The sequence below is a fragment of the Bufo gargarizans genome, chromosome 11 (assembly GCF_014858855.1).
Source record: "Bufo gargarizans isolate SCDJY-AF-19 chromosome 11, ASM1485885v1, whole genome shotgun sequence".
Classification (NCBI taxonomy): domain Eukaryota; kingdom Metazoa; phylum Chordata; class Amphibia; order Anura; family Bufonidae; genus Bufo; species Bufo gargarizans.
The window spans coordinates 7,703,448-7,759,135 of record NC_058090.1 but is presented as its reverse complement, the minus strand read 5'-3'; the positions used below and the strand labels follow the sequence as shown (position 1 = coordinate 7,759,135).

Below are 55,688 nucleotides of genomic sequence, written 5' to 3'. Positions count from 1 at the left end.
TACAATGCTAAGCTATTTCTAGCAGGTCCCATAAAGATGAATGGAGAAGCATTCATACCCCAGCACTGGTTTATTATTATCCTGTGGATAGGGGTTAACTTAACTAATGGGATACCCCATTTAATTAAAAACTGTCACAGTGGGTTAAAATAAACCATTATTGCTCACTGATCCCCCACTGCTGAACCCTGTTTTTAATATTAATTATTCCTTGGAATGGCCCTTTAAATTCCTGCTCATTCTGGTCTTTGGATCCCAGAAGGCTGTTTTATTACTGACTTTCTTCTATAAGTGTACAGGACCACTGGACTCCGAATGAGCAGAGATGAAAAAAATAAAGCCTTCTCACAGATTAGCCTAGACCTGCGATGTCACATTTCATGGTCACGTGGCCTAGGCACAGCTCAACCTTATTGAAGTGAATGGGGCTGAGCTGCAATACCAAACACACCTGCTATACAATGTATGGTGCTGTGCTTGGTAAACACGCAGAAGGCTGTGGTGGTCACAGCTGATCTGGGGGGGGTCCCGGGTGTTCGACCCCCACCGATCATATACTGATGACCTAGACAGAGGATAGCTCATTAATATAAAAGTCTCGGAAAACCCCTTTAAGCCACAGCATTGTCCTCTGAGATGGTTGGGGTAACCCCTGCCGTCTGGTTCCTTTTTTTTGCTTCAGTGGTGATAAACCAGTTTGACCTGGGCCGCGTTATTCCTTCATGGGCTCCTTTTTGGGTGCAGAAGCCCATGGGTTGAGGAGGCCTAGATATTGACTTCAACATAATTACTTGTTGTACGCTCCTCTATATTAGGTTACTCCCCAGGGATAACCGACCGACCTCCAGTTTCCCACAATGCACGCACCTACCCTCTATGCAGACCTGGGGTGAATGGGGATGAAACTCTGGAGGAGCTCTTTAACAAGAGTTGCAGTAAATCAATAAAAAAAAAAAATTACTGATAATTACTGATATACTCCAGATGATCATGAAACTGACTTAGCCATGAACAGAGTGTATTGTTTTCTTTCATCAGCCAGTTCTTCCAAAGACAGAATTTCTTAGCATAAGGGCAGGGCTGGCCAACCTGCGGCTCTCCAGCTGTTGTAAAACTACAATTCCCACCATGCCCTGCTGTAGGCTGTCTGAGCATGCTGGGAGTTGTAGTTTTGCAACAGCTGGAGGGCCACAGGTTGGCCATACTTGCATTAGGGCGACATGCAATGGTTGTCAAGTCTTTTGTAATTTGTATCTATAGGAAAACACTGCGGTCACATCATGTCATTGTGGAGACAGATTAGTGATAAACAAGCGGCTCAAGTGCCTGTCATGGATTTCCATAAGGGTTTGTTCACACGACCATATGTATTTTGGATGACGTCCGTGACGTATGGATGACGTCCGTGTGCGTTCCGTATTTTGCGGAACGGAACAGCTGGCCCCTGATAGAACAGTACTATCCTTGTCCGTAATGCGGACAATAATAGGACATGTTCTATTTTTTTGCGGAACGGAAATACGGACATACAGAAGCAGAATGCATACAGAGTACCTTCCTTTTTTTTGTGGACCCGTTGAAATGAATGGTTCCGTATATGGTCCGCCAAAAAAAACGGAACGGACACGGAAATAAAATATGTTCGTGTCCATAAGCCCCAAGTCTGTGGATGCAAGGCAACTTTGGCTGTCACTACGTCACGCTGCTAAAATCGCAACTACTGATAACAAATGCAGCAAGTTTAACTAGAAGCGTACACTGTACTTACAGGGCCCCATAGGAAGACTAAAGGGTGTATTAGACAGCCTGATTTAACAGGCGGTTGTTCGGAAGGTAGCGTTCTTTCCAGAAATAGTCTGCTCGCTAGTGGAGGAGATTACTGCTATTACATGCAACAAACTCCTCCTCAGTATAGGGAGGAGCCATTGTTATACCATCGCTCTTCCCTATACTTAATCAATGTTTGCCGGCAACAGATCGTGATTAGACACCACGATCTGCCGCCTGCAAACCTGTCAAAAGATTTGGATTGCCCCATGAACAAGCTTGTTCATCGGGCAATCGTGGCAGTATTACACTGCCAGATGACCGCTAACGAGCATTAATACGAACGCTCGTTAGTGATCATTTGCCGTAGAATCGGCAGTTTTAATACACCCTTAAGTATGGGCTTCCCTGCACCACCAATTTCTCAGTACAAACACGTCAAACATTCTTAGCCAATGCGGAAAGCAAAGTGCGACGTCCTGATTTCTGTCGAATTTACAATTATTTTTATTAAGCAGAAAAAAAAATGTAATTACCCCAAAAAAATTGTAATAAAAAAAAAGTCACCCTTGGCCTCACCCACTCTCTTAGATTGCTATGTCGGAGAAAGTGGAACTGGCACTTCAAAGAATATGGCGCTCATTCTGAATGCTTTATTTCTCACTTTATTTACACCAGAGGGATGGCATAAATGCACTGACATTTCCTGCTTCATGTCACATATTAGAAAGATGGCTGTATGCAGCCACCACTAGGGGGAGCTCAGTGCATAGGAGTTTCTAAGTTACCATTGTCTGTTACAGAAACTGTAATCATCTATTTGCACTGAGTTCCCCCTAGTGGCGGCTGCAGCGTTTTCACATCAGGAAAAGAAGGAGGAGTTCGGTGCCTGGCTCTTCCTCCCTTGATCCCTGTAGCAGTCGCATGGGTCCACTGGGTTTAAATTTCAGGCACACGCAGCCAGTATACGTGTTTTGAGGATGCACGGTTTGTCCACCGCAAAATGAATACGGTCACATGCATGAACCCTAAGAGAATATTTCTGACCACACAATGCTCACCCCTGAACCCCCCCTCCCTACTGTACAAAAAGCAATAAAACCATTTCATGAGCTTGCTGCATAATGTACAGACAGTCAGTATACTAGGATATCAAAGAGCACACGGCTTGGAAGCAACGGCCGCACCTTCTGTTAAAACACTCACGCCTCCTGTTTATAGCCTGGACTCAGGACCAATAAATGTCAAATGACATGAGTAACAATTCCCTAATATAGACCGATTATAGGAATAGCCTCTGTTAGAAGCAGGAGGGATCCGTAATATTTTTTTAGCAATTTTCTCACATTTGCCTGGATGTTAGCAGCCTGTATCATGTCTATGGATCAGCAGACCCAGGCTGATATAACATATCCTAATCTAGGGGTCAACAACCTTTGGCACTCCAACTCCCAGCATGCACACTTGCTCGGTTGTTCCCATAGAAGTGAATGGCGCCTGCTGGGAGTTGTAGCTTCACGACAGCTGGAGTGTCCGAGGTTGCTGACCGCTGTCCTACTCCCTAACAGAAAAGCAAGGGTTATAATGAATTCCCCACTTCTGTCCTGTTCCAATTATTGATTTATTCCCACTAAGAAAAGACCTGATAATAGTAAATTAGGTAATTGCCATCTATGCAATTGCCTAATATAGAGGAATAAGTTCTGCCAAAGCCAAATAATTGCTTTTAGAGAGCTGGTAAAGCTCGTCTCACACTAGGTTGGAGCGGTGTCCCTCTCAGTGATACATGCTCATACCATTGACTCCTGTTTCCCAGAATTGGGAGGAGGTACACTGAGATCTGACGGGAGGGAGGTCGCCTTACAACACCCTGATGTGCAAAGCCAAGAGGAGGAGAATGTGTCCAGTGTGAGGACGACACAACAGTCTCACATCAACACAACTCACACTTGTATTTCAGGGATGGACACATCTGGTCATCCCAGGCGCTGGTGACGGGCTCGTGTGAAGGCGATACTGGTACGTTACTCGATTTATCAATTGGGGGGGGGGGTGTAATTGCATGATTGATACAAAAAACAAATTTCATAATCTTCAGTTTTTACAATATTAGACAATTTTAGCGCACTCTGGGACAAACCGTCACCTGTTGTCATCCACGGATGCAGATTATCCCACGGCCCTACAGAAACACACGACGCCTTATCTCCACGGATGGAGTCATTAGTAATAATCATCAGCTTTTTCACGCATTCACAGCGATGACGTTTCCGTTTAATCTTGGGGGTAAATGGAGATTTTAATTGTAACGGAACCCGAGAATTTACATTTCTAGGAAAACTGCAGAACTTGAACATAGAAAAAGGGCCGCGTGTTATCTCTAAAGCCACTCTGTATAATTAAGGCTGAGGGACTTAACGGAGATTTGGGAACCAAGCTTAGAGGTAGAGACGTGACTTACATCATGGACTGTGCTAGAGAGAGGGACGATTCAATAATCGGTAATTGCTAAAGGGAATTTAACCTATTATGTTCTGCTCCTGAGTACATAGAGACAGTGGAAAGTTTTGTAGCTTTCTAATAAGGGTTGGGCTCACACGTAGGTTTTTTGCTGGTGTTTTTATGCACTTTTGCATTTTTTAGTTTGTCTTTTTACTGTAAAAACGCCAGCTCCAGATGTAACGTGTGGGTCTATGGGAAATATGAAACAGGAAACGCAAGTGTTTTTTTTTTTCTGCTGCTGGCATTTTTTTTTTTCCGTTCAAATAACGCATCACGCTAGAGCTTTTGGCATTTTTAAATCACCTTAAAGAGAATGCTAGTGGGCAAATAATGCCCAAAAAAAGCACACAAAAAGAGCTGGAGTGAGATTATGCAATTTATGCAACTTTTAGGCCTCTTTCACACGAGCAATACAGATTGGCTCCGGATGTGTTCAGTAAAACTCGCACCATTTTGCAAGCAAGTTCAGTCTGTTTTGTCTGCAATTGCGTTCAGTTGTTCATTTTTTTCCGTGCAGGAGCAATGCGTTTTGATGTGTTTTTTACGCGCATGATAAAAAAGGTAAGGTTTACAAACAACATCTTAGGCTACTTTCACACTGGCGTTTTGGCTTTCCGTTTGTGAGATCCGTTCAGGACTCTCACAAGCGGTCCAAAACGGATCAGTTTACATTCTAATGTATTCTGAATGGATAAGGATCCGCTCAGAATGCCTCAGTTTGTCTCCGTTCAGTCTACATTCCGCTTCGGAGACTGACACCAAAACGCTGCTTGCAGCGTTTTGGTGTCCGTCTGATGAAACTGAACAAAACGGATCCGTCCTGGCACACAATGTAAGTCAATGGGGACGGATCCGTTTTCTCTGACAGAATCTGGCACAATAGAAATCGGATCCGTCCTCCATTGACTTTCAATGGTGTTCAAGACGGATCCGTCTTGGCTATGTTAAAGATAATACAAAGGGATCCGAACGGATACAGACGTTTGTATTATCTGAACGGATCCACCCATGAGTGTGAAAGTAGCCTTAGTTAGCAACCATCAGTGAATGCAATGCATTTGCGTCAAAGGGCCTTACAAATTTGTATTTGATAAATCTGGGGTAACATAGAAACATAGAAACATAGAATGTGTCGGCAGATAAGAACCATTTGGCCCATCTAGTCTGCCCAATATATCTGAATCCTATGAATAGCCCCGGCCCTATCTTATATGAAGGATGGCCTTATGCCTATCCCATGCATGCTTAAACTCCTTCACTGTATTTGCAGTGAAATCTAGTCACCTAGCTAACTACACCCACTTTTGCAAAAGAGCCAAAAGATATTTTTTTTTGCAAAAATTAGTGAGTTTTTAGGCTTGATAAATTCCCCCTTTGTGTTTCATTTTCTCACAAGTTTTTAAGATCTCTGTGGCCTTGAATAGGATGTTTGTTATTTACGTCTAGACTCTACAGATTGTAGTAAATTACCAGGACCAGGATACAATTGTAACAAACCCTTACGCTGGGTTCACACCTGAGCGTTTTACAGCGCGTTCAAACGCGCTGTAAAACGCTTAAGACATGAAAACCAATGCTTCCCTATGGGAATGGTTCACACCTGGGCGTTTTACAGCGCGTACGAACGCGCTGTAAAACGCCCGACGCTCAAACAAGTACTTGAGCTTCTTTGGGGCGTTTTGACGCGCGTTTGTGGCCATAGGACACTGCAGTCAATGACACAAACGCGCGTCAAACGCGCGTTTACTATTACAAAAACGCGCGTCAAAAACGCGCGTTTGACGCGCGTTTGGGAAACGCTCAGGTGTGAAAGCAGGGTTAGGGAGTGCCCGCATACTGTGGGTCCGCAATACACGGGGCACCGGCCGTGTGCATTCCGCATCACGGATGCGGACCCATTTACTTGAATGGGTCCGCAAATCCAGAGATACGGTGCGGAACGGAAAGGAACCCTACGGAAGTACTATGGAGTGCTTTTGTGGGTTCCGTTCTGTGCCTCCGCACCACAAAAAGATAGAACTTGCTCTATCTTTTTGCGGAACGGACGGATCGCGGACCCTATTTTGCGGTCTACAGCATGGGTACGGAGGGGCAAAGGTCGTGTGAACAAGCCCTTAGGCTGTGTTAGGCCTCATGCACACAACAGTATTTTTTCACGGTCCGCCAAACGGGGTTCCGTTGTTCCGTAATCCGTGTCCGTTTTTTCTTCTGTGTGTCTTCCTTGATTTTTGGAGGATCACCAGACCAGAAAAGAGAAAAAAAATAATCTAAGTCAAGTTTGCCTTGAAAATGATAGGAAAAAACAGACACGGATCACGGACGCGGATGACATTCTTGTGTGCCTCCGTGTTTTTTCACGGACCCATTGACTTGAATGGGTCCACGAACCGTTGTCCGTCAAAAAAATAGGACAGGTCGTATTTTTTTGACGGACAGGAAACACGGATCACGGACGCGGATGACAAACGGTGCATTTTCCGAGTTTTCAACTGACCCATTGAAAGTCAATGGGTCCGCAGAAAATCACAGAAAATGGAACAACGGACACGGATGCACACAACGGTCGTGTGCATGAGGCCTTAGGCTGAGTTTACATCACCGTTTAGAAGAAGAGAGAGAAAAAAAAACTGGATCCTATATAAAAAAAATAAAAATAAAAAAAACACACATACTGTTAAATCAGTTGTCATCCGTTTGAGCCATTTCTGTCTGAGATCTGTTTTTGTTAGACGGGGGGGGAGTCATACAAAGACGGATCTCAGATAGAAATGGCTCAAACAGATGACAACTGATTTAACAGGATCTGGTTTTTTTTTTTACAGGATCCCATGCAATCCTGGGCAATAACTGATGCAACAGGATAGGTTTTTCTCTTCTTCTTCTGATGGAAGAACGGAAAGCTAAACGGTGATGTGAACACAGCCTAAGTAGGTTAATGTAATAGGAATGTTTCCATTCACTACTAGTAAGCAAACTTGTTTACGCTGTTCTAATGTATCAGTGCAGGCAAAATGGAAAAGGAGAGAAATATGTGATGCCGATATAATTTAAAGAAATTTTTTCGTCAAAAAGGGGTATTTTTCAATAGATATTTATAGAAAACTTTATTTATTTATTTTGAATTTTGGGCTGTTTTTCCTTTTAATTTCAGCAGTACTATGCCATTGAAAATTAAACACAAAGTCAGTACAGAGAGAATACAACTGCTGGATAGTTAGGTAACCCATTGCCAGTGTACTGCTGCTGTGAGGGAAGAGGTTATCTGTTCGTATAATCGTAGATTGTAGAATTAGGATGACAATACAATAGCTCTAGTGTTCTTTTGATAGACCTAGATAAAGATGCCCACATAGCATTGCACTTATCAGTGTGATGGCCCAAATGAGATTGGCTACCAACTATTAGCTCAGGATGGGATTTTAGCCTCTGGATGTAAATGTTTGCAGACAATGAAAGTAAGAAGTTCTATGGGACTGGTGCTGTGTATGGAGCAGTGGTACCAATCCATTCAGAGATGGGGATTCGGGGATCCTGTGTTCAGGGAATCACTTGGGATCTCCCCAGCAGTGATGGCCAGTTCGCATACGAACATATGCGGGCTGCCATCTTTTTTCACTAAAAACCCAATGATGTATGGATTGGGTTTTTAGTTGCAGAAATTAATGCAATTTTTGTGGTTAAGTGATAAATATCAGATCACTGGAGGTGCAGCTGGGGAGCAGTGATGGCCAGTTCGCATTGTTTGCCCGCGAACACATGCGGGCTGACATCTTTTTTCACAAGTCTGGCGAGGCACGGATAAGCCCTTACCTGTGCCACGAGCCGGTCTGAAAACAAATGCGGTCACCGGGAGCAGGCAGTTCCGAGAGCAGCCCGATGAAGGCCCCCGGTGGCTGTTCTCGGAACTGCCTGCTCCCGCTGACCGCACTTGTTTTCAGACCGGCTCGCGCACAGGCACAGGTAAGGGCTTACCTGTGCCTCGCCAGACTTGTGAAAAAAGATGTCAGCCCGCATGTGTTCGCGGGCGAACAATGCGAACTGGCCATCACTGCTCCCCAGCTGCACCTCCAGTGATCTGATATTTATCATCTAACCTGTGATCATGATATATTTTTCCTTCCTTGTGGATCCAAAAACTGTAAGTCCCTCCTTTACATCTCTCATTCCCTTGCAACCAACTTCTGGCTTTGGCTCAAAAATTGCATTAATTTCTGCAACTAAAAACCCAATCCATACATCAAAATAAGTCTGTTCTGCAGCAGGAGCATGCTTTTCTGCAAGCCCCATTCAATAGGACAGTCGGAGAAATGTCACCCTAAGAATGCCTGAATTTACCAGAAATCCTGCTAGGAACGCTAGGAGGGTCATTTAAAATATTTGCAAAAAACTAAAACAAAAAAATATTTGAGAGAATTTTGTGTTTCATCAATTCACAGATTTGCTATAAGTTTAGCATTTTCCGCCTTCATCTGTTCCCTTGGCCCTGGGTATTTTTAGCTCTTCTGCGTATCAAGGTGAATTTCTCGGTAAATGGGGGTTATCTCCTTATCACAGGTTTTGTTTTGGAATTTTGCTGATTTACCTGCACAGAGTTTCCATGGGGAGGGGGGGGGGGGGGGGGGGGTGAAGTTTACAGAGATAAAGGTGTATATTTTGGCAGAGATTGTATTTAAGTATTAAGTGACTGTGTGCAAGATCTGTAGAATTTCCCTGGCTGATATAGACTTATTGCATCAGAAGACTGGACTGCCTCCTTGAAGTATGTTTTATACAAACTAAGGCCTCATGCACACGACCGTTGTTCTGGTCAGCATTCACTTCAATGGGGCCGCAAAAGATGCGGACAGCACTCCGTGTGCTGTCCGCATCCGTTGCTCCGTTACGTAGCCCCGCAAAAAAATATGACATGTCCTATTCTTGTCCGTTTTGTGGACAAGAAAATAGGCATTTCTACAATGGGAGAAAAAAAAAGTAGAACTTAACGTGCTTAATAAAAACGATATTTAATATTTATATTTATAGAGCAAAAGCGGTTTGCTCAAGTGATATCCTAAGTATGATGGATATTTTAAACAAGATCTCCTACTATAGATAGGATGTGATTTCAAATGGAGTCAATAGTATTCTGATTAGGAAATATCGGGGTATTGGGTAGAAACGGGTGGGAAAGAGTCTTTCCCTAGACGACCCTCAAGATCTAAGAATCTGTGCACAGGGATGTCCCCTAATGGTGGAGACACCCTGCCCCCGTGCCTAAATCTCTCTATTGCCCGTAAAAAAGCCCTACTCATAGACCCAGATTGGTATAAATAAATCCAGGGAGAAAAACTGAAAAAACATACAGATGGAAAATATGTATAAACAAAAAAGTAACCCAACGCGTTTCGGCTGCATGTAGCAGCTCATCAGGAGGTGATGTTAATTACATAGACGTAGGGAATAGCAGAAAAAGCATATATATAAATAATTATGAAACTTAGCTCCTATATATATGACCTGCTGGGTTAAAATCCATGATAAAAAATTATGAAAAAATCCTCTGTCAAACAGATACTTGAACCGATCAGAGGGGGCCCTTTCGGCAGACGCAGCAGGTATATAGGAGGCTGGAGGGCTTTGCAGACTGCAAAAAACGGAACGGTCGTGTGCATGAGGCCTAAGGCTTTCACACCAGCGCTTTCCCTTTCCACTATTGAGATCAGTCATAGGATCTCAATAGCGGGGGAAAACACTTACGTTTTGGCCCCATTCATTGTCAATGGGGACAAAACTGAACTGAAGAGAACGGAGTGCACCAGAATGCGTTCTGTTTCATCGTGCAGCAAGCAGCATTTTTGAGTGCGTCCTGGGATGAGGAGCAAGACGGATCAATCATGACTCATAATGTAATTCAATGGAGACGGATCAGTTTTCTTTGACACAAAAAAAAACTGATCTGTCCCCCATTAACTTACAATGGTTTTAGAGACAGATTGCTATGTTAATAATAATAATACAACCGGATCCGTTCATAACGGATGCAGACGGTTGTATCATCATGACAGAAGTGTTTTTGCTGATCCATGGCGGAGCCAGTAAAAACGCAGATGTGAAAGTAGCCTAAAAGATGTGATGCACATGTATGTGATGCCCCCTCTACCGAACTGGATAATACTGCTAAGAAAATGTTATTAACATGCTGAGCTCACAAACCCACATCCCCCTCTTTCCTGACCCACTCCCTGCCCCCCTCAACTGATCCCCCCCTTCACTGACACTTAGACCCACTTTTCTATTCACCCAAACAAATTTCGTCCCTCCTCTTCAGATCCCTTCACCCATCTCACCCTTATGTCCTGCTCCACCTGCCTCCTTCCCATTTCCCTGACACCCACTTTTCTATTCAGCCTGACACATTTCCCTGATCCTTTATTTTTTCTCCTCTTCCTCCCTCCTCTTCTGATCCACTTCTCCCTTTACCCTTCTCATTATGTCCTGCCTCACCTGATTTACACCGCCCCCACCCCCCCACCCCCATTTTCCTCTGCTGATCCTCTTCTCCCTACTTTTCCCTTCAACCCTCTAAATAGGTCTCATATCTGTGATGTCCCCCTCCTACGGGACTGGATTAAAAAATGCTAAAAAATTTTTATTAACATGCAGAGCTCGCAGACCCAACTACCACTTTATGCCTTTTCTGATCTACCTGCTCCCTTCTTCAACACCCACTTTGCCATTCACCCTGAAACGTTTTCCCCGACAAATGACCCACTCCCCATCTTCCCCTGCCTCACCCCACTTCACCCTAACACTTTCCCCCTGACGTGCCCTTTTCCGCATCTCCACTCATTCTGACCCACCTGATCCCTCTTTTCCACTGCCCCCTGACTCCCCCGTCCAATTTTTCCCAACTTTCCCTTTTCTCATCTGCCCCCCCTTCAATTCTGATCCACCGGAACACTCGTTCCCACTGCCCTCCTCACCTAACTTCTGACTCCCCCCCCCCCCCCCCTTCACCCTGACACATTTGATCACATGCCCCCCCCCCCTCTTTTCCCAGTGCCCCGACCCCCGACACCCACTTTATCTATTCACCTGACACTTTTTGATCTGCCTCAGGCTTATTTTCTCATTGGAAAATCATAGGAGTCCACCCAAGTGTTGCTATTCATGGTATTCCCTATTATAAAAGTGTAGGATAAGTTTACGCCCTAAAGGTGTTGTCCCACTAGTAAATATATTCTATAGATCATAAACATTAACAATGTTTGCCATTTTGTAAAGATAGTGAAGATACCGCACCTTTCTAGCCCCCCCCCCCCCTTCACCCTGACATCCACTTTTCTATTCACCCCAAAACTTTTCCCCTCAACAACCCTACTATTTTTTCCTGCCTCCCTCCTCTTCAGATACCTTCACCCTTCTCACCCTTATGTCCTGCTCCACCTGACTTTCCCGACACTCACTTTTCTTTTCCCCGACAACAATTCCATCCTGCCTCCCCACTTTTCCCTTTACCATATTATGTCTTGTCCCACCTGATTACACCACCCTCAACAGACTTTCCCCCCACCTTTCTGACACCCATTTTCCTATTCACCTTAACACTTACACCCCGACCCCCCCCCCCCCCCCATTCCCCTCCTGCCTCCCTCCTCTGGTGATCCACTTCTCCCTTCATCCTTCTAAATAGGTCTCATATCTGTGGTCCCCCTCCTATGAAACTGGATCAAAAATACTAAGAAAATGTTATTAACGTGCAGAGCTCACAAACCCTTTATGCCTCCTCTGATCTGCCTGCTCCCTTCTCTGACACCCACTTCACTCATTAACCCTGACACCTTTCCACTGCCCCACTTCTCCCATTCCTGATCCACTCCCTCCAATTTTCACCCTGGTCCCTTCTTCACTCATTCACTCTTCTTCCCTGCCTCCTTCTCTCACCTACTTTTCTATTCTCTCTGACGCTTTCCCCCATTTCCTGACACCCACTTTTCTATTCCCCTTTCTTTAACCACTGAGCCACAACTGGGACTTATCCTGCCATGCATCCTAGGGTGCTGCACTTTCTCCACATGTAATTGTCTTGAAAAAATAAAGCATAATCCCTAACTGCTCCAAAGCAGTGGTAAGAATCTACCCCATCTGCCACCTTCACTTGTCACCTGCTGTTGCCTTCCTTAGTTACACTTTAAAATGTCCTTTTCGTAGGCAATAAAAAAAAGGTAGTAAATATATTGTATAGATCATAAAAATTAAAGGGGTAGTCTCACAGCAAATGGCATTTATCCTGTGGACAAAGTTAATACAAGGCACTTACTAATGTATTGTGATTGTCCATATTGCCTCCTTTGCTGGCTGGATTCATTTTTCAATCACATTATTCATTGCTTGTTTCCAGAGGTTACAACCACCATATAATCCAGCAGTAGCCTATACACAGTCCTGAGATCCAGGCCACCAGAGGCCGACGCCTTTTCCTATAGTGTGCAAGTACGACCACCGCTGCTGGAGTGCAGGATGGTCATAACTCCTGCAAACGAGCATGTGTATAATGTGATGGATAAAATGTATCAAGCTAGCAAAGGAGGCAATATGGATAATCACAATACATTAGTAAGTGGCTTGTATTAACTTTCTCTACATAATAAATAGCATTTGCTGAAGTGAGACAACCCCTTTAACAAGGTTTGCCATTTCTTAGTTCCGATCTAGTGAATATGCCTGAGATTTACTTACAAACTATGGTGCCCCCCCCCCATCCACTTCCTGCACTGATTGCTATGCGCTCCTGTGTACGAGAAAAAAATATAACAGAGCTAGAGAGGGATCAGCAATAACTGGAATGGGTAGAAAACAGGCCCCAGAAAGATTATCCAAATTAGGTTTATTTACTTTAGAAAAAAGACGACTGATGGGAGATCTAATAACCATGTATAAATATATCAGGGGTCAGTACAGAGATCACTCCCATCAGCTATTTATCCCCAGGACTGTGATGAGGGGACATCCTCTGCGTCTGGAGGAAAGAAGGTTTGTACACAAACATAGAAGAGGATTCTTTACGGTAAGAGCAGTGAGACTATGGAGCTCTCTGCCTGAGGAGGTGGTGATGGTGAGTACAATAAAAGAGTTCAAGAGGGGCCTGGATGTATTTCTGGAGTGTAACAATATTACATGTTGTAGTTATTAGATTTCTGGAGAGGTCATTGATTCAGGGAGTTATTCCGATTGCCTGATTGGAGTTTCTATGGGGGATGAAGTTTACAGAGATAAAGATGTATATTTTTGTATATTTAAGTATTAAGTTACCATCTGCAAAGTCTGTAGAATTTCCCTGCCAGATATAGACTTATTGCATCAGAAGTCAGGACTGCCTTCCTTGAAGTATGTTTTATACAAACTAAATGATTCCCCTCTACGGAACAGGTCATACTGCTAAGAAAGTGTTATTAAATGAAGAGCTCACAAAAACAACTGCCCCCCGCCTCCCCCCTCTGATCCACTGCCTGTCCCCTTCTGACACCCAATTTATCTTTCACCCTGACACTTCTCCATCTCTTCTGATCCACTTCTCACCTGACCCCTTCACCTGTCCCCCTCGTCTGACTTCTCCCCCTCCACTGACACCCACTTTTCCATTCACCCTGACACTTTTCCCCTATGCCCCCCTGACACATTCCCCCCTTTTCCTCTGCTCCACCCGACTCCTCTTTCCCACTGCCCCCTCTCGTAACTTCTCCTCTTCCCTGATGACCACTTTCTATTCACCCCGAAACTTTTGCCCCAGCCCCAACACCCCTTCCATATACACACTGATCCTTCATTTACACCCCTTCAACAGCCCTCCCCTCCACTTATCTGACCCCCACTTATCTATTCACCCCGACACTTCTCCCCTTGCTTCCTCCCAACATTCCCCTCTTGCCCCCCTCCTCTTTTGATCTACTTCTCAACCTGTCCCCCTTCATCCTGACCCCTTTACCTGCCAACCCCCTTTCACTGACACCCACTTTTCCATTCTCCCTGACACTTTCCCCACTTTTCCAGTGTAAAGCCTCATGCACACGACTGTGGTTTGGGTCTGCATCTGAGGCACATTTTTCGTGGGTCAGATGCGGACCAATTCACTTCACTGGCGCCACAAAAGATGCTGACAGCACTCTGTATGCTGTCCGCATCCGCACGTCTGTTCTGCTGCCTTACAAAATAAAATAAAATAAATAAAATAGAACATGTCTTCCATATCACAGACAAGGATAGGACTGCTCTACTGAGCGCTGGACCATCCGTTACACAAAATGCGGAACTAACACGGCCGGTATCGGTGTTTTTGCGGACCACAACACGGTCGTGTGCATGAGGCCTAATAGAGAGATCTCCATCACAGACAGTGGTGGTGCACATTGTTTAGATGTATTGGTCTGAAATAATAAAGCATAAATCTCTGCTCCAAGGCAGTGATGAGCATCTACCCCATGTGCCACCTTCACTTGTCACCTGCTGTTGCCTTCCTTAGCGACACTTTAAAATATCCTTTTCTCAGGCAATAAAAAAAAAAAAAAAAAGAAGGACAAGCATGCAAAGAAATTAGAACTTGCAAACCAGCTCGAGTCAGAGAGAAGAGAAAGTATAATTCCTGTATGGCCAAATGCACACAGCCGTGTTCCGCGGCCGAGAGCGGTCCGTTGTATGCCGGGCTGGATTCCTGTTCAGAGCAGGAGCGCATGGCGTTATTGGTTGCTATGACGCCGTGCGCTTCATGTCGCCGCTGCACTACAGTAATACACTATACGAGTGTATTACTGTAGTGCAGCGGCGGCCTGAAGCGCACGGCGTCATAGCAACCAATGACGCCGTGCACTCCTGCGCTGAACAGGAATCCAGCCCGGCATACCACGGATCGCTCTCGGTCGCGGAACACGGCCGTGTGCATTCGGCCTATGGGTTGAAAGCAGTGCATTTACCTTCTGCTCCGCCACCAGTCCTAGCGTGCAACTGTTTTTCTTACTAGGACTTTAAAATGTTATTTTTTTTAGTTCTTTTTCCGCCGAGCTGCTGTACCTAATCCCATCATGCGTGATAGTGTCTGCTGGCAAATGGCATTTATCATGTAGACAAAGTTAATACAAGGCACTTACTGATGTATTGTGATTGTCCATATTGCCTCCTTTGCTGGCTTTATTAAATTTTCCATCACACTATACACTGCTCGTTTCCAGGGGTTAAGAGAACCCTGCAATCCAGCAGCAGTGGTCGTGCTTGCACATTATAGGATAAACCTATGCACACTCCCGCAGTCCTGGCCACCCAGAGAGGCTTGTGATTTCTCCTATAGCGTAGTGTGGGTGGTCGTAATCATAGAAACTAGCAGTGTATAATGTGATAGAAAAATGAATCAAGCCAGCAAAGGAGGCAATATGGATAATCACAATACATTAGTAAGTGCCTTGTATTAACCCTCTCTACAGGATAAATGCCATTTACTGACATGAAACGACAACCCCTTTAACAATATTTGCCATTTCCTTGTTTCGATCTAGTGACTATACCTGAGATTCACTTACAAAGTATGTTGCCCCCCGGTGTTCCAAGTGTATAGGAATGTGCACCTCTATCTACTGAGTGCTAGTGCATGCTCAGTCACTCGTCCCACAAGCAGGTCTCAGCATAGCGATCCTCTGCTCACTGCAGAGCAGCGAATGTGAATTGCTTTCTGCATCTGCATTAGTGATGAGTGGCAGGGGCAATATTCGAATTTGCAATATTTCGCTAATATTTTGTAGAATATTCGTCATATATTCGCGAATTCGAGATTATATTCTTGATTGCGAAAATCAGCAATGTAATATTCGCGTAATGCGTACGAAATACAGGCGTGGGTCACTTATGCTAAATTTTTCCAGCTGGTATAAGTTTCCTGAGACTGGAGAAAATGGTTGGCACGGCAGAACATTAGAATAGCGATTGCGAATTGTCAGCAATAATAAGGGGCAGGCAACTTTTCTATTGGTTGCTAGGGATGTTGCTAAGCTGTGACAAAGCCTTCTCATTGGCCCACAAGATAGACGAAGGGAGTGATTATTACATGATGTGTACTGTGTAAAAAAAAAAATAATATATGAATATTCGGTTTTACGAATATATAGCACTATATTCTAAATATTAGCGAATTCTCGAAGTGCCGATATTCTCGATTAAAATTTGCTATTCGAATATTCACGCTCAACACGAATCTGCAGTAGCGTGGCTGTATAGCGGAGAAGACTGCATCTGAGGGGAAATTAAGAAGGGACTGTATTGTCAGCTGCCAGAGGGGGAAGTCAATAAATTGACTTATATTGAAATGTAACTACTTTAAAAGGGTTTTCCAAGACTTTAATACTGATGACCTATGCTCAGGATAGGTGATTAGTATCTTATCGGTAGGGGTCAGACATCCGGGACCCCCACCAATCAACAGTTTGAGAAGGCACCAGTGCACCTGTGAGTGCCGCAGTCTTCTCTGTGCTTACCAAGCACAGCACCATACATTGTATAGCAGCTGTGCTTAGTATTGCGCTCAGCCCCATTCGCTTCAAACAGCCGTTGCCTTCTCAAACAGCTGGTCAGCGGGGGTCCCGGGTGTTGTACCCCCACTGATCAGATACTGATGACCTATCCTGAAGATAGGTCATCAATATTAAAGTCTCAGAAAACCCCTTTAACCACTTCACATTCGCTATGCGCTTCCTGTCCCGTCATGTGACCGCTGGGGCCGGGAGAGTGCAGGAGCTGTCGGGTCTTCTACAGACCTCGATCAGCCCTGCACTGAGGCTGTACAGTGTATTTCCACTGTAACTGGGGCTACTATGTCAGCCCCAGTTACAGGAGAAATCAAGAGTGGAAGAAAAAGAAATATAGTTAAAGTTAAATGTCCCCCAGAGGTCTTGTATGACCTTATGGGGGAGGCAAAGTGTAAAATAAAAATAAAATTGTGTTTAAAAATAAAATTAAAAATTGTAAAAAAGTTTCACATAAAAAAGAAAATCCCCAATTACCGTAAGTAATAAAAAAAATTGAAAATAGAAAAGAATATAAAATAGACATATTTCGTATTGCAGCGTCGTAACGACCGTCTCTATAAATATATGTCACACGATCCACCTTGTCTGATAAACACCATAAAAAATAAAAAAAACTGTGTAAAAAAAAAAAGCTATTTTTGTCACCTTACATTACAAAAATTGCAACTTCAAGTGATCAAAAAGGCGTATGTCCGACAAAATGGTACCAATAAAATGGTCACCTCATCCCGCAAAATATGAGCCCCTACATAAGAAAATCGCTAAAAAAAATATTTTCAAAACTATTGCTCTCAGAACATAGAGACATTAAAACATCATTTTTTGTTTCAAAAATGCTATTATTGTGTTAAAGTGAAATAAATAAAGTATACATATTAGATATCGCCATGTCCGCAACAACCATCTCTATAAAAATATCACATGACCTAACCCTTCAAGTGAACATCGTAAAAAATAAAACAGTGCAAAAAAAGCCTAACATCCCATAAAGTGCAACACCAAGCTATCAAAAAGGCGTATGCCCCCCCAAATAGTAACAATCAAACAGTCACCTCATCCTGCAAAAAATGAGACCCTAACTAAGACAAATCGGTCAAAAAAAAAAAAAAGTTATGGCTCTCAGACTATGGAGACACTAAAACATCATTTAAAAAAAAAAATGCTATTATTGTGTAAAACCTAAATAAGAAAAAGTATACATATTAGGTATTTCCACGTCCATAATGATCTGCTCTATAAAAGTGTCACATGACCTAACTCCTCAGGTGAATGCTGTAAAAATAAATAAATAAAAACTGTGCTAAAACAACGAATTGTTTGGTCACCTTGCCCCGTAAAGTGTAATAATGAATGATTAAAAAATCATATTTACCCAAAAATGGTATCAATAAAAACGTCAATTCTTCCTGCAAAAAAACGAGCCCCTGCACAAGACGATTGGCAGAAAAAAAAAAGACATTCAGAAAATGGAGACACAAAAACATAATTTGTTTTTCAAAAATGCTTTATCACGTAAAACTGAAACAAAGAAAGTAGTCATATTTGAGATCATTGCGTCTAACAACCTGCAAATAGCACATGATCTACCATGTCAGATGAATGTTGTAAAAAATAAAAAAAAGTGCCAAAACAGTTATTTTTTAGTTACCTTGCCTCACAAAAAAATGTATATAGCGCAATTAAAAATCATATGTATCCCAAAATAGTACCAATAAAACTGGCCCTTTATCCCCTAGTTTCAAAAATGGGGTGACTTTTGGGGATTTTCTACTGAAAGGGTGCATCAGGGGGGCTTCAAATGGGACATGGCATCTGAAAACCAGTCCAGCAAAATCTGCCTTCCAAAAACCATACAGCGCTCCTTTTCTTCTGCACCCTGCCGTGTGCCCTTACATCAGTTTACGACCACATGTTGGGTGTTTATGTAAACCACAGAATCAGGGTAATAAATATTGAGTTTTGCTTGGCTGTTAACCCTCGATGTGTTAAAGAAAATAATTTATTAAAATGGAAATCTGCCAAAAAAGTGAAATTTTTAAATGTCATCTCCATTTTCCTTTATTTCTTGTGGAACACATAAAGGGTTAACAAAGTTAGTAAAATCAGTTTTGAGTAACTTGAGGGGTGTAGTTTCTACAATGGGGTCATTTATAGGGGGTTTCTACTATGTCACCCCTACAAAGTGACTTCAGACCTGAACTGGTCCTTAAAAAGTGGGTTTTGGAAATTTTCTTACAAATTTTAAGAATTACTTCTAAAAGTCTAATGTCCTAAAAAAATAAAATGACATTTACAAAATTATGCCAACATAAAGTAGACATATGGGGAATGTTAAGTAATAAATATTTTATGAGGTTTCACTTTCTGTTTTAAAGAAGAGAAAATAAAATTTTGAAAATTGCAAATTTTTCTAAATTTTTGGTAAATTTGGGATTATTTTATAACTAAAAATGAAATATAGCCACTCAATCTTACCACTGTCATGAAGTACAATTTGTCACGAGAAAACAATCTCAGAATGGCTTAAGTAAGTAAAAGTGTTCCAAAGTTATTACCACATAAAATGACACGTCAGATTTGTAAAATTAGGCTCTGTCAAGAAGGGGAAATGGTCCGGATGTGAAGTGGTTAATGTCTGTAATAGCATTAATCCAGATGAGATCTATTTATACCGGATGCTGAGTGGGTGAAGCAACGGGTAAATATTCCAATCTATCGTAATACTGCTCGGATAAAACAGGCGTAAGCGCTGGGTCCAGTCCCATACAGTAAATCTTCTTATCTGTAAGTGTTAAGTCAAAAGTGACTCAGCCATGCTGCTCATTTGCATAGTCACGCCCCCTCTATGTACCTGTTCAGGTAGAGAGGATGAGATCTGGTGTACGGATTCCTCCTCTATGTAGGGTTTCCTCATACAGTAAAGCAGTCTTATTCTTTGTTATAGAAGTGATTGATGGTCCATCTTCCCTCTGCTCTGTGGGTTACAGCTAGCCTCACACATGTAGGATGGCGGCAGAGTTCATCAAGAGCTGCTGTAAAGGATGCTTCCAGAGCGAAAGTAAGAACGGTAAGGCTTTTATCTTGTAATAACTTGTGGAAATCATGTGTGATACTGTACTGCTGAGCCCCTGTATCTAATTCCATTACGTGTGATACTGTACTGCTGAGCCCCTGTATCCAAGTCTGTCCCATGTGATACTGTACTGCTGAGCCCCTGTATCTAATTCCATCACGTGTGATACTGTACTGCTGAGCCCCTGTATCTAATTCCATCACATGTGATACTGTACTGCTGAGCCCCTGTATCTAATTCCATCACGTGTAATACCGTACTGCTGAGCCCCTGCATCCAAGTCTGTCCCATGTGATACTGTACTGCTGAGCCCCTGCATCCAAGTCTGTCCCATGTGATACTGTACTGCTGAGCCCCTGTATCTAATTCCATCACATGTGATACTGTACTGCTGAGCCCCTGAATCTAATTCCATTACGTGTGATTCTGTACGGCTGACCCCCTGTATCCAAATCTGTCCTGTGTGATACTGTACTGGTTAGCCCCTGTTCCATGTGATACTGTACTGCTGAGCCCCTGTATCTAATTCCATCACGTGTGATAATGTATTGCTGAGCCCCTGTATCTAATTCCATCACGTGTGATAATGTATTGCTGAGCCCCTGTATCTAATTCTATCACATGTGATACTGTACTGCTGAGCCCCTGTAACCAAGTCTGTCCCGTGTGATACTGTACTGGTTAGCCCCTATACCGTGTGATACTGTACTGCTGAGCCCCTGTATCCAGGTCTGTCCTGTGTGATACTGTACTGCTGAGCCCCTGCATCCAAGTCTGTCCTGTGTGATACTGTACTGCTGAGCCCCTGTATCTAATTTCATCATGTGTGATACTGTACTGCTGAACCCCTCTATCTAATTCCAGCCCCTGTATCTAATTCCATCATGTGTGATACTGTACTGCTGAACCCCTGGATCTAATTCCAGCCCCTGGATCTAATTCCATCATGTGTGATACTGTACTGCTGAACCCCTGGATCTAATTCCATCACATGTGATACTGTACTGATGAGTCCCCGATATTATCTGCTGTATCTAATCTGTCATGTGTGATACTGTCTGCTGAGTCATGTATCCAACTCCATCATGTGTGATACTGTCTGCTACTGTAAGCCTCTGTTTGTTATATTGATTATCACATCCACATAATTTCTATCTTGTGTAGGATGTCTATTGTGGTACTTGTGGTTCGCACCGGTCATCCTCCACTGTATGCATTTTTGCTGGGGATCGTCATTAGCAACGGGCCACAAGTGCAGGATGTGCTCCATATATATATATATATATATATATATATACACACACACACACACACACACACACACAACTGCATGTGGGTTTGAGCACTTCCTGCTTGTTTAATACCACGCCATTCTTTTCAGTTTGTATATAAGCCTCTGTATGTATAGCTGATACTGTCTGCTGTGCTGCTGTATCTAAGCCCATCATGTATGATACTATACTGCTGAGCCCCTGTATCTATTCCTATCAGGTGTGATATTGTCCACAGAGCTTGTGTACATGCGCTGCTGTATCTGACCCTGCTGTGTAAGGTACTCTACTGCTGAGCTCCTGTATCTAATACAAGGATCAGCAATCTTCGGCACACCAGCTGTGGTGAAACTACAACTCCCAGCATAAACACTTGCTTAGCTGTTCTTGGAACTTACATAAAAGGGGACTGGAGCATGCTGGGAGTTGTAATTTTGCAACAGATGGAGCACTGGAGGTTGGTGACCCTGATCTAATCCTGTCACATGTGATATTATCTACTGAGCCCCTGTGTCCAAGTCTATCATGTGCGATACTGTTGGCTAAGTATTGTATCTAATCCCATCATATGCAATATTGTTTTCTAAACTGATGTTCACATCAGCATTTTTGCTGGATCCGTCATGGCTTTCGTAATGATAATACAACCGTCTGCATCCGTTATGAACGGATCCGGTTGTATTATCTCTGAAATAGCCATGACGGATCAGTCTCTAAAACCACTGTAAGTCAATGGGGGACCGATCCATTTTCTTTTGTGAGAGAAAATGGATCCGTCACCATTGACGTACATTTTGCGTCACGACAGATCCATCTTGCTCTGCATCCCGCTGCTTGCAGCGCTTTTGTGTGCGTCATGGGAACGCAATGGAACGGAACAGAATGCATTCTATTGCACTCCGTTCCCTTCAGTTCAGTTTGTCCCCATTGACAATAGGGACAAAGCTAAAGCATTTTTCTCCACTATTGAGCTCTTATGATGGATCTCAATAGCGGAAAGGGAAAGCGCTGGTGTGAAAGTAGCGCAAGCCCATCATGTGTGATACTGTCTGCTGAAACACCGTATATAGGCCTATGTGCGACACTATATTGCTGATATCTAAATCTAGCATCTGTCATACTGTCTGCTGAACACTGTATGCATCTATGCCTATGTGAGACACTATATTGCAGAGTTGCTATACCTAAATCTAGCACCCGTCATACTGTCTACTGAGCGATTTTCAGGATCACTTAATGCTGCCAGTGAATGGTAACTTTAGAGACTGAAATCTGTTTATACGGTCCTGCACAGGTAAGGTTTGGATCAGTGTATCGGCAGCACAAATCTGGCCTGTCTTGCTAGTTTGTTACAATGTATCCAGGTTGTTCAGGTTACAGAGGATTGTCCAAACAATTGTAACAAACTACAAACCCTCCATACTGCTCTCAGCCTCTAAAAGTACACAATGAATGTTTCCATTCACTGACAGCAGGCATACATCTTAAAAGTGGTAGGAAAGTCAGTTTGCTGAACATTTCTGTATACAATTATTTCAGCTTTAAAATGTTAGAGGTGTTTGCTTTGGTCAACCCCACTTAAGAAGCTGATCTGCTTTTTCCAAAATTGTGCTACCCCTGTCTACATGTTGTATGTGGAATAACCGCTCAGTCCCATTCCTTTCAGCAGAGATAGCAGAGACAACCCATGGCCAGATGTCCTGCCGCTTCTGGACAAATGCAGCCATGTTTTTCTAATCCTGTACACTTTTAAAGGGCACCTGTCAAGACTTTTGACCAAGTTATGTGTGGACAGCACTAGGTAGAAGCTGGAGTGAACAGGACAAACATACCTTTTGCTGAGCTTTTATTGCGCAGAATAGTAAGAATATGAAGTTTTATTCTGCCAGATTCTACTCCTGCAAGTGCCAAGGGCAGGGCTTCACTGTAAAGTGTTCTCTGCTCTGAGCTGCTTCACAGCCCCTCCCCTCTGCTGAGTGACAGCACTGTAATCCAACCAGGAGACCACTACAGCTGTCACTGAGCAGAGGGGAGGGGCTCTGAAGCAGCTCTGTGCAAAGAGGACTTCATAGTGAAGCTCCGCCCCCTTGGCATTTGTAGGCGCAGAATCTAGCAGATTAAAACTTTGTATCCTCACTACTCTGCATATTAAAAGCTCTGCAAAAGGTATGTTTGTACTGCTCTCTCCAACCTCTACCTAGTGCTGTTAGCAGTTCAGCAGGGTCAAAACTGCTGACAGACTCCCTTTAATAAAGCAGTTCTCCCTTCTTGTGTCCTGTAGTACATATGGATATAATTATGGGGGTCCTTTCATGCCATTTTCTAAAGTGTATGACCCTTTTAAGTAGAGGTGCATCTAGCCTTTCTGCTGCCTTAAAGGGAACCTGTCACCAGGATTTTGTGTATAGAGCTGAGGACATGGGTTGCTAGATGGCCGCTAGCACATCCGCAATACCCAGTCCCCATAGCTCTGTGTGCTTTTATTGTGTAAAAAAAACGATTTGATACATATGCAAATTAACCTGAGATGAGTCCTGTCCCTGACTCATCTCACATACAGGACTCATCTCAGGTTAATTTGCATATGATTCAAATGTTGTTTTTTTTACACAATAAAAGCACACAGAGCTATGGGAACTGGGTATTGCGGATGTGCTAGCGGCCATCTAGCAACCCATGTCCTCAGCTCTATATACAAAATCCCGGTGACAGGTTTCCTTTAAGCAAAAACTAAAATGACCCCCTCCCTCCCCATGCCAAATTCTCAACCTTACCCCTTCCCTCCAGCCTTACTGTTAAAGGCGTACTTGGAAAACATTAAAGGGGTTCTACAGTTTGTTTTAACTGATTATCTATCCTCTGGATAGATCATCAGCATCTGATCGGCAGGGGTCCGACACCCAGGACCCCCGCCGATCAGCTGTTTGAGTAGGCAGCGGCGCTCCAGGAGCGCCGTGGCCTTCTCACTGTTTACCGCAGGCCTGGGCACGGCTAAGGTCTGTTCACTTGAATGGAGCTTAGCCGCGCCCAGGCCAGTTGATACTAGTCGTGACGTCACTGGGCCAGCAGTAAACAGTGAGAAGGCTGTGGCGCTGCTGGAGCACCGCTGCCTTCTCAAACAGCTGATCGGCATGGGTCCCGGGTGTCAGACCCCCGCAGATCAGATACTGATATATCCAGAGCATAGATCATCAGTTTAAACAAACTGCAGAACCCCTTTAAACTACAAATCATAATGGCTTATATAGCAATACAGTTTAATATGCAGAGATGAATGCTTCCACAATGAAGGCACCCAACCTGGTGCTGCCTGAGGCAATCGCCTCACCTCGCCTCATTGGCCGGGCATCCCTGCCTTTAAGTCCACATGGCTCTATGAGGAATGCCTTCTAAATAATGCTGATGTAGATAACTCATGAGCTATTTATATGATCGCATAGCTGATAACAGATTTATCAGTGTAAAGTATTTACCAGGGCTGATGACTGCATACTTCATTTGTTAAGGGAGGAAATTAGGGAGGAGCGCAGCATATGTGGAGAGGACCCTAGATCCGCAGTATAAGACCAAATTTTATCTGTTTATTTTTTTGCAAATAGCACACTAACCTATTTACTTCTGTGGGGCCATGCTCACATCCACATCCATTAGTTTTGAGGATCCATGTGGCTGTTCCCCTAGCGCAGGAGTCAACAACCAATGGCAGCTCAGCTGCTGAGAAACTACAACTCCCAGCATGTGCACTTGCTTGCTGTTCTTATAACTCCTATACAAGTGAATGGAGCATTCTGAGAGTTGTAGTTTCAGAACAGCTGGAGTGCCGGAAGTTGCCGTTCCCTGCACTCGTGCTTGCAGACTTGTCACTTCGGTGTTTTCAATAGCCCTGTTGTCGGATTGCAAGTGGCCAGACACGGGGGTTGCTATATTTCATAGCGGGTCCCTTCAGCCTATTTCTAAAAATATTACCCTCTCTGGTCCAGTAATAGAGATGCCAAAGGGATCCCAAGATCTTTACATTCTACAATGATTAAAGGAGTTTTCCAGTATTTGGTCCCCTTTTAATTGCGCCCTCTAGTGTGTGGTCCCCAATGAAAGAATCATACTCGCCTGCTCCCCGCACTCAGGGTCACATGTGACGCTGCAGCTAATGACTGTCCCCGAGCGACATGTGACACAACAATGATGTGCTGCGTGGCCACACATTTTTTTGGCAGAGGTCAGTCATTTGTTGCTGCCGCACACGTTATCCTGTCTGCGAACGTAAAATTGTTGGAATAGATGGGCATTAAGCAGATGAATACGATTCTTTCATTAGATACCACACGCGTGGGGGCTTAATTAAAAAGGGACCAACTCCTGGAAAACTTCTTTAAAGGGCATCTGTCAGCAGTTTTGTACCCATGACACTGGCTGACCTGTTACATGTGCACTTGGCAGCTAAAGGCATCTGTGTTGGTCCCACAGATGCCTTTATGCAGATTTTGAAATTAAATTCAGCACCATGTCAATTTTTGGTGTGGATCTGATTGTGCATTGCAAAGGGTGAGATATAGGGGAGAATCTTCTTCAAAATCCGCAAGTAAGGGCTTGTTCACACGACCGTGCATGTGTTTTGCGGTCCTCAAAAAACGGATACGCAAAAAATACGGATGACATCCATCTGCATTCCGTATTTAGCAGAACGGAATAGCTGGCCCCTAATAGAACAGTCCTATTCTTGTCCGTAATGCGGACAATAATAGGACATGTTCTATATTTTTGCGGAACTGAAATCCGGAAACGAAATGCACACGGAGTAACTTCCGTTTTTTTTTTTGCGGACCCATTGAAACGCAAAAAAACGAAACGGAATATACGGTTGTGTGAATGAGTTCGCCTCACTATTATTTTTCCTTTCTGCTGATCCATCAGAAGTAAAAAAAATAATAATAATTATAATAATAAAAATAAAGATCCTGAGCATCAGTTATGCACATTTGGCATCCGTTTGAGCCATATCCGTCATAGATCCAATATTCATTCCATCTCTAAAAAAAAACAACTGATCTATGACGGAAATGGCTCAAACAGAAGCCAAACATAACTGATGCACAGGATCTTTTTTTTTTTTTTTTTTTTTAAAGGATCCATTATTTTCTTTATTTTTCTGTTCTAACATAACTGTGATGTAAACTCGCCCTAACACATGCGTTTTTTGTGTGTGCAAATTTGGTTTGGAAACGCAGTGAAAACCACACACAAAAAAAAAAAAAAAAAAAAAAAAGAAAGATCATAGATTACGAAATGCTGTGGGTTATTACACAGATACAGACATTACTTTTATTTCAGTCATTAACTTTCACTTTCGCAATAGTCTGAGTCTAATTAATCAATGAAAGATGTTTTCCTGCTCTGTGTATCTGAAGTGGGACGTACATTAGAAACCCTCGCACAGCGGCTGCTCCTGGTCGGGACTGAACCCTGACCCCAGAGCGGAGAGGCTGCAGTTCTGTCCACCGTCTTATGTCCTCACCTGAAGTCTTCCCGGAACAAGCTGTTGATCCAGCCGGTGTCCCTGCCAGCCGAGCGCTTATTAAAATGTAATTTGTAACAATGTGACTGTGACAGAGGTGATGTTTGACATTGCAGTAGCAGTGTGGAGCTCCGGCTGCCCTGCTGGGAGTCTCCAGGTTTGCATAAGTATTTACTAAAGGAGGTATCACAGCTCCACTCCTGCGGGGATCCGTCACGGTTTTTGACACACAGCCCCATCTCCATTTGCTGGCCTGTTTATTGTAATCTATGTTGCTCTCTGTTATCAGCCATTTCAAGCTTAGGAGAGGCTGGTGAATGCAATCTATTGTTTCCTGTTATCAGCCATTTCTAGGGAGAGGCAATGGGATGAGTGAAAGGGAGTGCCCCCACGATTACCAATTTATGTCACATATCTCCAGAGCGGAGAAATGTTTCCACAAATTCTTGAATTTAAAAGGAATAGGAACAGTTTCAGCAAATTGTTTAATAAAAATACACCCATCTACATTTCGAATGCATTTCCGTTAAATCTCTGCTTGCTTTACATGGGCACATGAACGTTCATACAACCACTTGTTCCTGATAACTGGCCCATGTAAATGCATCAACAATCCCATCGTTTTTATGCAGCACAAAAAAATAATAAAAAAATATATCGGCATCAACAGACAGTATCATCACACGACAGGATTAGGCCTCTTTCACACGGCCATAGTGCTCCCGTGGTTGTATTGTGGCGCGCATATGGCGGGTCCGCAATACACGGGCCACCAGCAGTGTGCATTCCGCATCACTTGAATGGGTCCACAAATCTGGAGATGCGGTACGGAACGGAAGCACTACGGACATTCACCGGGCATCTGCACTGCACTAGGTCCCGGCAGCGCACAGCTTCAGGATGGGATGCAGTGTGCGTAGGAGCGCACTATGACCTGACACTATGTGGCGTCAGATCACAGTATAGTGCGTGCCTAGAGACAGTGCTGCACAAAGATCACAAGAAGAGAGGGGAGTATCATTTTTTTCGTCCAGTCTGAGTTCTGCATTAAGGGGACCTGTTCATAAATTTGCTTTGGGGCCCAGTCAGTTCTAGTTATGCCACTGGCTGTTGCAAACAGCAGGTCTGCAATATGCGGGCAGCGGCCATGTGCACCCCGCATTACGGATGCGGACCAATTCACTTGAATAGGTCCACAATCCGGAAGGTCAGTGCAGAATGGAGGCACGGATCACCATGGTAGCACTACGTGGTGCTTCCGCGGGGTTTCTCTCCGTGCCTCCACACCACCAAAAATAAAAATAAAAAATAGAACATGTTCTGGAAACGTCTGCAAAAATCTGCTCGAATGTTGCCCATGCATTGGGGACCGCAAATTACGGTCCTCAATGCATGGAACGGCCGACCAACGGCCATGTGAATGAGCCCTTAGATAGTTATTCAGAAGACAGTATCACACATGATAGAATTAGATATGGCAGTTTAGCAGACAGTATCACACACATGATAAGATTAGATACATCATGTCAGCAGAAAGTAGCCACACATCATATGCTTCATTTTTTGATATTTACCATACTGAATGGCTTTTCTTATCTGAATTTCTGCCATTTTCAGCCTTGCCTGATGCAGGAAGTACTGATGGAACCAGGAAAGGATCTCACATCGTGGACCTTCCCCCAATGTCGTCAGTTTCCATTACAAGGCAGGTGGGGTGCACAGAGGATTATTTGATGTCCAAGCTGCCCCCGGATGGAAAAGATGTGCCATTTGTTGTACCGACATTTAAACCCTCCTATATTCAGCCGAGAACAGTGACCAGCCCAACACTCATGGAGGGTGTGAAAGGTAACCAATCTCCCTATATTTTAGCCCCAACCCAAATAAATGCCCCCAAAACTATAGGGCATAGAGTCGTCCTCTTCTGTAAAGTGGTTATCATTCCTATTCAGTCGTTTCCATTTTACCTGTGAAGAGGGTACATTGTTACAAAGTCATGTTGGGTGGATTTAGAGGTGATACATCTGGCAGGTGAATTAAAGGATGACGCAGATCGATATCCGTGACTTTTACTGGTCTTTGTGCTCGGCCTGTCAATGTCATATAGATCAGCGTCTCTGCCGGGTGATTCACCCATTACTACGTAACACTATTAAACCTCCCGTCACTCAGGATCTGCAAGGACCACATTCACCGACAGGAAGACTGAACTTTCCACTATGTATCAACAAGGACCAAATTACGATGTGGTTTATAATCCGGGGTACGTCCTGCAGCACATCTCGCCTGACCTAAACCGACGGGCAACACTCAACCAGAGTAACGCCAGGCTGTACGGTTCAGGTGAGTGCGTCACATATCAGATAATGATGCAGTCTAACGATATACGTTATGCCCTAACATTGGCGTAATCTGTGTACTGTGCTATGCGGCTCTCTGCAGGTAGAGTGTATTATAAAAGGGTAAGTCCACCGGTGCAAAGACTAGGAATTTGCCGGCAGGGGTTTCCATGTGGCAAATCAACAGCATTTTACAGTACAGGCCAAGTGGATGAGATTGGTAGAAATCTCATCCACCTGCTGCGGGGGTGGGGGGGGGGGGGGGAATAAATAAAAATCCTTTGCATAAATTGACCTGAGGTGTGGATTTTAAATCTGCAGCATGTCAATGTACACTGCGCATTTTTCCTTTTGCTGCAGATTTTACCTTCTGAAATCCGTGCTACAAAACTGCAGCATAAATACAAATTGCGCTGTGGAAAATCCGCCCTGTGTGGCCCTACCCTTTCTTGTCCTTTCTTTGCATGGTCATAAATCGCCAGCCACATGGCGTTCCATGAAGAGTAATGGGAGGTGGAAACCATGCAGCCGCTGGCAGTTTTTTTTGCGCAGAATCCGCGCCAAAATTTAGTCGTTAAAAGCCACCATGTGAATGGGGCCTAAGGCAGCCTGAAGGTGTAAGGGTGCACTCACATGTTGCGGATTTTGTTGTAGAAATTTCCATAACTGAAAATCAGTTCCATTCACCTAAAAGGGGCTTGCAGCAATCCATGTGCTTGCCAGCCTCATGAGTGGAACTGATTTTCAGTCGCAGGAATTTATGCAAACAAAATCTGCAGTGCGTGAGGGCACTCTAATGTAGTTTAGGATTAGTCAGTCTGCAGTTGTGGTGTAATGTAATGTCTTTTGAGATATTCTGCAGGGTTGGGTAAAAGCTTTATATATAGCGCTGACTTATTCTGCAGCTCTTTACAGACATTATCATCACTCTGTCCCGAGGGCCGTCTTTAGCTTACAGTGAATTAGCTGTAAATACTTACAGTTCTGAAGACTCCAGCGGCTCAGGATCAGTGCTCTGGGCAGCTGGGCTCAGGATGGAAGTGGGCACCGCTCTGCAGGAAGGAGACCGGGGCTCACCCTAGCGTGACGTCACGGTGCTCGGCGTACGCAAAGGGCAGGGAAGGTCGGGAGGAGGAGGAAGCAAGTACTGTATTTTTCGCTTTATTAAACGCACCTGATGATAAGATGCCCCTAGGTTTTTGAGAAGGAAAATAAGAAAAAAAATATTTTGAACCAAAAGGTGTGCTTTTGGTGGGTTTTGAACTAATGGTTGTCTATAGATGACCACAAGACAATTTAGACTAAAGCCTTCATAATCACAGGTGCATATCCATGAAGCAAACATAATTACAAAAAACAAGATGGCTGCACACTATTACACATACAAACAATAGAGCTAAGAAATGGGGGTCATTCTAAATAAAAGTGGTACAATACCGACTATAAATGAGTTAATGGAAGCTCTTAGCGCACATATTTGCTCAAACATGTGTCGGGCCCATCTACCAGGAGTCTGTGGATGACACTATTCACTATTATGGGGCATCTGTGGATGACGCACTGTAATAGGGGCATCTGTGGATGACGCACTGTTATGAGGGCATCTGTGGATGACGCACTGTTATGAGGGCATCTGTGGATGACGCACTGTTATGAGGGCATCTGTGGATGACGCACTGTTAGGAGGGCATCTGTGGATGAAGCACTGTTAGGAGGGCATCTGTGGATGACGCACTGTTAGGAGGGCATCTGTGGATGACGCACTGTAATAGGGGCATCTGTGGATGACGCACTGTTATGAGGGCATCTGTGGATGACGCACTGTTATGAGGGCATCTGTGGATGACGCACTGTTATGAGGGCATCTGTGGATGACGCACTGTTATGAGGGCATCTGTGGATGACGCACTGTTATGAGGGCATCTGTGGATGACGCACTGTTAGGAGGGCATCTGTGGATGACGCACTGTTAGGAGGGCATCTGTGGATGACGCACTGTTAGGAGGGCATCTGTGGATGACGCACTGTTAGGAGGGCATCTGTGGATGACGCACTGTTAGGAGGGCATCTGTGGATGACGCACTGTTAGGAGGGCATCTGTGGATGAAGCACTGTTATGAGGGCATCTGTGGATGACGCACTGTTATGAGGGGACCTGTGGATGACGCACTGTTATGAGGGGACCTGTGGATGACGCACTGTTATGAGGGGACCTGTGGATGACGCACTGTTATGAGGGGACCTGTGGATGACGCACTGTTATGGGGGACCTGTGGATGACACACTTATGGGGGACCTGTGGATGACGCACTGTTATGGGGGCATTTGTGGATGACGCACTGTTATGGGGGCATCTATTGATGACACTGTTATGGGGCCATCTGTGGATGATGCACTGTTATGGGGGGAATCTGTGGATAACACTGTTATGGGGGGGGGGGGGGGAGATCTGTGGATGACACATATATAGCATCTTATGCTATATATGTGTCATCTACAGATCCCCCCCATAACAGTATCCCTGTGTAAATAGTGACCCCCAATACAGGAGGTAGAGGCCGGCAACTAATCACGGTGGCGGTCTAGTCAGATAGTGAGTACTAGCCTCCCAGCCACAACATTCAAACTAATGTAGCAGGCAGGCCGGCCGGCCAGCCAGCAGCCTAACGTGATAGCCCTCCGTGTGCTTTCCGCATCTGTTGCTCCATTCTGTGGTCAGCAAAAAATATAAAAATAATATATAACCTGTCCCCTTCTTGTCCGTTTTGCGGACAAAAATAGGCATATTAATGGCTATCCGCGCCGTTCCGCAAATTGCGGAACGCACACGGACACCATCCGTGTTTTGCAGATCCGCAATTTGCAGACTGCAAAAAACACACAACGGTCGTGTGCATGAGACCATATTCTGCAGATATAGCTGCAGTCTAGTCCTGTAAAAGTACAGGTGTAGGCAGGGGCGGACTGGAAAATTAAAGTGGCCCTGGAAAAATACTAAAAGTCGCCCCTGTTTTGTAGTTGGGTCCAAATTGATTTAAGGCAGGGCCAGAAATACCATATTGTGGCACATTATACCTGCCCCAACAGAGTCAAATACCACAGTCCATCACAAAATACTGCCAGCAGCACAAAATACATTCCTAAAAACTTCCATTGGCCGGCAGCGAGGAGTGTCCAGGCAGCCCCCTGGGCATCGGCCCACCTAGGAAACTTCCCTGTCAGGTCTATGGCCAGTCTGCCCCTGGGTGTAGGGCATTTTTGTGGTATTATGCAGCTGTGATTTACAGCACAGTATACCTAAAGCTACAGGTATAGTGCACTGTGGTGTACAAGACAGATGCAGTCTATTGCGGTGTATTACCTGCAGGATTTTTAGTGACAAATGTCGATATGCCTGCAGTAGTTAGTCCTATGTATTCAGATTTCAGACTTCTACCCAGTCTGCCTCATCCACACTCACTGTACAGCAATGGGCTCATAATATCAGAGCAAATAATGACTTATCCGCTACGAGCGATGATCTGAACATTAATCACTTTGTTTGAACAGAAAGGAGGACATGGCTGCACCTTGCTGGATGCCGAGCAGAACCTTGCTCTACCTTCTGTGCCCTGCACAATTGTGATCATTGTCCTTGTCCATCTCATGTCCAGAGAAAAAACTTTCCCTCTGTGTGCACTAACCCGACACTGAAACTAAATCCTATAATTTCTGTCTTTTCAGTCTGTGACCTGAGAAACGTCAAACAAAGTGACTCTCCTGGTCTGAGCAACTCTCTTTATGACCTCAGCAGCTATATTCAGGTATGGGAAAGTGACCGGTATAACCTGTGGTTATTATGTGTCCTGTTAGGTGGGGGAAGGGAGGGGTACTGGTATGATGGGATGTATGCACTGATCAGCCATAGTGTTAAAACCACTGATAGGTGACGTGAATAACATTGATTATCTTGTGATCGTGCTCTTGTCAAGGGGTGGGATATATTAGGGTGTAAGTGAACAGTTTTTGACATTGATGTGCTGGAAGCAGGAAAAATGAGCAAGCGTAAGGATCTGAATGAATTTCCCAGGAGCCATGTGATTTCAGCAAAACAGCAGATCTGGTATGCAGTGGTCGGTACCTACCAAAAGTATTCCAAGGAAGAACTAGTGATGGGGTCATGGGGTCCCAAGGCTTATTGATGCACATGAGCAGTGAAGACTAGTCTGTCTGGTCTGAACCCACAGAAGAGCATAAGACAATGCACCTGGGCAGTCCCAAGTATGCCAGATTGCCAAGAGCCATGCTGGATGCAGCTATTCATGTTAAAGGGGTTGTCCAAAGCAGACAACCCCCATCATCTGGACCTGTGCCCCTGAACATAAAAAAAAAAAAGCAGACTCGCCTGCCCGCAGTCCTGCCCTCTGCTCCATTCCCTGTATCTGCGAGACATGGAAGCACCTGGCTCCCGTGACAGCTGCTGCCAATGACAGGCCTCAGGGGTCACATCGGCTTGACCAGTACCTCACAGCTGTGAAGAGAGCAGCGGCGGGTCCGCGGGCAGGCGGGTCTGCTTTTTTATGTTCATAGATACAGGTCTAAAGGATAGGGGTTGTCCGCCCGAACTTAATAGTTATGGCAAAGGTTTTTTTTGTTTTTTTAATAGATAGATAGATAATCCATTGTCAGTTTACCTCTGCTGTGAGGGGGAAGAGGATATGTGAAAGGTAATCCTCATTATATTAGTAGCGGTACTATTGGGAAGACAGTATAACAGTTCTATGGTTCTCTTGATTACGTTACACTGATCAGTGTAATGTGTGATGCTCCAGTTGAGTCAATAAACGGTAGCTCTCTCTGGTTGCAGTGATGCTCTGGAGGTAGAATACTGTATATGGAGTGACTTCAAAAAATGATATCCAGAAAACCATCCACCTATTTATTTATTTTTTATAACAAAAATATAGAATATTCACGAGAACAATTTTTGATGGAAATGTCCCTTTAAAGGGATCCCCTAGTAAAGGGATGCTCAACCTGCATACAGCCCTAATAGCTGTAGGCTGTCCAGGCATACTGGGAGTTGTAGTTTTGCAACAGCTGGATGGCCGCAGGTTGGGGCATCCCTGCCCTAGTGCGTTAACCCACCCAATATATCCTATCTGTATTTATGACCACTGTAGGATCTGACAGGGTCTCCATTAAAAGGATTTTATTTTATTTTATAGAGATATGATTCTGTTTCCAGTATTCGAAGCAGCAATTCCTCAAGGAAGGACTCGCAAGGCAGCAACCGCAGTCTAGGTATGTCTGAGGACCCTCGGTACAATCTCTGCTCTATATATTGTATATCGCGATACCCAAACATTGAAATATTTCCAATAATTTAAATGGTTTGACAGACTGGTTGCTAGGGTATCTCTACCTGACAGCCCCATCTATCCTTAGCAAAGCAGCCTGGAAACAACAATTTCACCTCATCCAAGTAAAATATTACCCTTTTAGATGCGGGGGCTGTGCCTTCCCTGTTCTCTGGAGGACATTGTATTTTTTCCAGATTTTTTTGCCACATTACAGAACAATTACATTTGCTGATGACAGACATCATCTGGGTATAAAACCTCAAAAGGGCTTTGGGATGAAAGCCACCTGATCCCACTTCTCTATCTGTACTGACTTTGTTGCAGACACAATAACCTTGTCGGGGGACGAGCGAGAGTTTGGAAGGTTACATTTCAGACTGCGGTACGTCACGGCAGTGGAGCAAATCTGGATTACAGTATTACAAGTAAGCAATTCCCTGCAGCCCAGAACCATAGACGGGGCGATGCTACTTCTCTCGATCAGAGCAATTAATCTGAAAATAATGTACAGGACGTAGATTATTTTTATTTCCTACTACTGGAAAACATTTTCCATGGCATTTCACGTCAGGACAACTGAAATTTTATGCATTGCTCAATAGGGGAAATTCTGTGACCATTATCAATGCGTTTGCTCAGTCTTATGTCAATAAAGCTTAGGGGAATCTGTCAGCAGGAAATTCACTGATACACCAGGCGTAGTGCCTTGTAGGGCTAGCTGACCTGAATGCAATAATAACTTTTACTTAGGGATCGGTTGCTTCATTCAGGTGAACCAGTACTTTTAATCCATATGCAAATGAGCAGTTAAGTGCACTGAGGGTGGACCCAAACTACTCTGTGCACTCTTACTCCTCCTGCTTCTTCTGCCAGCCCCTGCTTCTCCTTCTTGATTGACAAGGTCAGGGTCTTCTTAAAGTGGTTGTCTCACTTCAACAAATAGCATTTATCATGTAGACAAAAGAGAATACAAGGCACTTACTAATGTACTGGGATTGTCCATATTGCCTCCTTTGCTGGCTGGATTCATTTTTCCATCACATTATACACAGCTCATTTCCAGGAGTTATGACCACCCTGCAATCTAGCGCAGTAGTTGTGCTTGCACACTATAGAAAAAAAAACAAAAACGGACGTCTCTGGCACGTGGCTGGGAGCGCACATAGGAACGCATGCGCAGCAGCTCTCATCCAGGACACCTTGTATCTGTGCTGCAGCAGTGGCCATAACCCATGGATACGAGTATGCGCCTCGTCATAAATTAGGTGAATCTTTAATAGTCTGTGTGCCTACCGGAAAATGTACTCCAGCCCCTAGCTAGTGTAGTTTTTTTCCACCAACTATTAAGCCTATTTAAGGAATGAAGTTAGTGAATTTACTAGGTCCGGCCCCTGTTCCAACCCCTCCACTCCTTTGTGTCAATCGCGGCGTGAAAATGGCCATGCGACACATATTTTGAAAAAAAGGTGTTATAACACAAATTTACGCCAAAGAATGATCTAAAACGGTCAGTAAGTGACTCCCATAGACTACAGCTGCACTTAGCTAGCAGAGTCACCCACCCCCTCTGACTACAGATTATTTAGGTCTGTAGTCAGCTGCGGGGACCACAAAATTCATGCAGTCAGCTGACTTTTTTAATATATATTTTTTTCCCAACAAAGATTTCGATGCCCTTTAAACATTTGTTTGCAACTGATCCTAAAATAGCAGGACAATTACTTTAAGACAATAACTACCTCTGTCATTATAAGAATTGTCTGTGCTCCTCCTCAGCTGAAGGATCTGTACTGGCCGGCGAGCTGCGGGCATTCCCCAAGTATCTACATTAAAGGAATTATTACCCTACCCAAACCCATCCAGTTTAAATCCTCTGCTAAGGAAGCCGCTCTGGTAAGTCTCAAGGCTTCATTATATTACAGGTTTTTCTTCACTATTATTTCTGTTTTTGTGGTGTGGGAGCTTCCATTAGATGAGGACTCATGGTGGTTCCCAAGGAAATCTTTGACGATAGAGGCTCACTCTAGAGCAGTGTTTCCCAACAGCTGGAGGCACACTGGTTGGGAAACACTGCTCTAGATGACCTGTCAGATCTCTGTTTTAGTAGCTACTTGCATTCTCAACGTAATAACAATTTAGGAGAATCCTTTCTTATGACTTTGTTGTGCCTTTCTCCTCTTATTCCTGCTTGAAGTTTATGGAAAAAGGTACAGAGGGGTGTGTCCTTGCCACTGGCAACACTGATTGGACAATTATAGACTGTGCAGGAATACATCCCCAACTGGTAACACCCATCTGTACCGTTACTTATAAACTTCTATTAGGAATAAGAGGTGAACTGCACAACATATAGTCATAAGAAGAAATGTTCCAGGATTCGCATATTTACAAAAACAGACATAAAGAGTCACAAAAGGTCTTCTTAAGCAAATTAAAAATGGACGACGGCCACCTAAGAAATTGTATAGTACCCACACCATCAAACCTACCCTCCTATTTTACCCCCACCCCCCCAGATTGCCTCAAGGTTGTGAAGTCGAACTGAAGACCTAGAAGCAGTTGGAGGGACCCAGCACAAGAACATAAGCTTACCTTTAAAAGGGTTTTCCAAGATTTGATACTGATGATCTATCTTCTGGCTAGGTCATCAGTGTCTGATCGGTAGGGTCCAACACCCGGAACCCCCGCCGATTAGCTGTTTGAGGTGGCACCAGTGCTCCTGTGAATGCAGTGGCCTTCTCAGTGCTTACCAAGCCAATATATTTTGGAGACAGACTGGCCATCTGCTAAGAAACCCGCACCCCGCAGTTGAGTATTCGTAGTTGTGCATTTTGAGAGCAGTAAAGAGATAGATAGAGAGAGAGAGAGAGAGATTGATTGCACCCCTAAATTAGAGATAGAAAGTACAGATTTGGGAAGATTGACACAGAGAAAACATCTAGGCCTGTCTACCATCTTTGAAGCCTCTAGAACTGTGCAAACTGCAACCTATGTAAAAACTGTCAGTCCATGCAGATCTTACGCTTGTTTCATGCAAAACCAGGCTCATCATTACATGCACAAACACTTGCATTACTGCAATACTTTATATGTCACTATGCAGGACCCCTCCCTTGCACCCCCAAAACCCACCTACATCAAAGGGTACCCTGAACCACCACCAGGAAGGAGACCCCAGATCCATGTTGTGCCCCGAGGGAATAAGGGTGTGTCCTCCCTTCACTGTGCACCGACCCAATGAGTGCTGGGAAGGACCCAAGCCTCCATGAGTATAACTACTACCATCCTCTGGCCTGGGGTGCTACACCATACAGTGTCCTAAAATAATAGCTTTATACAGTGCCCAAGCTGTAGCACCATACTGTGCCCTGAAAAACTAGGTGTCATACAGAGTTCAAATGAGTCAGCCAGCTTACATTTAACATCAGGTCAGATTCGCCTATACGAAGGGGGTAACAGAACAACTAAAGCTCCCTTCTCCCACTGCCATTGAGACCCATAATCTATATGCCTGTTTTGAGGTGGAGGTAGACATGATGGGACAGGTGAAAGCGCAGCAATGCAGTTGCCCAATGTACCCTCATGTAATCTGTCCTTATTGTTATACTGCTACTTTCATTTTTTTTCCTACTACAGGATGTGGAATTCATGGAAACCTTTGTATTTGCCATCAAGTTACAAAGTCTCCAGAAAGTGCGGCTAGGTGTTTAAGGTCTCGAGCCTGACTCCACGCAAGAGGACCATCAGCAAGTGCTCAATATCCCTGCGGGACCTGAGTGAGGAGGAGGTGGAGCATGGTCTGGATGTGTCGCCATCTTCAAAAGTCTCGGTGAGTGACGGTTCAGAGAAGACCCCGTTTGTGATGTTTTTCAGCATTTTTACACAGCACCTGGAAGTGACAGATCAGCCTGTTTGGACATTTTGGGTGCTATTGACTTCATTTAAAGTGCTAGGTCCGGTGCCGGAGGCTGCAGGGAATGGCCGATTGGTTTGATGAGAGATATTAATGACTGATCCCGAGGATAGGTCATCAATATTAGGATCCTGGAAAACCCCTTTAACAATAAAATGATCACAAAGTGTCCCCCTGCTGAGATCAGCTGTGATCTGTGGATAAACCCATCAGTAGGTTTTAAGTTTCCCTGCAGCGCCACCACAGAGGAAATAAAGCATTACAGTGCGTCCATTGAAATCAAATGGTGCTGTCTGTGTAATACAGAACAGGACAGATCCTCCAGAGCGATAGACCCTCTTTGTAACCATTCTCCACTCTGCCAAGTGATAAGCCGATGATGATCCTGAACAGAAGACGCCCTCAATCCTAACCTTTCATATACTGCACTACTGAATTCTAAGGAGAATAAAAGAGAATACAAGAGAAATTACGCCTAGGCACATTACAATCCTTACTGAAGCTGAATATGGAAGTTGGGATCTGCACTCTGAACTCTTCTATAAATGTACCAATAGCTAAACAACAGATGATGGTGATGGGATCCGGTTCCATTATTTGCCTTTTCAGGTGTAAAATTCTTGGAGGTGACGTCAGTATGGTACACGAGATATTATAATGAGCCAGTCTTTGAAGTGGTGGGTGCGTGTGTAAACACTTTTATTCCCAGGGGGGTGTAGTATTATAGAGGACGTGACGGGTGTTGACACATATATACATTTATTCATGTTTTATGGTGCTACATGGGACGAGGCGTCTTGTGCTGGAATGTTACAGTCAACTCTAATGGATATGTAATTGTTTGCGCTTTGTATTGTCCTGTATGATGTGTGCGACCTTTACCAGATACACATTCTCCTTGCCTATAGCAAGTAAACTTCTATACAGAGGTTAACACCTGCTGTGCCAACGCATTTTAAAATAAAAATATAACATGGGCCTGCACCACCCCGTTCAGTATTTGGCACAATCACAGTGAGGGAAAGACCCTCGTCGGCTGCTGGCTTCCTCACGGCGCAGTGAGGAAGCTGGCGATCGTCCTTCTCTCACTGCGAGATTTCCCCGGCAGACAGGGCTGTCAGGAGAAGACCAACTCTGGCCTGGCCCTGTCACCTGTCAATCAAGAGTAGAAGGGAGTGGAAAGAGGTGGGTGAACAGAGCCTCTAGAAGCAGGTGCAACGCCCCCCCCCCCCCCCCCCTTCCTGCTCCTAGAGGCTAATTAGCATATAATCAAAGTTATGATTGCGGGGGCACACTGAAAAAGAGAATAGCAGAGTTACATTCTGGTGACAATTGCACATGTATAATGTCAACTTAATAGTGAAAAGTGTGGTGACAGAAACTCTTTAATATTCTGAGCCCAGGCCCAGCAAGGTGCCAAACAGTACAAAGTACAGAATGTGATTAGTGGTACAAGGATCTATTTGTTCACCAGCCTGACATCTACCCTGTTCTGTTTGCCCGTTTATCCAGGCCTGTCAAGCGGAGCTCCTGATCGGGACGTGTTTCCAGGCAATAAATAGCAGGATTCAGTTACAAATCCTCAAGGCTCAAAACCTGCCAAGCTCATCCACGCCACTCTCCATAAGTACGTCTCAGTCTGGGTGCCCTTTTTTTTTACTGCAACACTAATACAAGACTAAGCTCATCTGGTTGCCTGGGGACATATTCAAGCCCGTGGACTGACACTGTTTAGTACGCACCATTGTTGCCAATAGTTTAAAGCATATCCAGACTGGAGCACAGTATCCAGTGGGAACCATACCTTTAAAAATTTTTATCAATGACCATGTAGGTAGCTTACATAGTAAAAGTTCCAGATTTGCTGATGCTACTAAGCCCACATTCTGGCTATGGTCCAGGAGCTAACAACCCCCCAATTTAAAAAAAATTAAATAAATTACCTCTTTACGGTCCCATTGTGACCTGTTCCCAGTTGCTTCCAGTCCCCACTGGACCAGGAAAGTAGCTTGGTACAGTGACAGCTGCAGCCCATCACAGGCCTTAAAAAGTCACATCTCCTGGAATGAGCAGTGAAGTACCGTTCAAGCAGATGTGACCGCAGTGATCATTGAAACAAGCAACGTCCATGGTCCTGCAAGGAACGGGCACAACAGGACCAAAGACAAGCGTTTTCTTTTCTTTTTATGGGTCATACATTATGACCATGGGGATTGTGGCTTCTAGGCCAGACAAGCCCTTTAAGCTGTGTAGGGTAATTGACAAAAACAAAAAGATAAAATACTCTAATACAGAGAGGACATTGAAGGCATAATGGAGGTAAATGTAAAAGCATAGTATACATTGAAGGCATTTTCCGAGATAATTTTACTGATGACCTATCTTCTGGATAGGTCATTAGTATCTGATCGGTGGGGGTCCCACCATTCAGCTGTTTGAGAAGGCAAAGGCGCTCGCAGTATCACCATGGCTTTCTCTCAGTCTTCCCTAGCCCATGCAACATCACAGTCATCGGTCAGCTTAGCCCCATTGAAGTGAATAGAACTTACCATACCAAGCACAGCCGATATACAATGTATGGCGCTGTGGTTGGAGAGCTACTGCGAGCACGGTGCCTTCTCAAACAGCCGATTAGCAGGGGCCCGGTTGTCGGACCCCCACCATCAGTAAATATATTTTGTAAAACCCTTTTAAAACCGGGTAAAACTGACATGTAAAAGGCCACGGGGTATTGGTGGATGGCAAAATTAACTGTAGCAATCAATGTCAGGCAGCTGCTGCCAAGGCAAATAATATCATGTGATGCATAAAAAGGGGCCTAGACACCTTAGTCACTGGCCTGATACAGACTCTGACCTCTTTTTCTATCACCGCAGATTTCTATGTCAAGGCCGAGATGTTCAGCACGGAAGGACTGCTCTACAAGAAGAAAACGCGACCGTTAAAGTTATCCAATTCCCAGGTGAACTGGGGTGAGACCATGATTTTCCCAGTCACGCAGAAAGAGGAGGGAATCAACTTCCTTATCAAGCTGTACAGTCGCAGCTCAGTCCGACGGAAGCATTTTATCGGACAGGTAAGGACAGCGTTGTAACTGTGAAATAGTCTGTTAATTCAGCTGCTGTGTTCACCCCTAAAGCTGTATGATCACTGCCAAAGCAACTTGTTAGTTCATGATGTTTACAAATCACTCATCTCAATGAAGGAGATGCACAAGCCAAGTCTTAGAGACTGCCTTAAAGGGGTTTTCCAGTCTCAGCACCATTTGTTCAAGATGTGTAAATGATAATGTTTCCATAACAATTCACCGACAGCAAGCAAAGATGTTAAAAGGCAACTAGTGCCGTCAGTATTGACTCAAAGATCTCAATGTAAACTTGAACTTGGGATATTCTATTTTCCAAAGTCGAGGAAGTAGAGTGAACTGAAAGGAAGTCTAAAAAGGTAGGTTCACACCTCTGTTTAACTGATCCGGAACAGCAGCCTTCCGGAGCTTTCTGGATCCAGGACTAACCAGATAGTGCCGTTCACTGCCGAACCGTATTGACTATAATGGCATACGGTGGTGATCTGGCTGCTCTCCGGTATAAGTGACGGTTTTTGGCCAGACAAAAACCCTTGCATGCAAAAGTTTTTGTCCGTACAAAAGCAGGCATTTTGCCGTAAAGTAGCCGGATCTCATTATAGTCAATGGGGTCCAGTGGTGAATGGCAATATCTGGCTAGGCTGGATCTGATGAGGTCTGGCAAGATGTTCTCTGCCAGAACAATTTCCCGGAGAGGTGTGAACCTACCCTTAGGCTGGTGTCTCACATGATAACATGAGTACAATGGAGACACAGTCAGGCAGGGACTCAGTATGATGCTGTCGGTTCAGTTCAGATAGGCCTCGCTTAGTCAGGGAAATGCGGCCATAACACTGACCATATTTCCTGGACTGCACAGGGCCTAAAAGGTAAGGCCACACATGGCAGGTATTTTTCCACTACAGATCCTTCCTGCAAATCCAGTCAGTCCATTCAGCTGCAAAATTTGCATGATTTAAATGGGGATTTTGCTGTATTGACTGTGCATTTAACCCCTATATATCAAACTGAAAATATATGACATTACAAAGCGCCGGCATATTCTGAAGAGCTTCACAGACCTTGTCACCACTCGCTGACCCCAGTCGGACTCACAGTCTAAGTTCCCTATCCCATGTTTAGGCTACTCCGCAAGAAAGATCCCATAAAGATAGTGCTGCAGTGCACAGGAAAGAAATGATCATGGACAAGATGAATAATTATTAGAACCCAACCCGTTATAGTCATCAGCAACTGCAATCTATGGAGGCCCCTGGAATATCATGTTAAGGGCCAGGAACTCTGCTTGGCTACAAATAGCAGGATGAAGAGTCTCTGCAATGCAGCTGACCGATGATCACATCCTAATGTGTAACCGTGTCACTCGCCAACTAGATTTTCAGCCAAGAACAGTTTTATTTTCAGCTTTTTTCTTGGGATTGCTGGAATGGTTCATATATTTTAGAATTTGCAGGGGGCCCTGTATATAAAGCATCACAACATTCAACATGCAGAGACCAGTAACGAAGAGCCTCAATTCTCTCTACGTCCCATGCACATGGGGCAGATATCCTGCAGCAAATCTGCAGTGTTTTACAGAATCAGCAAAATTGATGAGTTCTTAAGAAATCCCATCCTCATGCTGCAGGAAAAAAACCTGCGTTCACCGTTTACAATGCATAGGGTGAAATATGCAGCGGAAAATCTACCCCATGTGACCATACCTATATATATATATATATATATATATATATATATATATATATATATATATATAAAAAATGAACTCCGCGGCACATCCAAGTCGTGAAGAAGTAAAAGAAATTTTAATCACCAAACATGCGACGTTTCAATCCTCTCAATGGGATTTTTCTCAAGCAATATATATATGATACAGGAGTATAGGATGGGATGTGACGCTGCATCTGCCATTCATAAGTCTGGGAGAGCTGAGTGACAGCCAATATGGACACCATTACAGCCCACGCTGGGCGCTGGGCTGTACAGTAATTCAGCATCAATGGACAGAATTGCCAATCAGAGCACCAGAAAAGCTAAATTATGGAGTCATGAGCTGTAAGGACTCCATTATCACCCATCTTTCCAGAATCAGATATATGTAAGCAACGGTTGAATAAAACAGTTAGGGACGACTCGAGGGATGGTATTTACTTAAAGGGATTGTCCCATGACTAACGAAAAAAAAAATGAGACTCATATAGGACATGACAATCTCTTTCTAACAAACCTAGAACCAGCCCTGTACCTCACATGGATCCAGAGATCTCCCCATTCATTGCTCCAATAGATTTCTATCAAGCTGACACAGTGGGGGGGGGGGGGGGGGGGGTCCATTCTGCTGCAGCTCTCTCTTAACTCTGGAGGCAGTTGAAGGATGAAACTGAGAATGTGCGGCCAGTTGTGAGCTGGTTAAAGAAATAAAAAAAATAAAGAAAAATAAAGAAATTTAATTTAAAAAAGGGTGGCGTTATACATATAGATTTTATTGAATAGCTCAGCGGCCATACTAAATGTTTAATTACATGTAATTGCAAAAGTATTCAGATTCTGGTTTGAAAACTGTAGAATATTTTTTGTGGGACAACCTCTTTAGGTTTTCTTGGTTTTAGGAAGAAATGTTCTTTAAAGGGGTTGTCTCATCATGGACAATGGGGGCATATCGCTAAGATATGCCCCCATTGTCTTTTAGGTGTGGGTCCCACCACTGAGACCCGCACCTATATCTAGAACGGAGCCCCGCAAGTGAAGGAGGGCGCACTGCGCATGCCCTTCGTTAATTTTCTATGGGGCCGGCGAAAATAGCCGAGCGCTGGCTCGATTATTTCCGTCGGCCCCATAGAGATGAATGGGAGCGGAATCCTAGCGCTATGCCCCCATTGTCCATGATGAGACAACCCCTTTAATATACCACAGACAGCTGCAATCAGAATAAGAGCTCATTCACACGACTGTATGTATTTTGCGGTCTGCAAAAAACAGATCCACAAAAAATACGTATGACATCCGTGTGCATTCCGTATTTTGCGGAACGGAATAGCTGGCCCCTAATAGAACAGTCCTATCCTTGTCCATAAGGCGGACAATAATAGAACATGTTTTATTTTTTGCGGAACGGAAATACGGACATACGGAAAGGGAATGCACACAGAGTAACTTCTGTTTTTTTTTGTGGACCCATTGAAGTGAATAGTTCCGCATATGGTCAAGGAAAGAAAATAGGTTCGTGTGCATGAGCCCTAAAGCTGCACTCAATTCTCTATCCAAGCCCGTTCACCTTCCTCCAGCCTGACCCTTTAGAATACACAAGCATTTAAGCCCCGTGCGATATAGATGACATTTATACGCAGTTGCTGTAGTTAACAATAACAGGATACGGCTGGAATATGGCACAAACGTCCCTTTCATGAGCAGAAGGACACAGTGCACGGAGGGACAGGACCGGGAATATCGGTTTACCTTTTCAGAAAAGATTTTTTTTTTCCTCTGAGGAGAAGGAGATGCCAGTTGTATAAATTACTCCGGGAGAGGAGCCTTTCAATCTCCTATATAAGCTATTCATCCATGAATGTGAGCCTCTCTATAAAGAGATTCGAACTAAATAGTCAGTGTAAGTCAATGGATTAGCTTACACTGGTGACAATGAAGGAGCTCATAATACTTCTCCAAGGAAAACATAACCAGTAAGTAAGAACCGTGCTGGATAAGGAAGTGCTGCTTGGTTAACTTTCATGGGGAAGCTATATTACTTTCAAAGGGTTTTTCCCACAAAGTGCACTTATCACCTACTGACTCCCCGTTTCCAGGTTTGTGTGAGGAGGGAACAGGACTCAGGACTCCCATTCTATTAATCACCTATCCTGTTGACTATACTTTGTGGGAAAACCCCTATAAAAGGCTAATTTCACACAAGTAAGTTTTCCGTCTGGATGCGTTCCGTTTTGCGAACAAACAGCATCTGGATTGAATCCTGACCCATTAACGATCACTGGTTCAAGAGACGTATGGGTGACAGCTCACTGCTGCGGTCAGTCATTGGCTGCAGAGGCTGCATGATCTGTGTCAAACTGGACGTTGACGTGGGAAGACTTGGGACCAGCAGCGCCGGGAGGAGAGGTATGGAGCTAGCATGCAGCGGTGGGAATCAGGTAAGTATATTTGCCACCCAGGGCATACAACCCTTTTAAAGAGGACCCATTACCCCTCCTGATATGTCTGTTTTAGTGAATACTTGCATTCTTGTAACAATTCTGGAGTATCTGTTTTTATGCTTATGTTGTACTTTTCCTTTATTAATTATGAATGAATTACTAGCAGTTTGCAATGGAGGTCCAGCTGGGTGTTACCAGTCGGGGGTGTATCACTGAACAGTCTAATAGTATCCAATCAGTATTGCCAGTGTCAGACTGTTCAGGAATACACCCCCAACTGATAACACCCAGCTGGACATTCATTGCAAACTGCAAGCAATTCATTCATAACTTGTATCAGGAATAATCAAGGAATGGCACATCATAGAGACATAAGAATAGATGCTCCAGAACAGTTATTACAAAGGGGATGCAGGTACTTACTACAACAGGAGAGGTGACAAGTCCTCTTCCGTTGTGTAACGGAAAGCTTCTGCAGCAGAGGGATGCCAGCAAGTTATACTGTATCTAGCACAACTGGTGCACTTTTAAAAGTGACAGGGAAGTAAGCCGTCACGCAACTGTTGGGCAACACTTTACTGTTCACTTCTATTTCAGGAGCAATGTGTTACACCATTTGCATTTTGCAACAGTTGTAACATCCAATTTTAGTTGCGTAATTTGCCTGTGCTGTGCAAACAAGACTATAGGGGCGAATCATCATATCCCTTGCACCTGAAAAGTGACATTAAAAAGTGCAAACTATGTGTTTACGACTTAAAAAAAAAAAAAAAAAAAAAAAAATGTTGCATCTCTTAGATTTTATGCCAACCTTGCCACTTTCCCTAAAGGAGGCATGGCAAGGGCAGGAAAGGGGCATGACCAGCCGCCCCGTAAAAATGATCTTGATTTACGCCAGTTTTCTGGCGCAAATGAAGTCAGAAATCTATGGCAGCTCTGAGCTGTTGTAGATTTCTGTTTAGGCGTACGGACTGACGGAGGATGCATCTAAATTATGAAGAGACATGTGCGTCGTCATAAATTAGGCGCATCCTCTGGCAGCTCCGGGGATATCAAGAACTGTGCAGAAAGCACCGGTCTTGATAACTCTCCCCCTATGGTGTTTTTTTAATCAGATCATTTTTATTAAAGGTTTTACATACAGCCAATTATTCAGATTAACCGTACATTATATGACAATGGGATATCAATACAGTAAAATCAATCATACTTTATCCAAATCAGCACGTCAATAACACTGCATCAAATAAACCTTTATTAAATCTCCCAGTCCCCCCCAACTCCCCCTCTCCGTGTGGTCATCTCTCTCGACACCCCCCTATGGTGTTTAATGGCGCTAATGCAGAATGCAGCGCTGCAGACGCGGACAGCGAAGGCATAGGCGTCACAATAATGCTGCCGTAACTGTACATCATGAGCATCTTTACAAACCTCCCTTTCACAGATCCCTGCCGCTGAAATTACTGTACCCCCGATAGCCATCTATCCTGGGTTGCACCCATATGTCTGCAATTAGATGCTGAAACCAAACTCTTCTGAGGACAGTTTTGTAATTTGGATTATAGAAAAAGACAGAGAACGCATAATAAGCGGGAATTAAGCTGGGTAACAGTGCAGCTTTTCATGAAGCACACAGAGTTCTCTGTTATAAATCCAGTCCCACAGACAGAACGGGTCAGTTCTACTCGCCTCCCAATTGAGCGACGGCCAGGTTCTCTCTTCATCCCCGGGAAATTTAATCAACACCGGATAGCATGATCCCCAGCCTAGAGCCAGCTGCAGGTGCGCCTGTCCTGGAAGCATCTGCGGAGCGCCCCTCTCCTACATACATTCATGTATTAGTCATATATCATAGCTGACCCAGGGATAACACGTGATCCATGTAATAGCAAATTCTGGAGCATCTATTCTTATGGCTCTATGTTGTGCTTTTCCTTTATCGTTCCTACTAGAAGTTATGAATGAATTGTTAGCATGTTGCAGTGAAGGTCCAGATGGATGCTACCAGTTGGGGGGGGGGGGTCTCTGCACAGTCTGACACCAGCAGCACTGACTGGTTGGCTTCAGACTGTGCAGGAACACCCCCCCCCCCCCCAAGTGGAACTTCACTGTAGATTGCTAGCAATTTATTCACAATTTCTAGGAGGAATAATAAAGGAATGGCTCGGCATAGTCTTAAGAATAGATGCTGCAGAATTGTTATTAGGTGGGGAATGCAAGTAGTCACCGAAACAGACATGTCAATGGGTGAGAGCACAGACATCTCTCTGCCTCCATGATGACTACTGGGTCACATATCTCTGGTGCTGAGAACCCTCAGAGACTTATGAGTGATAGATATGCAGCACTGTGACAAGCAGCTGATTTAAGGCCCTTTAACGGTGTCAGGATATGTTGTATTACATTTTAACACAGTCCTTGCCTCTGTGCATCTATCCAGGTCCTTTATCATCATTATAGACCTTGAGGGGAGAACTGTCAATCATGCAGCAGCTCACACAGTAAACATTAGCAGCAGTGACCAGGATGTCTTCACGTCAGATGCACCATTCTCAGCGTGTTATACAGTTTCATACAGTACATGTTAAACCCCATTGATAGAAGGCCATATTCTGACATCATCTCTGACCCCATTCTCGTTCTCAGGTGTGGATCAGCAGTGACAGTAACAGCAGCGAGGCCGCAGATCAATGGACGGACACAATTAGTCACCCAGAGAAAGTGGTGACAAAGTGGCATAAACTGAACCCCCTGAGTTACTGAACCCCCATCATTCTGGGCAATGCCAGGTGTTACTTGTACATAAAGACTGGATGATGGATTGAGTCATGCCCACCTACATATCACCTAGGATCTTACCTGGACTCAGCAGGATATACAGACAAGGAGGCTGTCCACGCTACACCGGTGAGGCGTAAGGCACCGCAGTGAATACCTCATTTTGATATAGTAGCTTTGCCAATTAGGATTAAGGCAAACTGAGCGACATCCCCTGTGAAAGCAGAAATGGAGGACATATTCATTGTCACCCAGTTTTAGCAAAAACAGATAAAAACAAAGTAACAGAATTAATACAGTTTGTAAGAACGTGATCGTAGATGGACAAGGGAGGGATATTTTGGAGGAAATGCCTTTAAGAAGATGTGATACCAGGAAAGAAACATTTGTAAATATGTCACAACTGGATGGGAATTGGATTCTGTATGTAAAAGTGAATGTCTATGTGTTTAGTATAAACATTATTATCTTGTAATTTTTAAGCTTCCAGGGGGACAATGGCGGACACTGTTCCTCCAAAAGGCCTGAACTCCATTGTCCACTTCAGTTCTTATTCTGTGTATAAGGACACTGCACAGTACCACTTCTTCTGTCCTGTATACTGGCTGTAATCCTCAGTATCTGCTGTTATTCTGTATATATACACACTGCACCTTACCACTTCTCCTCTCCTCTATACTGGGTGTAATCCTCAGCATCTGCTGTTATTCTATATATATGGACACTGCACAGTACCACTTCTGTATACTGGGTGTAATTCTCAGTATCTGCTCTTATTCTGTATATATGGACACTGCACAGTACCACTTCCTCTGTCCTGTATACTGGGTGTAATCCCCAGTATCTGCTCTTATTCTGTATATATGGACACTGCACAGTACCACTTCTCTGTCCTGTATACTGGGTGTAATCCCCAGTATCTGCTCTTATTCTGTATATATGGACAATGCACAGTACCACTTCTCCTGTCCTGTATGCTAAGTGTAATCCTCAGTATCTGCTCTTATTCTGTATATATACACACTGCACAGTACCACTTCTCCTCTCCTCTATACTGGGTGTAATTCTCAGTATCTGCTCTTATTCTGTATATATGGACACTGTACAGTACCACTTCTCCTGTGTACTGGGTGTAATCCTCAGTATCTGCTCTTATTCTGTATATATGGACACTGCACAGTACCACTTCCTCTGTCCTGTATACTGGGTGTAATCCCCAGTATCTGCTCTTATTCTGTATATATGGACACTGCACAGTACCACTTCTCCTCTCCTCTATACTGGGTGTAATTCTCAGTATCTGCTCTTATTCTGTATATATAGACACTGCACAGTACCACTTCTCCTCTCCTCTATACTGGGTGTAATTCTCAGTATCTGCTCTTATTCTGTATATATGGACACTGTACAGTACCACTTCTCCTGTGTACTGGGTGTAATCCTCAGTATCTGCTCTTATTCTGTATATATGGACACTGCACAGTACCACTTCTCCTGTCCTGTATACTGGGTGTAATCCTCAGTATCTGCTCTTATTTTGTATATATGGACACTGCACAGTACCACTTCTCTGTCCTGTATACTGGGTGTAATCCTCAGTATCTGCTCTTATTCTGTATACCGTATATGGACACTTCTACGTGCTTGGTTTAAAAGGGGTTTTCTGGGACTTACGTCATCAATATCTATCCTCAGGATAGGTCACAACACCCAGCACCCCCACCAATCTGACATTCAAGACCTATCCCGACGATAGGCCTTCAATATCGGAGTCCCAAAAATCCCTTTTAATGATCTATCTTATATATAGACAGTGATGAGTATCACTTTGCGCCAGCTGCAGTGCTCAGTTTCTATAGCTCTCTATATGCAGGTATGGGTTGTCAGTTGTCCCTATGCTGGAAACAGACAGTCGCACAGTACCACTTTACCATTCTCAGTATGTGTCATAGTTTGAGAAGAAACAATTTAGACATTTTCCCACAACTTAAAACTGCATAATCTTCTTTATTTACCGTACTTATTTATTAACAATATCATTATAAACCCACTAACTGCAATAAAGCCTAATCCTCAGTAATGAAAGTGCCGGGGGCCAAAGTGTTTTATTTTGTACATTTAAGAGCTCTGCAAAAGGTCACACAAGAACAAAGGGATTAAACAGCCTATCGGGACAGGATGTAGGAGGTTAAGGACTCCTGTAAGAATCTGGCCATACAAGGGACTATCTACCTTGTCTTAAAAGGCCATACACTGCAAATACAGGTCGCCATTGATCTGAAATATTTATTATATCCACTACTGCTTATATGTACTGGTTTCTTCTGCAACGTGTAATCACACTAAACTTGCAATTGACTTTGGAGGGGTGCAACAGTTTCACTTCCATTCATACAACTTTACCCACCCAGCTTTCTGCTGACCCCAAAATGGCCTTTTAGTCTTCACCCCTAATTCATCTCCGCTCGTAATATCAGTCTACATCAATGGTCCCCAACCTATGCCTCTTCAAATGCAGCACCCAGCATCCCGTGACAGCTGCAGGCCGTCAGAGCATGTTGGGAGTTGTAGTGTTGCAACAGCTGGAGAGTCACAGATCTAGTTCTTTCAGGCATGAATCGGGAAGCTCAGGATGAAGATAAGCCACCTTGATGGTAGTGTTTTTAAATGTACTAAATTGCCTGTGATGATCAATAGTATTCAATACTGCATCTGTGGCTGGGATGGGTTTGCAAATTGCTGATGTCACCTACGCACAAGGAGATAAATGAGATATCGAAATACTGACCTGGATACGGGAAACAAGTTGCGAAAAAAAATGGGAAGGTCACTGTTTAATCTTCCTGAATAACAAGCATGTGCTTTTATGGACAGGATGATAAGAGATCGGGTCTCTTCCTGGTTTCCTGGTGTCTTCTCACCTCTCCAGGTGCCAAATGACATGCAGTGATGTCCTGTCCAGTGGGATCTGTGTTCTCCATCTGCACTACTGTTTGGATTGGCACGGCTGCCTAGAAAGCAAGAAACAGCTGTGAAAAGATCCTGCAAATGACGCTTCCTGGTACATGAAGAGGTTGTGTCCTTCATGGCTATAATTTTATATATTTGTGTAAATATCTACACACCGCAAACTCAGGGTTCTCCAGGTCATGTCCCTTATCGGGAATTTAGGTCGGGACCCTCCTTTATCCTACAAAGAGAATTTGCACTCCCAGACCACACCATGTTATGTCTACTTTTAAAGGGGTTATCCCCTAAACAGCACTGATCACCTATCTAAAGGCTAAGTGAGAAATGTTGGATTGCTGGGGGTCAAACTCCTGGGACCCCCAGTGATCTGGTTATACAGATCACTGGGGGTCCCAGGAGTTTGACCCCCAGCAATCCAACATTTCTCCCTTAGCCATTAGATAGGCGATCAGTGCTGTTTAGGGGATAACCCCTTTAAAAGTAGACATAACATGGTGTGGTCTGGGAGTGCAAATTGTGAAGAGCCACAATTTTAATATTATTAGGAAAATTCCCCGACAGGCAGTTATAATTGATATTTACTTACTGGCTCTTCTTTATGCCTGATGTGTTTATCCCTCCAGACCTGCATGTTGCTATTGGTTGGTTCATACAGCTTAAGGCCTCATGCACACAACAGTATTTTTTTCACTGTCCGCAAAACGGGGTTCCGTTGGTCCGTGACCGTTTTTTCGTCCGTGGGTCTTCCTTGATTTTTGGAGGATCCACGGACATGAAAAAAAAAGTCGTTTTGGTGTCTGCCTGGCCGTGCGGAGCCAAACGGATCCGTTCTGAATTACAATGCAAGTCAATGGGGACGGATCCGTTTGACGTTGACACAATATGGTGCAATTGCAAACGGATCCGTCCCCCATTGACTTTCAATGTAAAGTCAGGAGTCCCTTTTATACCATCGGATCTGAGTTTTCTCCAATCCGATGGTATATTTTAACTTGAAGTGTCCCCATCACCATGGGAATGCCTCTATGTTAGAATATACTGTCGGATATGAGTTACATAGTGAAAACTCATATCCGACGGTATATTCTAACACAGAGGCGTTCCCATGGTGATGGGGACGCTTCTAGTTAGAATATACTACAAACTGTGTACATGACTGCCCCCTGCTGCCTGGCAGCACCCGATCTCTTACAGGGGGCTGTGATCCACACAATTAACCCCTCAGGTGCCGCACCTGAAGGGGTTAATTGTGCGTATCATAGCCCCCTGTAAGAGATCAGGGCTGCCAGGCAGCAGGGGGCAGACCCCCCCTCCCCAGTTTGAATATCATTGGTGGCCAGTGCGGCCCCCCTCCCTCCCTCTATTGTATTAATAACATTGGTGGCCAGTGTGTGGCCTCCCCCGGTACCCCCTCCCTCCCTCTATTGTAATAAGAACATTGGTGGCAGTGTGCCGCCTCCCCCGGCCCCCCCACCCTCCCTCTATTGAATTAAGAACATTGGTGGCCAGTGTGCGGCCTCCCCCGGCCCCCCTCCCTCCCTCTATTGTAATAAGAACATTGGTGGCAGTGTGCAGCCTCCCCCGGCCCCCCCCCCCCCCCCCGATCATTGGTGGCAGCGGAGTTCCGATCGGAGTCCCAGTTTAATCGCTGGGGCTCCGATCGGTAACCATGGCAACCAGGACGCTACTGCAGTCATGGTTGCCATGGTTACTTAGCAATAGTAGAAGCATCATACTTACCTGCTGGCTGCTGCGATGTCTGTGTCTGGCCGGGAGCTCCTCCTACTGGTAAGTGACAGGTCTGTGCGGCGCATTGCTAAATGAACTGTCACTTACCAGTAGGAGGAGCTCCCAGCCGGACACAGACATCGCAGCAGCCAGCAGGTAAGTATGATGCTTCTACTATTGCCAAGTAACCATGGCAACCAGGACTGCAGTAGCGTCCTGGTTGCCATGGTTACCGATCGGAGCCCCAGCGATTAAACTGGGACTCCGATCGGAACTCCGCTGCCACCAATGATGGGGGGGGGGGGCCCGGGGGAGGCCGCAAACTGCCACCAATGTTCTTATTACAATAGAGGGAGGGAGGGAGGGGGGGCCGGGGGAGGCCGCACACTGCCACCAATGTTCTTATTACAATAGAGGGAGGGAGGGGGGCCGCACTGGCCACCAATGAAATTTAAACTGGGGAGGGAGGGGGGTCTGCCCCCTGCTGCCTGGCAGCCCCGGATCTCTTACAGGGGGCTATGATGGGGTTAATTGTGCGTATCATAGCCCCCTGTAAGAGATCCGGGGCTGCCAGGCAGCAGGGGGCAGACCCCCCTCCCTCCCCAGTTTAAATTTCATTGGTGGCCAGTGCGGCCCCCCTCCCTCCCTCTATTGTAATAAGAACATTGGTGGCAGTGTGCGGCCTCCCCCGGCCCCCCTCCCTCCCTCTATTGTAACAAGAACATTGGTGGCAATGTGCGGCCTCCCCCGGCCCCCCCTCCCTCCCTCTATTGTAATAAGAACATTGGTGGCAGTTTGCGGCCTCCCCCGGGCCCCCCCCCCCCCATCATTGGTGGCAGCGGAGTTCCGATCGGAGTCCCAGTTTAATCGCTGGGGCTCCGATCGGTAACCATGGCAACCAGGACGCTACTGCAGTCCTGGTTGCCATGGTTACTTGGCAATAGTAGAAGCATCATACTTACCTGCTGGCTGCTGCGATGTCTGTGTCCGGCTGGGAGCTCCTCCTACTGGTAAGTGACAGTTCATTTAGCAATGCGCCGCACAGACCTGTCACTTACCAGTAGGAGGAGCTCCCGGCCAGACACAGACATCGCAGCAGCCAGCAGGTAAGTATGATGCTTCTACTATTGCTAAGTAACCATGGCAACCATGACTGCAGTAGCGTCCTGGTTGCCATGGTTACCGATCGGAGCCCCAGCGATTAAACTGGGACTCCGATCGGAACTCCGCTGCCACCAATGTTCTTATTACAATAGAGGGAGGGAGGGAGGGAGGGAGGGGGGGCCGGGGGAGGCCGCACATTGCCACCAATGTTCTTATTACAATAGAGGGAGGGAGGGGGGCCGGGGGAGGCCGCACACTGCCACCAATGTTCTTATTACAATAGAGGGAGGGAGGGGGGCCGCACTGGCCACCAATGAAATTTAAACTGGGGAGGGAGGGGGGTCTGCCCCCTGCTGCCTGGCAGCCCCGGATCTCTTACAGGGGGCTATGATACGCACAATTAACCCCTTCAGGTGCGGCACCTGAGGGGTTAATTGTGTGGATCACAGCCCCCTGTAAGAAATCGGGTGCTGCCAGGCAGCAGGGGGCAGTCATGTACACAGTTCGTTGTATATTCTAACTAGAAGCGTCCCCATCACTATGGGAACGCCTCTGTGTTAGAATATACTGTCGGATCTGAGTTTTCCCGAAGTGAAAACTCAGCTCTGAAAAAGCTTTTATGCAGACGGATCTTCGGATCCGTCTTTATGAAAGTAACCTACGGCCACGGATCACGGACACGGATGCCAATCTTGTGTGCATCCGTGTTCTTTCACGGACCCATTGACTTGAATGGGTCCGTGAACCGTTGTCCGTCAAAAAAATAGGACAGGTCATATTTTTTTGACGGACAGGATACACGGATCACGGAGGCGGATGACAAACGGTGCATTTTCCGAGTTTTCAACGGACCCATTGTAAGGCCCCTATACACTTTACAGTATTGTTAACTGGTCCAGGACGTTCGATAGGATTGGTCAACAATCTTAGGTGTATGGCGAGCTCCCAATTCTTCACCAACATAATCTGTCGGATCAGGAGCATTGAATTTTAAGCCCTGATCCTTTTTTTCTCTCTCCTGGGAGCAGAAGCACATACACAACCACTTGAACCATGTATCTGTATGAGGGAATCAGGGGAGATAGAAGTCGGTCAAACACAGCTATTGAAGGTGTAAGGGTTATGACTTAAGGCTGTTCTGTCAATTGAAACAAATTAGATTGTACTGCACATGTGCACTTTGTGTATCTTACCTGTGGATTTTAGGAAGGCGTTACAATAAAGGATCAAAGTTGTTTTATCCAGTGGCTGGCAATCTTCTTTTTGTACCTGACTTGCAATAACATTAGAGGATTGCTAATTGAGTGATAAACTCAACAAGATAAATATGTACCTCCTACCCATAGAGAATTGACTCAATCATCAGCAGTCACCCGACCACTGACATCACTCCAGACTTGACATTAGCTGAAAGAAATCTGTTGAGTTTTGTAAACAGGCCTCGAAGCACGCAAAGAATGACCATCAGTCACGAATTGGCTCCATACCTGCTTCCTGCAAGTGAATTGTACAGAAGTGCAAGCGTGCGATTGTATTCACTGTCCTCTACTATGTCAATTTTTTACCTCATTGTTTAGTGAACAGGATGACAAATAGCTCAGAGGAAACACA

At 44.6% G+C, this 55,688-nt stretch overlaps 1 protein-coding gene across 1 annotated transcript; it reads left to right on the top strand.

Moving 5' to 3' along the window:
- Positions 1–3,676: 3,676 nt before the first annotated feature.
- On the top strand, positions 3,677–48,956 carry TC2N (tandem C2 domains, nuclear). The gene is given in 13 exon segments (XM_044272084.1): positions 3,677–3,786; positions 19,759–19,881; positions 28,288–28,518; positions 28,843–29,013; positions 32,733–32,812; positions 34,217–34,292; positions 34,676–34,776; positions 36,128–36,244; positions 37,988–38,053; positions 38,055–38,180; positions 39,777–39,891; positions 41,141–41,340; positions 48,144–48,956. Coding segments are annotated over 12 exon segments (1,461 nt in total). The 5' UTR covers positions 3,677–3,786; positions 19,759–19,820; the 3' UTR covers positions 48,261–48,956.
- The last annotated feature ends 6,732 nt before the right edge of the window (positions 48,957–55,688 follow it).